Genomic DNA, 72,089 nt, shown 5'->3' on the forward strand with positions numbered 1-72,089 from the left:
TACTCACTTGAGAGTCTTGAGAGACTGTGGCCTTGCACTCCCCAGGACATCGCTGTGGGCATGGAGCCCCCTTGAGGAGCAGTGGGGTTATTTCATCTTCCGGCTAAGGTGCCCCCCCTTCCCTATCCCCCTGAGGTTCCTGTGTGTTTTTGACCTGATGCCCCTGCAGTGTTCTCTCTGTATTGAGGCAGGAGTCAAGTGTGGGCTTGGCCCATGATTCTTTGCCCAGTGGCCCACGGACATTTGCAAAGGACAATGCACAACCTTATGTACATATTGTATATTTTTGTAAATCCTCTTTTTTAAATCATTACGTATATCTGCCTATTTCTAAAATATCACTGTTTAACTCAATTCCTTTTGCCCTTGCGGTCTTCCAGGAGGTCACTGGGTGTATATGTAATGTTGCTGCATGTGTTTGTGTGTATGATGTTGTGGGTGAGGGTGGGAGAAGGGGTGTTGTGTGTTGCGTGTGTGTCACTCTCTTTTTCCTCCCCCCTCCCCTGAGTGCTAGGTGCAGTACTCACTGTGGTCGTCGTCACCGCCTTTGATATTCCTGGTGTATGAGGAGGTAGACCAGCATGGGGAGGACCTGTAACTCGGCCTTCATGGCATCCTAGTTCTTCGTTGAGTGTCGAGATGTGAGTGGTTTCCCTTCCAAAGACTGTTTCTGCTGTACTTTTGATGGCATTGGTACCGCCCTGGAAAAGCTGGTGGATTGGCGGGTTGTAATGGGGTGGGAGGTACATTGTCTTCTGCCTGTTTGTTGGCGGTGACCGCCACGGTGTTGGTTGCTACCGCCGTGGAGGTCGGAGTATTAAAGTGGCTGTCTAAGATGGCGGTTTCCGCCGTGGTCGTGATACCATTTTTGGCGGTATTACCGCTGCTTTAACACCGACCGCCAGGGTTGTAATGAGGGCTGAGGTGTAGTTGGAAGTTGGCCTTTGTATATTCCTCCCAGACATTGTCACAAAAGGGGGGGTGAATGTTGGTAGGATGGGCCATCCTGCCAAAATGGGAGAAGCAGAGCTGTGCACAGCCCCACTTGCACATTAAATGAACTGTTTCAGCACACACACAAAGAACCTCACACTAGGCTTTTGTGGGGGAGAGTCTAGAAGTTTCTCCCACTTTACAGCTAATACCAGGTATAAATATTAAACCCTGACAGGGTTTTTGCGCTAAAACCATGACTGTCCATGACATCTGGCCTGCTCTTTGCGCTACAGCGATGACGATCCATGATGGTCTCCCTGCTCCTCACAGCCTCTTCCACTACAAACAGGCCTTCCTGCAGGATTTTGCGAAGATAACTTTTCAGCAGGACTAACCTGGTCCCTCTAACTGGCCTGGCTCAGTCGTGGGCAGCCCGAAATGATGACTTTTCCCCAGTGTACCACAACTAGATCACCCCAAATGACACTTTGTGCTTTTAGACACTATACTAAGGTAAATCTTTGAATTGCATACTACTGATTAGATTTTAGTGTCAACTAATTTATTAAATTTTCCTCTATTTTTCTAAAATCATGTGGAATTTTTCTCGGGTTGTGATTTCACTTTATTATTGTTTGTGTGCTGCATACATACTTTACACATTCCCTATAAGTTAAGCCTGACAGCTTTTGTGCCAAACTACCACAGGGTTTAGTATAGGGTAACTTAGTGATCTTTTGTGGTTCACCCTGGTGAGGACTGTTGCTATTGCTTGAGTAGGGTTCACACCCCTCAACTAGCAACCCAATTTCTCACAGAGCCTAATCACAAACTGCATTTTGTAGTACTTTTGTAGTACTACTAGTGTTCTTCAAAACACTAGTAACAAAGCTAGAAGTGTAAATCTCCATCGCTCCAATCCTTTTCATTAGTAGTAAATGTGGGGGGCAAGGGAAGTGGCTGGGAAAAGGGGCATACTTACTACTAAATGGGAGGGATTTAGGAGACAGTAAGGAGGGGTTTAGGCAGGGTTAGGTAGGGGTATAGAGGGACATTGTTAGACCTTACAGCCTTAGGGCAGTCACCCCTAACTTTTTACCTGCCTCCCTCCTCTTTTTGGATACTGTTTTTGCAGATTTTTAGACTCTGCACACTTTTCCACTGCTAACCAGTGCTAAAGTGCATATGCTCTCTCCCTTTAAACATAATGGCATTGGATCATACTCCTTTGGATTATTTAATTTTCTTCTAAGTCCCTAGTAAAGTGCACTATATGGGCCCAGGGCCTGAAAATGAAATGCTACTAGTGGACCTGCAGCACTGACTGTGCCACCCACTTAAGTAGCCCCTTATCCTGTCTCAGGCCTGCCATTGCAAGGCCTACGCGTGCAGTTTCACTGCCAATTCGACTTGGCATTTAAAAGTACTTGCCAAGCCTAAAACTCCCTGTTTTCTACATATAAGTCACCCCTAAGGTAGGCCCTAGGTAATCCATAGGGCAGAGTGTTGTGTGGACAAAATGCAGGACATGTACCTATGTAGTTTACATGTCCTGGTAGTGTAAAACTCCTAAATTCATTTTTGCACTGCTGTGAGGCCTGCTCCTTCATAGGCTAACATTAGGGCTACTCTCATATACTGTTTGAGTGGTAGTTGCTGATCTGAAAGGAATAGGAAGGTCATAGTTAGTATGGCCAAAATGGTTATACAAAATCTTGCTGACTGATGAAGTTGGATTTAATAATAATATTTTAGAAATGCCACTTTTAGAAAGTGAGCATTTCTCTGCACTTAAATCCTTCTGTGCTTTACAATCCACGTCTGGCTAGATTCAGTTGACAGCTCCCTTGTGCATTCACTCAGACAAACCCCAAACACAGGATGCTCAGCCTCACTTGCATACATCTGCATTTTTAAGGGTTCTTCCTGGGCTGGGAGGGTGGCGGACCTGGTATTTGGATGTCAAAGGACAGTAGCCTACCCTCACACAAGAGACTGCCACACCCCCTACTGGGACCCTGGTAGACAGGATTGAGCTGAAAGGGGACTTAGTGCACTTCTAAGCCACTCTTTGAAGTCTCCCCCACTTCAAAGGCACAGTTGGGTATTTAAACAGGGCCTCTGCCCCTACCAACTCAGACACTTCCTGGAGAAGAGAACCTGAACCAGAACCTGCAACCTGCCAAGAACAACTGCCCAAAGGACTCACTTGACTGCTTTCTGTGAAGGACTGCTGCCTTGCTGTTGCCCTGCTGCCTTGTTGCTCTCTGGCTGTGCTTAGAAGTGCTCTCCAAGGGCTTGGATAGAGCTTGCCTCCTGTTCATTGAAGTCTCAGGACCAAAAAAACGTCATCTCTGCAAGAAGAACTCCCTGTGTGGCGGAAATTGATGCAGAGCCGGCAGACAAGGACGCACAGCCTGCATCGTGGTGAAAAATTCACCGCACACCGACCGAAATGACGCAGCCTGACTTTGCATGGAGAATAATGACACAGCGCCAGCGTAGCGACCGGAAATTTGATGCAAGGCCCACTGGATCGACACACAGCCAAGCCGGAATGACGCAGCCCAACTTACAGAGAGTAATCAATGCAGCGCCTGCCGTGCAGTAGAAATTTCCATGCAACCCCCACCGGATCGATGCAGTCCCTGTGACTTCGTCCCGTCAGTGCCGTATTTCAATGCATCGTCCCCGGGGCATCCAGAAACCAGAAGAGGACCCGAGAGCCGGAAATCGACACAAAGCCTTCCCTGCGTGAAAAATAAATGACTCATCACCGTGTGCGGCCCGAGAAATGGAAGCACACCTCCCTGTTTTCCATGCATCTCCTCCTCTGTGGTTCTTTCCAGAGATTTTGAACGCAAACCAGGTACTTTGTGCTTGTAAGAAACATTTGTTGCTTTTAAGAATCTTAAAGACACGTTATATCATGTCTACAGTGATATCTCCACATATCCTTATTGCATCTTAATCGTTTTGACCTGCATTTATTCAGATACATTTTATATATTTTTCTAAAGACCATGTGGGTTATTTTTGTGGTGTTCTTCTGTGTTATTGCATGATTTATTGCACACATTCTTCACACATTGCCTTCTAAGTTAAGACTGACTGCTCAGTGCCAAGCTACCAAAGGGTGGGCACAGGATCATTTGAATTGTGTGTGACTTACCCTGACTAGAGTGAGTTACCTTGCTTGGACAGAGGTTAACCTGACTGCCAACCAAAGACCCTATTTCTAACAGACATGAACCCACCCGAAACAGAGCAAACCCATTTCTATTCACTAACAGCACTTCCAAAGCTACTACAGCTAAAAGGGGGGTCCAGAACAGTAGCAAATTAATCAAGCTCAGTGGTAGTGTAAGTCCAGCATTGCACATAGACATATGCTGGTACTGCAACATTCTCCCATAGAAAACAATGGCCACCAGGGCTTGAAAAAAAGAACCTCATAAAGCTGGGCGATATTTCAAATGATTCACAGATGAAATCCTTTCTGGAGTTACAGGAACACTTCACACTTCACTAGTCCCAATTCCATAGATGCCTAAAATTAGGCCACTGATGATTTGCTGACTCACATTGACCAACCTACTGTAATACAGTCCTTGAAACCCTAAATCACTCATGGCCTATTGGGCCAGATAGCCATTTCAACCTAATACCTATCCCTAATGGCCAATATCCCAGACCAATTTGAAACTCCAAGGGAGCAATGGGAAAACTGGGGATGTTCCTTAAGATGAAAGCACCTGCTGAGATGTGAAGAAGGCACTAGAGAACTGGTCATCTCCTCCCAGGTATGCATCCTCATGCTGAAATACTTCAATTTGGCTTACCTGACCCTCCAATGCCTTGAGAAAATATGGATTTTCCCCGGGGCTACTTGCCTATGGCCAGAGGAGACATTGCAAGACACTTGAAATCCACCCAGACCCCTTACAAGGCTGAATGAAGGGCAGCAATGGACCAGTGCATTAAATTCTAGGAGCTAATATGCATGGCACAGGTATGCCTGCACAAACACAGAAAGATCTGGGGGAGGTTGTGGTCCTACTATAATATACTTGTTCCTTAAATGTTGTGCTATAGGTGCCTTCCTAACTGAGCTGCTGACATTGCCTGACAAAAAGAACATTATGTATCAGAAGTATACATCTCACTTTTGTGTTTTATTCGGTAACATAATCAATAAAATCTGTTATCCAAAAAATAGAATCCAATAGCAAAGGTTAAAAATAATAATATTTAAAATAGTTCAAATAGAACTATATAATTTAATGTTATACATATTTAAAACTAAAACACTTGTTTGGTTTAATTATAAAATATGTTAACAAATGTCTGTGTGTGTGTTTTGACTACTTGTTTTTCCTTCAGCCTTTAAAACTATTTGTCAGGAGTAATTGGTGCCTTTTGTTGTTTCTGTTTGGCATTTTTAAAGTTTATTTTAAACCTGTCTCATTGTTTATAATTTGTTGTGATGTTGAAGTTATTGTTGCTTTACTGGGGGTCTACTAGGCCCTTGGATACACTCAGTCACATTTTTGGCTCATACTTGTGCAATCCTTTCCCTGCAATCTGCAAATTCTGTTGATGAAGAGTGGTGAAGGGGCTCTAACAGGATTGTACAGCCATGTTCTTTTTGTTTTCAATGAACTCCATGTGAAAATGGCCATTTTGTGCACCCAGTGTGTGTTTGTGTGTGTGTGTATGTGCATAAGAAATGTGGTAGTCTGGTTAAGGGGGGGGTGGTAAAATCCTACTCAAGCAGGAACCACAATCCTTGTCATGATAAAGTCACAAGAAAACCCAAATGATGCTGTGCTCAACCCTCTGGTAGCTCAGCACAGAACAGTCAGGTTTAACCTAGAGGCATGGGGTAAAGTGTCTGTGGAACACTTCAAATAGTAACCCAGCGACAACATACCTGAAAATGAACTCTAACTAGATTTAGAAGAAAATATGACTTTAATAAATAAAACAAGAGCAAAACAACAAAAATCCAATGTGTAGAACCAGAAATGTGCAGTTAAAAAACTTCAGTGATAATAGCAACAAAAAGCACAGATCACCAAATGTGGATATCCTATAGTGGCGGACTGGGACAAAGTCACAAGTTCAGGCTGACCGCAATAGAGTGTGGGCTAGTTACTTTTAAATCCTGGTTGTGGAGTTTTGAGAAGGTCCCACACCAAGGATGTGTTATGCAGCCAAGGCAATGCATTGGTTCTGAGGTGCTGCAAAGCTGCGATGAGAGGTCCTGCATCTTTGAGGACCCCATCAACGGTGGCTTGCAGTGCAAAATCCAGCATTGAGGATACTTTGTTCAGTCGAGGTGATGCATCGGTTCGAGGAGCTGTGAGGCTGCAGTGAGAGCTTCTTCATCATCTTCAAGGCTGCCATTGAAAAGAGCTTTGGGATGCGAGGGCATGCATCAAGAACACTTTGCACAGGCATTGGTTCCAAAGTGGTTTGCGAGGTCAGTGAGGAGTCCTTGCACTGAGAGAACCCTAGCAGCAGAGGAGATGTTCTGCTGCATCCACAGATGGGCTAGTAAAGCACCTTCCATCACACTTCCAAGGGTCCAGCACTGGAGTGGCAGCACTTAGCAGGATTAGACTCACAGACAGCAGAGTCCAGGTGTTAGGTTCAAGGTTGTTGGAGACTTCTGTCACTGTGGGGTCCTGAGTTCAACAAATGCAGGTCAAGTCCTTCTCACCCAGGCAATAGGGCAGCAGACAGCAGGTCAACACAACAGGGAGTCAGTGTTTCACAGCAGCTATCCAACAGAGTGGCAGTACGTTTAGCAGCACAACAGTCCTTCTTCCTGTGACAGCATCCACAAATCCAGAGGGTATACTGAAGAGTTGGTGTCAAAGGTCCAATATTTATACATGGGTCTTTCTTTGAAGTGGATAGAAGCTAAAAGAGGTATCTCTTTGAAATTCACAGGCTTCTTGGCGTCCCAGTCCTAGATTTAGACTAACTAAAGGAGGGATGCAGCCATTTTTGTGGAGGCAGGACACAGTCTATTCAAGTGTGAGTATGGCTGTGCCGAGCTCTACATCCTATCCTGACAGAAATGGCCAATCCAGGCACATATAAGCTCTCTATTTTGTGTTGCTTTCTAGGAGAAATACACAAATTTTAACTGCTATCTACACCCAGTCATGTGTCCCAGATACATACTACAGGCACTAACTGGATAAGGCAGGAAAATGACAACTTTCCAAAAGAATCATGTTTAAAATTGTAATATAAAATCAGAATTTGCTATAAGAGAGGTTTTTTCATTACAATGCTAAAGACATCAAACGTGCTTGGTTACCTGTTCCCATTTGGAAGTGACAGTTTATTAAATATAATAGGGTAACTCTAATGTTATCCTGTGGGAGAGGTAGCCCTTGCCATAGTGAAAAACCAATGTAAAAGTATTTCACAAACAGAACATTTGAAGCTTAAAAGTTCATGTCCAACTTTACAAATACACTGCACCCTTTGGGATGCCCATGGCCTAATCTCAGGGTGATGTTTATTTATCAAAATGGAAGGTTTGGGTCTGCAAAGGGTTTATTTCGCCACTTGAAATGGCAGTTTAAAACTTCACGCAGAGGCTGCAGTGGCATACTTGAAATAGGTTTGAAAGGGCTGCTTAAGTAGGTGGTATAATAAGTGTTGCAGGCCCACAAGTAGCATTTAATTTACAGGCCCTGGGTGGATCATCCATTCTGCAGAGGCACAATGGGCCTTGAAGGCCCACCAGGTATTTTACTTGTATGTTAATTTATTTAATTTGTTGCCTGACCTTGCCTCCTTAGAGGCCTGATGGGCCCTGGAGGGACACCAGGTTATTTTTAATGTAGTTTATTTTCTTTTTTGTCTGCTCCCCCTGCCTCCCATAGTGGTCTTGTACCCCCGGAAGGACACCAACTACTTATTAATTAATGTATTTGATTATGGCTGTCTTTCCCAGCCCCCCATAGGTGCCCGATCAGCCCTGGAGGGACACCAACTTTTTATTAATTGTTGTTTTGATAAGTGGTTTCCCTAACATAGCTTAGGAGACCTCTGGACCCTGAAGAGACACAAAGTATGTTCATATATATATTTTAATACTTTTTTTATAATATTGTTATGATGATGATTATTTATGGCATGTATTCCACTGACAAGAATTTCCAAACCTTGTTCTCTTATTTCTTATTTTTAGTGCCTGCAAGGGTACAAGGATAATTACTAACTGAGATGGAGAGTCTTGGCTAGCACCGGAGTCCTGAGATACCTCTCTGATAGGCGCTTCTGCTAGTGCTTCTCACTCTAAAAAGAAGTAAAGAAGATGGCCCCAAAGAAGGGGGTTCCTGCCAAGAAAGTGGAAAGTTTGGAGAAGATATCTGTTACAAGTGCTGCCACTAGCATCACACCTTCATCTCTTTTCTTGTCACACAGTGCACCTGCTGTACCATCCACTGGGCAGGAAGAAAGTAGGAGGAGGATCATCCCTGGATCAACAGCTTCACCACCACCAAAACCGAAACAGATGTCTCTCAGTCCTGTAGGTACTGCAGTCATGACTGAGAGCAGTGAAATAGAAATTGAATTGTCCCAGCAGCAAAGAGAGGCCCTCATTACAACCCTGACGGTTGGTGATAAAATGGTGGTAATACCGCCAACAGGCCAGCAGTAACTACCACCAAATTATGACCATGGCGGAAAGATCCCAGATAGACAGCTACTTTACCACACTGACCGCCAGGGTGGAAACAACAGGCACCATGGCGGTAGCCATCTACAGCCAGGCGGAAGTCAATGTTCCACCCACCGTATTAAGACCCTGCAATCCGAAACCTTTTCCGGGGCGGTACCAACAACATCAAAAGCCTGCAGAAACAGACCTCAGAAGGGAAATGACTCAACTTTGGAGACACAGGGAAGAACCACACCACCATGGATTCCGAGCTGCAGATTTTTCCTGTGATCTACGTCCTGCTCCACCACAAACACCAACGACAGCGAAGACGACCACGATGAGTACAGCCGCCTAGCACACAAGGGAGGGGGGAGGAAAAAGAGAGTGATACACACATGCACAACACACACACCCCCAGCCCCAACACCATACACACAATCAGATGCACAAGAAAACATATATACCCCATACCCCTCAGGAATAATGCAAGGGCAATATGAATAGATGAAAGTGAGTGTAATAATATAAGTACATCAAAAATGCGTACATCCAATCTAAAAGTATGTACATATGTACAAATCAAGGGACACTGCCCAGTTGTCAATGTGCGTGGGCCACAGGGCCACATCACAAAGTCCAATGCCCCACTTGCCTCCTGCAACAACACTGAGAGAACACTGCAGGGGCATCAGTTCAAAAATAGGCAGGCACCTCAGGGGAATGGGGGGACACCTCACCCGGCAGATGGAACAACACCACTGGAGCTGGAGGGGCCAACATGCCCATTGCTCTTTGTCCTGGGAAGTGCAAGGACACAGTCTCTCATGTGGGTGACTTGCCCACTGGCTCTGGAGGGGCATCATGGCCATTGCTTTTTGTCGTAGGGAGTGCAAGGCCACAGTCTCTCAAGTGAGTGCCATACCCACTGGTTCTGAAGGAGGCAACATGCCCTGTGCTTCTGATCCTGGGGAGGATGGGGTGAGTGGGTGCCATACCAACTGGTTCTGGAGTGGGCATCATGCTCTGTGATCTTCATCCTGGGGAGGATGGGGCGAGTGGGTGTCATACCCACTGGTTCCGGATGGGGCTTTGTGCACCGTGCTTCTGAACCTGGGGAGTGCAAGGTCACAGTCTCTCAGCTGGGTGGCATAACCACAGGATTTGCAGGAGGCAGGCAGCACAACAGACCATGGAGGAAAGTCTAATGAATGTCCACGGCTGGTGACGGCTGCTCAGTGGTGGCAGTGGTGCTGCTGTTTGTGGTGGTTGTGTGGGGAAGCTGCAGCACATCCCCTGCAGCCTCGGACTGCTGCTCACTGCTGCTGTTGGTGCCACTGCTGCTGCTGGTGATGGTTGTGGGGGGAAGCTCCAGCCCATCCCCTGCAGCCTCGGACAGCTGCACAACCATGGTTGGTGGTGGGGGCTCTGACTGAGTCCCTGCACCAGGCCCCTTGCCCTTCCTGGCTGCAGCTGGGGATGGCTGCTTGCTCTTCAGGGCAGCAGCTGATGCAGACCCCTGGCCCTTCCTGGCAGCAGCTGGGGATGGCTCCTTACCCATCCTGGCAGCAGCTGGGGATGGCTCCTTGCCCTTCCAGGCAGCACTTGGGGATGGCTCCTTGCCATTATGGGCAGCACTTAGGCAAGGACCCTTCCCACTACTGGGCCCGTGGACTGTGTGGCTGAGGTGCTTACCTGGGTTTTACCCACCCTGGCCAGATGTGAAGGACGGGTGAGGGGTAGGGAAGAGGTCAATGGTGGAGAGGAGAAGCTTCTTAGGGACATTGGGGCAGGAAGAGGGAGAAGATTTGGCAGTGGAGGAACAGGGAGTGGTTGTAGGAGGTATCCGTCTGCTATGTTTGTGTGCAGATACATGGTCTGGATGCTGTTGTGAGATGGATAGCTGTTGGGTGTCTGAGTGCTTGTGTTTGTGTAGCTTGGGAGGGGGGCACAGACACAGTGGGAGAGTACACAGGGGACGTGTGCATGGCTGTTGGGATGGTGTCAGCCATTGAGGTGTGTGTTCTGATAGGTGTGGTGGTGATGGCAGTAGTGGCTGAGGATGTAGTGCATGCAGGTGTGAGGGGAGAAGCAACTGGGAGGGAGGTGGAGGAGGAGGAGAATGATACAGTGGAGGCGGTGGAGGTTGGTATGTCTACATCTGGATGCTGTTTGTGTGAGTGCTTATGGGATGAAGTGTGGTGCTTGTGTTTGCCTGCACCACTCTTGTGGGTTGTCTTGTGTACAAGCTGGTCTGCCTGTGTGCTTGGGATAGGTTGAGGTTGAGGTGAATGGGATTGGGTAGATGAAGTTGGAGGGTGGAAACAGGGACAGTGGCTGCCATCAGAGAGAAGGCCAGAGCTTGACTTGATCTCTGTTGGGCCACCAAGCCAGTGTGAATGACCTCCAGAAATGCATTGGTTTGTTGCATTTGGGCTGCCAGCCCCTGGATGGCATTCATAATGGTTGACTGACCAACAGAGATGGATCGCAGGTGGTCAATAGCCTCCTCACTCAGGGCAGCAGGGTTCACTGGGGCAGGGCCTGAGGTGCCTGGGGTGAAGGAGATGCCCACCCGCCTGGGTCAGTGGGCACGGGAAACTCACTGAGAGGCTGCTGGGAGGGCGGTGCTAGTACGGGGGTGGCAGCTGTACCGCCACCACCAGGAAGCTTCCATCGGTGGAGGTATATCTGTCCGAACTGTCCCCTCCAGTCTCTGCTGTGGTGCTCCCCTCGCCCTCCGTCCCACTCCTGTCCTCACCGTCAGTGGACTCTGCCTCCTGGGTCCTGTGGGATGCAGCTCCCTCGATCACCAGTGCCTCTACTTCTCTGTCATATGATGCTACTGCACATAAGGAGAGGGTGACAAAACAAAAAGGGGAGGAGAGAGACAAAGGAAACACTTGGTCAGTGGCTGCACCAACACCACCATTGGCACACACAGCACCCTCACACACAGTGAATAGCTCTACGCACTATCCAGTGCACTACCAGTAACAATGCTAGTCACCAGGGCATGGGGAGGGACACATATCGCCAAATGCAGCATACCTGGGACCCACACAGCCCGGCCCAGTAGTGGATGCCTACTAGCTAGGTAGGAGGAATATTACATCTGAACCCTGCCCAACATGGGACCTACTCTGCGATGTCAGGCCTGGCCTAGGGGCACCACAGACACACATATCCCATCTGGATACAACCTACCATGCCTAAGTTGTAATGATGGGCACTGTACTCACCCCCTTGTGGCTGCTGTGATGTCCTCAAGCACTCATCCAGCTCTGGTTAGGCCATCGCCAGTATGAAGGTCATCAGTGGGGGTCAGGGTTCGACGGGCACCCCTTCCTTGCTGGGAAGATATCCCCAGCTGGGCCTCCGCTGTCTTCCAGGCCCATCCTCTCAGGTCCTCCCACCGTTTCCGACAGTGGGTGCTCCACCTGCCGTAGACCCCCAGTGTCCACACCTCTTTGGCGATGGCAAGCTGTATAACCTTCTTTTGATGGGCGCTGACCTGCAGAGAAACTACACACAGGGAAAGGTATTACTCAGACCATCCTGCCTGTTACAGTCATGGCCCACCATGCCCCTTCACATCCCCATTTGCACAGACATGGCCTAGCACACAAGCTGCATGTCGCCCAGGGGACATCCACCAACCCCCCACACACAAGGCCTTCACACATACCACTCCATGCATTAGTGCCCCATGCATTGTGCCCACAGTGTACTCACCTGTTGGTCTAGAGGCCCATACAGCAGTCAGTACTGGGGTAGGACCCCATCCTCCAGTCGCTCCAACTCCACCGAGGTGAAGGCAGGGGCCCTTTGCCCAGTCACATGCGCCATGGTAGGTTGCAGACACAGGTCACAGCAGCACATGCAGTGTAGGTCCTCTCCTGTTGAAGGTCAGGTAGCAAGTGAGAGAACAGATAGAAAATGGCGGTGACGTCTGCGACGGGCCATACAGTCACCACTGGCATACATCACCATTGGCCACTGTACCCCACAGGGGCCTACATTATCCAATGAGGCGTTGCACAGCGGTTCCCGACCACCTCCCGCAATGGCCATTTGTCCATCCACACAGGACAGGCGGACGCCATTTCAGGGTGGGGGGGCAGGCCCTGGATTACAACTGTGTCACAGTTCACAACTGTACAATGTGGACAAATGCCACATATACATTTCAAAATAACATCATGCATTGGACTGTTGTGGCTACAATGTACAGTTTATGACCTGCTCCTCACTCTTTTGCCCCCTAGATTGCAACCGCTGCAGATGAATATGAGATGGAGTCATACCCCTGTGTACAGACCCCTGGTAGACTTGGCAACAATGGAGGACAGGCATATTATCCTCACCTACAGACTTGACAGGGCCACAATAACGAAACTGTGTGCCCAACTGGAGACTAACCTGATATCTGATATCTGTCACCCAATGGGATCCCCCTCTTGTGCAAGTCCTATCTGTGCTCTATTTCCTGGCAACTGGTTCTTTTCAAGTGACAGTGGGCTTGGCAGTAGGAATGTCACAGCCAATGTTCTCAATAGTGCTGACCAGAGTGCTGTGTGCCCTGATTAAACACATGTGCAGCTACATTGTTTTCCTCCAAGTGGATCATATGCCCACAGTGAAGGCTGATTTCTATGCAGTGGACATATCCCCAACATAATTGCGACGATTGATGGAACACATATTGCATTTGTCCCCCCCCAGGAAAATGAACAGGTGTTCAGAAATCGAAAGAGTTTTCACTGATTGAATGTCCAGATGGTGCACCTGAAGGGCCAGTACATCTCCTACGTCAATGCGAAGTATCCTGGGTCTGTGCATGATGCCTTCATCCTGAGGAATAGCAGCATCCCAAATGTGATGGTCCAACTACAGAGGCACCGTTTGTGGCTAACAGGTGAGTCCTGGTTCCCACTCAGTGGATATTGGTGTATGGGTATGATGTGGGCCATTATGGCTAGTATGTGGTTACTCCAACCTATCATGACTAGTGACCCTATTAGGAATCCCAGGACAAGGGCAGAGGAACGTTACAATGAGGCACAAGGGCGAACAAGAAGGATCATTCAACATACTTTTGGCCTTCTGAAGCCCAGGTTTTGGTGCCTCCATCTAACAGGTGGATCCCTGTACTTCTCACCCAAGAAGGTCTGCCAAATAATCGTCGCATGCTGCATGTTGCATAACCTCGCCTTGAGACGCCTCATGCCTTTTCTGCAGGAGGAGGAGGCTGGAGATGGCTGTGTGGCAGCAGTGGACCTTGTGAAAAGTGAAGATGAGGAGGATGAGGATGAAGGCAACAGAACTGCAGTGATTCGATAATATTTCCAATGACATACAGGTAAGACAGTGGTACTTCACATTTCAATGTCATTTTATTGTTTGAGATTGTCACTGGCAGGCTGTGATTTCCCACTTTTATATTGCCACTCACTGAACCATTTGGTAACTCTTTTTGCAGATGTTGGTGTCCCACTATTGCTCCTGGTGTGTTCACTGCAGCCAACTACAGGTCTATCCTATGTGAACATTACTGAACAGTTGAATTGCAATGTCTGAACCTTGTTAAACAAATACATACTTAAATAATTTGACATACTCCATAATAGTATTTTTTCAAATAGTTTTTATTGCAGTGCTAAGAAGAAAAGGGGGAAGTGCAATGGGCTGGGGTGATGATGGAGGAAAGTCCAGGGCATAGTTCCAGTCTATTAGTAGCACAGGTGCATTGTCCAAGGGAGCACAGGAAGGAGAGCAATGGCAGTTCAAGGTGGACAGGATGACAGAGTGGGACACAAGGGTGACAATCAGAAGGGTCTTATTTCCTGGCGGGGGTCTTAGCAATAGTCTCTGGCTTCTGCGTGGATGGCAGGAAATGTTTGCGGGGTGGTTCTCCTTTTGCAGGGGCAGGGGTGCTGGTGGCCTGCTGGTCCTGTGGCAGGGCCTCCTGCCCACTAGCGGCAGCGGAGGTAGACGGTTGTTCAATTGTGTGGCTAGTGGCAGGGGCCCACTGTTGTGAGGCTGCCTCCCTTATAACGTTGACCAGGTCTGCCAGCACCCCTGCAATGGAGACCAGGGTGATATTAATGGCCTGCAATTCCTCCCTGATCCCCTGGTACTGTCCCTCCTGCAGCTGCCTCTTCTCCTGCACGTTGGCCAGGATCTGGCCTAGTGTATCCTGGGAATGTTGGTATGCTCCCAGGGTCTCTGCAAGTGTCTTCTGGAGAGTCGGTTCCCTGGGCCTGTCCTCCCCCAGGCGCACAGCAGTCCTCACAGCTCCTCTTGTCCTGTGCCTCTGTCCCCTGAACCGTGTTCCCACTGTCACTGACCCCAGGTCCCTGATTGTCTTAGGTATGAGGGGTGTCCTGGGGTCCCTGTAGTGGTTGACACACTGCTGATTGACGTGTCCTGGGGACAAAGGTGTAGGTACGCTAGGTGGATGCTGTGGTGGTGTTTCCAGATGGGGGAGGCTCTGTGGTGGTGTGTGACTGTGCCTGGTTAACCGACTGTCTGGAGGTCCCTGATGGGCCAGGTTGGTCATCCAGATCAAGGCGAGCTGAGTTACTGTCATCACTGTGGGCCTCTTCTGTGGGGGGACTGGCTAGTGCTGGCACCTCTTCTCCGGTGACATTATCTGGGATACCTGTGGGGATGTGAATGCAGTGTTATTGTTTCTGTGTGTGACATTTTGTGCATGGGTGGGTTGCCCTCTTAGGTTATGTGTGCCCTGGCAGCTTTAACTTGTGTTAGTTGGTATGTGGTGGGCTAGCTGATTCTCTCCAGTGTGCATGCTTTAGTGATGGGTGTCCATGCAGGTCTGTGACTGGTGTCCATGCATTGGTGGTGCATGCAGGGCTTGGCATTAGGATGGGTGAGATGTGATGATGGGGTGTGTGGGTAGTGGTGGAGTGATGGGAGTGATGGTAGGGGTATGTGATGGCATGCAGGTAGGGGGGTGATAGTAGTAAAGAGTTGACTTACCAGAGTCCTTTCCTCCTGCTACTCCTGCCAGGCCCTCAGGATGCATGATTGCCAAGACTTGCTCCTCCCATGTTGCTAGTTGTGGGGGAGGAGGTGGGGGTCCACCGCCAGTCCTCCGTACAGCTAGTTGGTGTCTTGTTGCTATTGAATGCACATTCCCCCGTAGGTCGTTCCACCTCTTCCTGATGTTGTCCCTTTTTCTGGGTTGCTGTCCCATGGCCTTGACCCTGTCCACGATCCTCCACCATAGCTCCATCTTCCTAGCAATGGATATTTGCTGCACCTGTGCTCCAAATAGCTGTGGCTCTACCTTGAAGATTTTCTCCACCATGACCCTTAGCTCCTCCTCAGAGATTCTGGGGTGTTGTTGTGGTGCCATGGGTGTTGTGTGAGTGTAGTGTGGGTGAGGGTATGTAGGGTGATGTGTTGGGGTGTGTGTTGTGAGGTGCGTGGGTGGTGTATAGGTGATGGTGGTATGTGGTTCTGGTTGTATGAGTGCTCTTGCTGTCTCTCTCTGGTGGCAATGATTTGTAGTCATAAAGGGTTGTGGGTAGTGCGGGTATGTGTTTTATAGTGGTGTGGGTATGTGGGTGTGGTGTGTGTATCGGTGTCAGGTGTGTGTTGTTTGAATTGTCCCATTTGGTGTTTTGTTTGTGTGTGTATATTTTGAGTGCGGCGGTATGTACCGCCAATGGTTTACTGTGGTTGAATGTCCGCCATGGTGATTCGTGGGTCACAATGTGACGGGCGTTGTTCTGTTTGCCTATCAATGTGGTTTTTGATACCACCAGTTTATCACTGACCTTTGGTGTGGCGGCCTTGTGTCTGTGGCTGAATAGTGACGGATTGGTGTGTGTGTGTCATAATATGGTGAACGGATATCCGCCGCAGGCGGCAGTATATTGGCGTCAGTCAGCATGACTGTAAGTGGGATTTACCGCCAATGTCATAATGAGGGCCAGAATCTTCACAGGAAACTCAATAGCAACTAAAATCTTGTAAACCCGATCTTCTGGTGGTAGGAGCAGAGCAGGAAATTGAGCTTGCTGCTGATCAAGGTTTTATTGCTACTGCTATTCAATTGGACATCCTTCTTTCACAATCTCCTGCTAGTAAAATAAAAAGCACTCCCTATCTACTGGAAGCCTCTACTGATGATCTTGATGTGGATTGGACCGCAACCATGAGAGACAAGGAAATATCTAGGTTCCGAAAACCTTGAAAGTGAGGAAGATGGCAAACCAGTGATTATTTTTGTGGTAAATTGTACAGAGCAAGTGCAGATTACCTCTATTCAACCAGTTCTGAGGCATACAGTACCACCAACACCACTTGCTTCAATCTTTTCAAGAACCCAAAATCATGCAGCAACCTCTACCACCTCTACCACATTCACTGCTCTCACTAGAGAAAGGCCAACACAGTCACTTAGTTCCACGCTGCAACATTGCCATGAAGTGGCTTACTAAGAAAGGTTTCCTCCCCAGTTTGAGACTTCTTTATACTTAGGCTACATAATGAACACAACGCAGATTGCTAAATCTGCTGCACACCAGGGCTCCACAGTAAGTCTAGTGGACATAATTGTACTGGGACCTCAACTGTACCATGTAAAAAGAAACAACTAATTGTATGGAAAGGGCACCTTAAAAGGATAGCTGCTGGTAAGAAAGGATAAGTAGTACAGGTGATAGAAGATGGTGGTGAGATAGAAGAATATGTTGTCATGTGAAGCAGCCCTGTGACTGTTGCTTGTAGTGTGTAGTCATTACTCAGAGAAACATAGGCATGGTCTAAGGGAAGGATGGGTACAGTCACCCAAATGTGTCCAAATAACTTACCTGTGAATAGCAGGGCACTTGTGAAGCTATCTTCACAAAATAACAGTACTAGCAACTCGCTAAAGTTTATGTACAGTTTGGAATCGCAATGCAACTGAAACTTTTACAATGTCCACTTATACCATGAAAGCTGGACAAAAAGCAAACAATTAACTTCTTACCTTTTTATTTTGAGGAAGGAGAAGTGGTTTTGGAATTTGTAAAAACCCTCTGTCCAAAATGAAAGGTTCCAAGCTGGACCAATTTTGCTACTATTGCTGTGCAGTGTTGCATCATCAAGTGCTGTAATTGCTTGTTGAAACAATGAAGGAAAACATTTTTCAATCAATCCACCTTATAGCAGACATGTGGATCACTGGTTTTGTCTCAGACGTCTTGTGCACCACCTCCCACTGTGTCTCCTTTAAGAAGCATTAAGCAAAGGCAAGCTGTTAATCTCACCATTTAAGCTGATTTCAAGGCCATGTAAAAGATGCAGTGTCCTCCATGGGAAATCACATACAAATGCCAGTATCTTGAAAGACTTAACACCAAAGTCTACAAATGATTTTAACCCAGAGGTTCTCAGCATTAGGCTTGTTGCCACAAACAACAGCAGTAACGACGTTAAAGCCATGGCTGACAGAGGATACTTCAGACTCCTATGTTCAGCACATTGCATCAACCTAATTGTGCAGGACTTCTAGAGGAAACAAAAAGCAGTAGTCAACAAAATACTGGTCACATTTAAAAGAATTTGCACTCAGTTTAGTATTCATATCAAGGAAAAAGCTAAATGTTCTCAAATAGGAGATGCCACCCTGCCGGAACTCCACCTTCTATATTCTGCAGTGCCGGTTTGAATACTGCAGGTCTGTCAATGATCATGATAACACGTCCCTTTCTAGTTCATCTATTCACTCTGGGACTCGTCTTAGGCCAATTCATCTTTTGACCCTGATTGAAGACACCTTAGGACGAGATAACTGATCAACATGTCAATCAATAAGTCATTAATGTCATCAATAAGACTCCAAAACCACCATGACCTTTCAGTCATGAATAACCACACCAGTTTAGTACGATTTTGTGATGTTTATTCCCTATTGATTACAATTCTACTAGCAAGTTTATTAGTCTACTAGCAAGTTTACTAGTCTCAAAACCATGAAACACATCCGCATTTTCATATTATGGTAACTCGAATAAGACTTTAACAAAGCACAGATCATGAACATTAGAACATAGCACAACATCAACATGAATTAACCTTAGCAGAGTATCATTTACGCATTATTCAACAAAGCATAGATTCAGTCATTTGTCTATTTGCGTCCGTTTAGTGAACCCTTTAACTAACCTCGAATTAGCATTGGCATGTTGGGCTTCATGCAAAATAATTTGGTAACACTAATTTGGAAAACTTCTAACTATGGTCTCTGTCAAAAGAAGCAGTTGGTACCTAGAAAGAAAAGGCAAACAGACAATTACAATTTCATCATCATATAGTTAGCCTCCGTATTGGGTCAGCATACAGGCTCAATCTTTGTCCTCAGGACATCAGTTGATTCGCCATCAGACAGGGAATTCAGCAAGTCGGGTAAGAAGGGACACTCTCCTCATAAGGAGGAAGAGTATAGAACGGGCAAGATAAGGGCTAGGATGGTTTGAAGAACTAAACAGCAAAAGTCTCTATGCAGAGTGACAAAGTGTCTGGGTCATAGCAAATGTTTGCAATGGCATCTCCCCATGGCTTCTTGTGTCAGAGGTTTTTATTCCTTTTCTGTTGTACAGTCCGCTAAATTTAGATTGGGTGGGGTTGGCACCCCACTATCTCCATCCAATGGGTCTCCAGTGCCTTCATTAATTTTGTCATCCCATAGCAGTTCTCACGTAGTTTATTGGTTCTTGTGATTGGCGTCTCCAGTGGGTAGAATATCCGGTATGATTTCATACTCTTGTGGTCCTCTCGCATCTTCAGTCAGTAGGTCCATTTTCTGTTCCGGTTTAGGCGACCTTGTACCTGTTTCTAGTCTACACTATTGCATTCGGCAAAAATGTTTCTCTGAGCAAGTCAAATTTCATGGGAACGGATCCACTACCGTTACATACATCCTCTAGCTTTTGGAAAAGTACGAGTAAATGTCCTTCAGCAAGTCAGCACACTGCACAGTAGAAAAACACATTTCGTATGAAAACCGGGCAGCTAGGCCTGGACTCATGCTAACTAAAACCTAACGATTTATTAGCAAACCTTAACATATAATTCTTAATATTAGTGTAAAACCATACATTATCATCTCATTATTTCATTATTAGCCAATTTCATTAGTCATTGTATACCTTAGCGGCCACTCCCCGTGGGCACATTTCAAGCGCATGTTTAGCAAAAACATACTAATACATTTTCTATGCGCCATTCTTATGCAATGGTTCACAAACATTTCATGTTAATTTTAAGTATTAGATCTACGCTCCCTCAATCACAAACCAGAAAGGTGAGGGAATGCAACTTCCAAAGCAATGACAATGTAGGCTTACAAACGACTAGTGAACTGCCTGATTGTTAGACCTTGTCCTTTAGCAGGGTCTCCATCAAAACATTACCTTCTGCTGCATAACCTATTTTTGTTTGCTTTAGGATGCTGTGCAGTAACCACTGCTAAAGTGTTTGTTGTCTCTCCATCTACCTTGGTTGAATTGGACTATACCTAATTAGAACATTTAAAACACTTGTAAGTCCCTTGTAAATGGTACTACGTGTAGCCAAAGGCTGTAAAGGAAATGCTACCAGTGAGCCTGCAGCACTGCTTGTGTGACCCTCTAAGGTAGCCTTTTAAAACATGTCCCAGGCCTGCCACTTCAGTCTATAGTAAAGTTTTGCGCGGCTGTGTCAACCTGACAAAGCAAACATTTTTGCCAAGCCTAAACCGTCCTTTCCAATACTTATAAATACTTATAAGTCACCCCTTTGTCAGGCCCTAAAGCCTCACAGGGCACATTACATTTAAAAAGTAGGACATATATATCTAGGGGTTTCATGGCTGGCAGTAAAAAAATCCCAAAGTCGCTTTTCACTGCTATAAGTCCTATCCCCCCTATCGACTAACACTAGGTTGCCTTAATAGATTTAATACGTGATAACTTTGGATTGTGAGTAGATATGCCTTTAGACTCAAATGACTTGTAAGGTTTAATCCTCTGTAATGGTAAGGCTTGATTTGAAGTCACAATTCTGAATATGCCATTTTTTCAAAGTCGACATTTTCTTGTCCCAGCGATTCTGCCTTCTGCCACCATCCTGGATCACATGACTGTTGAATGGTTCTGCTCTTGGGGCTTGTGTATTGCTTGGGGCTTAGGAGTGGACAGGATGGACCCAGCTCCACTTACACATGAAAGGGATTTGCCTCCTGTATGGACAAACAAACCTGACACCAGACCAGCCATGCCTTTTATCACTCCAAGACATTATAGGGGTCATTACGATCACGGCGGTCGGTGCTATTATGGCGGTAGTACTGCCAACAGGCTGGCGGTACTTACCGCCATACTATGACATTGGTTGTATGGCTGAAGTCATACCGCCAACGTACCACACCGACCGCCACAGTGATAACAGCCGCTGGTCTGGAGATATATATCTCCAGCCCAGCGGCTGTCACTGTACTGCCGGCGGTATCATGACCCTGCATACCGCCTTGGTTTTTGTGGGTATTTTACCACAATGAAAACCATGGCGGTAGACACAATCAATGCCAGGGAATTCCTTCCCTGGCACTGGTATGGGTCTCCCCAGCCCCCTCCCTAGAGCCTTCCACCACCTTGCCCTCCCCCTCCCAACCCCCCTTCCCGACATACACACACATACACCCATATACATACACGCATACCCACATTCACCCATGCATGCATACATTCATACACACACAGAACAACACTCACTAACACACATCCAGGCACACACGCAATCACACAACACAACATACATGCACAATCACACCCATTCCTGCACACATGCATTACACATGCATAAAACCTATATGCATGCATATAAATGCAGTCACACACACACCCACAACACCCCCTCCCCTGTCGAAGCACCCACCTTACCTGCTTGCAAGGGGTCCTCCGGCAGGAGATGCGACATGGTGCTCCTGCTGCACATGGCCAGGCCGCATTATGGGTCATAATGCGGCCGGCAGCACTCTTCTGGCGTGGCGGTGCTGTTGGCAGAAGTGCCACCTTACCGCCGACTGCTGCCACGACCGTCGCTAGAATTCCGCCAGCCTTCTGGTGGGATACCGGCTATGGTCATAATGCGGTTGGCGGCTGGTAGCCATGGTGACAGTATGTTGGCGGCCGTCGCTGTCGTGGTCGGTGGCATTTACCGCCAATGTCATAATGAGGCCCTATGAGCCTTGACAGGGAAGGGGGAAGAATCTTTCAGAAACAGATGTGGGGGTAGGGCATGGAGTCCCTCCTCACGAAGGCTGTCCCCAAGTATAAGTATTGGACCTCCAGAGCCACTCTTCAGAACACTCCTGGCCTGTGTAAATTAAAGCAGAAGTACTGCCCTGCTGCCAGAGCACTGCCATGCTGCTTAAAAGTCTGCCATACTGTCAGAGAAGAAAGACTGGATCTGCTTCCCTTCATCCCAGGCTAACAAGGGGGACTCCAAGGGTCAGTTGGCTGACCTCTTATTGGAGCTACAGCGACACAACAAGCTTCAGAGACCTCCTGCAACTGACCAGCTGCAACTGAACCTACCTGTACCTGGAGCTCCCTGAGTCTTCCTGGCCTCTGCTGGAGTGCGTATCTGATCCCCAAATCGTGCCTCCCAGGTCCTGGAACCTTGGGTTGTATCAGAGTGTAACACTTCTGAAAAGAAAGGTGAAAATCCTGAGGCTTGGCTCCTTGTGATTGCAAACCGGCCTGAACAAGCCAAGGCTGTGCCACCCACAATGATTTCCAATGCAAAAATCTGGTGAGACCTGCTCTTCATGCCAACATTCACAAGCAATAAAGACTGTCAATGTGAGTCCTGCACTCCACACTTCAGCAATGAAAGCCCATGGCAACTGCTAACCTGGAGCCACAGAAACAACTGTCCGTGATGCCCGACTAGCTCTTTGTGCTACAATGACGACTAACTGCAACACTTGGTCTGCTTTTCGAGCCGGACTATGAAGGTAAGCTTTCAGCAGGACTAACCTGGTCCTTTTGTCAAACATGTACTCCTTTTTGGGTGGCCTGAACTTGTGATTTTTCCTGGTCTAGCATGACTAGATGACTGCTAGTGACTCTTTGTATTTTTGGGTGCTAATATTTATACTTTCAACCTGGATGTCTCCAGTTCTACTTATTTGTTCCAGTATTGTTTTATTAATTCATATATATTCTATTTTTACTAAATTGGTTTATTTTTTTTGTTGTTTTTTATTTGCTATTTATTACTGTTTCTGTGTTGCATAAATACTTTATAAAGTGCCTTTAAGTTACGACTGACTGCTTTGTGCCAAGATTCCAGAGAGTTAGCCCAGGTTAAATTAGTGACTTTTGTGGTGCACCCTGGAAAGGACTGTGATTGTTGCTTAATTAGGATACCCCAACTCAACAAATAACCTAGTTCAGTACACTGACCTAAATTCTAGTAGTTTTTGATATTTTGACTCTGGAACTCAGAAAGGAGGACTGTACAATGAACCAAGTAATCATGTTGCTGCACATGTGGCAGGAACATTAGTAAATGTTGGAACAAACATTTACCAATGTCAATGAAGAAGCAGCTGGTGAACAGCTTAACCCTTGAATTGAACACAAATTAAGGCTACAAAAAGAAATTTAGTCTTCCGAAGAGTACATCTGTGCAACATTACTGTATACATTGTACAAAATATTGCTTCCCAATTTCATTCCTTTGTCAACAGTGGATGTCTCAATTTACAAGAAATGTATTGTCAAAAACATGGGTGATCTGGATGAGTACAATTTCAAGGCCACATCAGAACTGAAATGCTGGCTTCAACCTTTGTAGACCTCAGTGTTGGCCAGGAATGGAGAAGCATGTTATACTCACAACTGTAGCAGTAACAACATCATTGCCTGGTATTAACCCTACAGCACCAATTGTTTTCCTTCCATCTGAAATTGGTTGGTTTATGCATATAGTATGACTTGAATCAAGTGTGCAGGCAACACAAGATGTGTCAACAACAATAATGATTGGGCACATGGTAGAGGCCTATTTGGATGATCCAATAGAGGTCTACCTGGATCTAGTCACATCAACGTCTTGGCATGGGAAGAGAGAACAGAGGTCAGAACTTAGTAGGCTGGCAATCAGGTGTCTGGCATGTTGTGTAGCCAGTGTAACTTTGAATAATGTGTTAATTGAAGCTGGGGCAATTATCACAGTCAAAAGGACCAATCTCTCACCTCAAAATATAGAGACACGGCCCATGACTGTAATTAATAATCATTTAATTCCCCGAAAATATAAGGCTCCAGGAGATACAACTGTGGATGAGAGAAATTTCTCAGATGCATGAAGTGTGGCAAGCAATCATATTCTAGATGACCCCTGCTGAACTTGAAGATCAACTCTACTTTCCAAATTTAAAAAAGAATCAATGCCACACACAGAAATGGCTGCTACGAAAACAAAACAAAAAAATAGCAGGAAATAATATTTTTAGATGTGGTGTGCAGCTATTGTAAATAAATTTCAATGTATAATTGTGCGTGTCACAATTAAACAATCACAAATCACACAGCCATTTGGCCTGGTGAATGAGTGGTTACGAGCAGTGACAAAGAAAGAAGACTAATTAAACATGAGAGTTGATTGTAAGCTTTGCAGTAAGCCCTCAATGAAGTCTGAGGCTCTGATTTTGATTTTGGCGGTAATGGTCCAGCCCTTGATTTTGTGTCAGAGGACCCGTCCGCCACTCTTGCAGCCCACCCACCCTATTAGGTGTTGGCGGGACCATAGTCGATAGATTGCCTGTGTCCCACCTACTCTGCCAGGAAACTCCACCTACAAAGACAACACGATTGGAAATAGTGGCTGGTAGCAGGATTCCAGGCCCTGTTCCCACCAAGCCAATCACGACGTACCTTCCTGACAAGCCAAGCTGTGTTACCTCCACACCTGATTTGGATGATTGTAAGGGAATGAGGTAAAAACATACTTTTTTCAGTTTCCATTTCAGTTTTTGACTGGACATGACTGGATGAGACCTGCTGTTGCTGTTACCTCTGGACCATGGAGGACACACAAACCCATTGTCGCCGGACTCAAAGGTTAGCATTTTACATTAATTGTTTATGTTGTTGGTCACTTCACATTAGCTCAGGACCACTTGTGAGATGCATCTGTCGGTAAAATATCTATGTCCGACACACCTTTATTTGTCACAAATCGATGACATACACAATTTTTATTTTGTTGTAAGTATTCAAAATCAAATGAATGTTTGCATCAAAATAAAAATGATATCACATTTTTTTACTATTTCCATGTGTGTTCTTTGCAATGGGACCTGTAAAGTGTCATATTGTGTTTCCAGTTCTGTATGTCAATCATTATGTGTATGTGTAAATGTGTGTGAGTGGATTGGTTGTGTGAGGTAGAGGGAGCTCGAGTGAGTAGTGTGGTTGTGTCTGTATGTGTGCCACTTACATGTGGGTCTGATGTTTGTTGTGGATGTTTGGTTGTATGTTGAGCTGCTGTGTGCAACAGGTGAGTGCTGTGTTGTGGTTGTTATTGTGATGTGTGTACTTGTGCTTTTGTTTGAGTGTGTTTGTGAGTGTGTCATTGTGTTGATAGTTGTGGTTGTCTTGTATGTGAGTGTTGTATTTTAGAATGTATAACATTATGGCTCTCATTACGACCCTGTAGGTTAGTGATAAAGTGATGGTAATACCGCCAACAGGCTGGCGGTAAGTACTGCCAAATTATGACCATGGCGGTGGTAACTCCCATAGACAGCCAGCGTACCACACCAACCGTCAGGGCGGAAAGAACACTCACCACTTCGGTAGCCACCAACAGTCAGGCAGAAGACAAAGTACCACCCACTATATTAAGACACTGCAAACCTCCACCTTTTCCGGGGTGGTACCAATGCCAACAAAAGCCTGGCAGAAACAGAGCTCAGAAGTGAAAGGAGTCATCATTGAAGAACTACACCACCATGGAACCCGAACTGCATGTCATCCTGATGATTTTCTACGTAATGCTCCATCTGGAACACCAAAGCAGAAAAAGGCAGCAACGGTGAGTAGTCACCTAGCACACAAGGGATGGAGGGAAGAAAACGACACACACCCGCACGACACACACCTGACCCTCACACAAGCCATATACACAACCAGCTGCACACATAAACCAATGGCACACAATACACGGCATAATAGAATACGGACCTGATTGCTGAAGTACTGACAATGTATTAGCATAGCAAAACCCACCACACAAACCAAATACAAACATATTTTCATAAAGGGCCAAAGCCCAATCCATAGTCATAAGGGCACACAAGGCCACAGGGCACAGTCCAAGGCCCAACATGTATGCTGACACATCCAGAGAGAACACTGCAGGGGCATCATTTTACAAGTAGGAAGACACCTCAGGGGGATGGGGTGGGGGCACCTTAGCCGAATACGGGAACTTCCCCACTGGTTTTGGAGGGGGCTCCAGGCTCATTGTTCTGTCCTGGGGAGTGCAAGGCCACAGTCTCTGGAGTGGGTGACTTGCCCACTGGTTCTGGAGGGGGCTCCATGCCCATTGCTCTGTCCTGGGGAGTGCAAGGCCACAATCTCTGGAGTAGGTGACTTGCCCACTGGTTCTGGAGGGGGCTCCATGCCAATTGCTCTGTCCTGGGGAGTGCAAGGCCACAGTCTCTGGAGTTGATGACTTGCCCACTTGTTCTAGAGGGGGCAACTCGCACATCAGCCCCTGGAGTGTGGCCTACATGGCATCTGCTGGCGGTGACGGCTGCAGTGTGGTGGTGGATGGAGGAGCCTCCTGGGCAGCCTCTGCACTGTCTGGTGGCTACAGTGTAGCGGTGGATGGAGGAGCCTCCTGGGGAGCCTCTACACTGTCTGATGTCTGCACAGTGGTGGTGAATGGAGGAGCCTCCTGGGCAGCCTATGCACTGTCTGATGGCTGCACTTCCTCAGCTGGCGGTGGAGACCCCGTGACAGCTGGTGGTGGTGGAGATGACAGCCTGACAGCCTTCACTGTAGTAGAGTGTTTCGTCTTCTCCAGTATATGGTGTGTGGATCCCTTACCCTTTCTGGCAGGGGTGGATGGGCTCGTCCCCTCTCTGCCTGGTGGTGCAGGCTCCTTCCCCTTCTTTCCTGGTGCTGCTGGCTCTTTCCCTTTCTTTCCAGGTGGTGCAGGCTCCTTCCCTTCTTTCCAGGTGGTGCAGGCTCCTTCCCCTTCTTTCCAGGTGGTGCAGGCTCCTTTTCCTTCTTTCCTGGTGGTGCTGGCTTCTCCCCCTTCTTTCCTGGTGGTGCTGGCCCCTTCCCCTTTTTTGATGGAGGTGTGGAATCCTCACCACCAGGAGTAGGTGGTGCTACCACTGTCCCCGTGGACTGTTTGGCTCACGTGCTGGGCTGTGTAATTGGTACCCTGCCCATACGGGCAGGACGGGGAGAGGGGTAGGGAAAAGGTGAAATTGGGAAATTGGGAAAGGAAAAGCTTTTTAGGGATGATGGGGTGGGAGAAGAGAGCAGTAATAGGAGTAGAGGATAAGGGAGTGGTTGTTGGAGGTGTATGTCTGTTGGACTTGGATGCAGGTGCATGGGCAGTGTGCTAGTGTGAGGTGGATGGCTTTTGGGTGTCTGAGTGCTTGCATTGGTGTCCTTTAGGATGGGGGGATAGACAGGATGGGAGAGGACAGAGGGGACGCATGCATAGCTGTTGTGGAGGTGTCTGCCAGTGAGGTGTGTGTTCTGCTTGGTGTGGCGATGCTGGTAGTGGATATTGATGTAGTGAATGCAGGTGTGAGTGTGGATGTGACTGGGAAGGAGGTGGTGGAGGAGGAGGAGGGGGAGACAGTGGAGGCAGTGTATGTTGTAGTGTCTGCAGCTGTATGGTGTTTGAGTGAGTTCTTGTGGGATGAAGTGTGGTGCCTGTGTTTGCCTGTTCCACTCTTGGGTGTTCTCTTGTGTGCATGCTCATCTTTATGTATGCCTGGGATGGGTTGAGGTTGAAGGGACTGGGACTGGGAAGTGGTAGTTGGAGGGGGGATGGTAGAAACAGGGACAATATCTACCAACAGAGAGAGGCCCAAGCCTGAATCGATCTCTGATGGGCCCCAAATCCACTGTGATTGTCCTCCAGGAATGTATTGCATTGCTGCATCTCGGATGCCAGCCCCTGGATGCCATTCACAATGGTTGACTGCCCTACAGAGATGGATCTCAGGAGGTCAATAGCCTCCTCACTCGGTGCAGCAGGGCTCAGAGGGGCAGGGCCTCAGGTGCCTGGGGCGAAGGTGATGCCCACCCTCCTGACTGAGCAGGCACGGGCAACTCACTGAGGGGCTACTGAGAGGACAGTGCTGGTATGGGGGTGGCGGCTGTACCTGCAGCTGGGGTGGTCACAGAGGTGTCCGCCACTATCAGGGAGCTCCCATCGGAGGAGGTGTCAGAGTCTGTGTTGTCTCCTTCAGTCTATGTCGTGGTGCTCCCCTCACCCTCCATCCCATTGGTTCCCTTGGCGTCGGTGGATTCGTCCTCCAGGGTCCTGTGGGATGCAACTCCCTCTGTTGCCGGTTCCTCTGCTCCTCCGCCAGATGATGTTAATGCGCACAAGGACAGGATGACAAAACAAGACGGGGGAGGACAAAGGATACACTTGGTCAATGACTGCACCAACACCACCATTGGCATGGACATCACCGTCACACACAGGGAACAGGCTTAAGCACTCTGCATTGCACTACCACTGATAGGGCTAGTCACTAAGGCAAGATGAGGACCACACACCGCCAAATCCAGCACACCTGGAAACAACGATGCCCTGCCTGAAATGGACTGCTAACAAGCTAGGTTACCTGTATTTGCCATGCAACCATTGCCCTTCAGTTGACCCACGTTGCAATGTCTGGCCTTGCCTTAGGGGCACTCACTAACACACATCCACTACCCGGATACCATCCCACCTGCAAATATGTAATGAAACCCACTGTACTCACCCCCTTGTTGCTGCTGTGATTCCTTCACGTGCCATCAAGCTCAGGGTAGGCCATCGCCAGTATGCGGGTGTTAGAAATGGGGTCTTTGGTTGGCAGTCAGGTTAGCCCCTGTCCAAGCAAGGACCCTCACTCTAGTCAGGGTAAAGGAGAATCACCCTCAGATAACCCCCACTCACCCCCTTGGTAGCTTGGCATGAGCAGGCAGGCTTAACTTCAGAGTCTAGGTGTAAAGTATTTGCACCAACACACACAGTAACTCAGTGAAAACACCACAAAATGACTCAACACAGGTTTTGAAAAATAGCCAATATTTCACTAAACAAAACAAGATCAAAATGACAAAAATCCAACATACACAAGTCAAGTTATGAATTTTCAAAGAATAAGAGTCTTAAATCCTTGAGAAAACAATGCTAACACTGTTACTATGAGATGTACCTAGGTAGAGTCAAAATAACACTGCACAGGCGAGTGTGCATTGGAAAAGGCCAGCGATGCATCGATTTCTCACTCGCCAATGAGACCGTGCATCGTTCCCTCCTCCTGTCAGGTCGGCTTTCGTCATTTCTTCTCTCTGCGGCAAAGTGATGCGTTGAACTGGACAAGCAGCTCGGGTGGGGGCAGGCTTTGCGTAATTTTTCCACTCTGAGCGATGTTGCATAGAAAATCCAGCTGCACGGTATCAGAAAACCACACTGTGTGGGTTGCGACGTTATCAACCTCTGTCTGCGGGTGTTGCACGTTGTTTATCTAGCCGCGTGTGTCGATCTTCCAGCCGCGATTCAGGGAAAGCGTAGATTTCAGCCACAACGCCAGTGGCGCATCGTCTGTCAGCCGCGTCTTGGAAGTTGCGTCGAAAATTTCCCTGCACAGCGGTCTGTGTGTGGATTTTCAGTCTTAAGCTGCCAGCTTAGAGATTCCAGGTGCTGGCAGGGGAAGTCTTTGATGGCCCTGAAATTTCAACAACAGGAGGCAAGCTCAGTGCAAGCCCTTGTAGATTTCTTCACAAGCAGGAATGCACAACAAAGTCCAGTCTTTGTCCCCTTGCACAGGCAAAAGCAGGAACAGCAGGATAGCTCCACAAAGCACAGGCAGGGCAGCACTTCTCAGCTCTTCAGCTCTTCTCCAGGCAGAGGTTCCTCTTGAATTCCAGAAGTGATCTAATTTTCCATGGGTTTGAGTGCTCTTCTTATACCCATTTCTGCCTTTGAAGTAGGCCTACTTCAAAGGGAAGTCTCTCTTGTTTGTGAAATCCTTTCTTGTCCATGCCAGACCCCAGCCACACACTAAGAGTTCGGATACTGCATTGTGAGAGGGCAGGCACAGCCCAGATAGGTGTGAGTGCCCACTCATCCCTTTCCCTCTAGCACAGATGGCTCATCAGGATACGCAGGCTACATCCCAGCTCCCTTTATGTCATTGTCTAGAGAGAGGTGCAAACAGCCCAACTGTCAAACTGACCTGAACAGGAAATCCACAAACAGGCAGAGTAACAGAATGGTTTAAAAGCAAGAAAATGCTCACTTTCTAAACGTGGCATTTTCAGACACACAATCTCAAAACCAACTTCGCCAAAAGATGTATTTTTAAATTGTGAGTTCAGAGACCTCAAACTCCACATGTCTATCTGCTCCCAAAGGGAATCTATGCTTCAATCATATTTAAAGGCAGCCATCAGGCTAACCTATGAGAGAGATAGGCCTTGCAACTGTGAAAAACGAATTCAGCAGTCCTCGGTAGTCCACGCAGAAAAGGAGTTCTGGGGTAGCACCAGGTGCAGCAGCCTTTGGGACCAAAACCACAGGGCTGGCCCAAGGACTGCTGGAATGCTCAATAACCTCTAGGGTTAACATCTTGGAAACCTCATCCTTGATGCTAGCCCTGAACTTGTCAGTCACTCTGTAAACTATCTGTTTAATGGGTGTACTGTTCCCAGTGTCCACATCATGTGTGCACAAGTGTGTGACCCCAGGGATCAAGGAGAACAGGGAGGCGAACTGTCCCAGCACCTGGCGACAGTCTCTCTGCTGCTCTGCAGTCAGGGAGGGGAAGTGGTTCACTCCCACCACAGACCCATCTTTAACTCCTGCAGACAGGTCAGGAAGAGGCTCACTCTCCTCCTCTACCCCATCATTTGTCACAAGGAGTATGGACAATTCAGTCTGCTTAAATTGTGGCTTGAGCCGGTTCACGAGTAGGACTCTCAAGGGGTTCCTGGGAGTCTGCAAGTCCACCAGGTAGGTGACTTCACTCTTGCACTCCACCACCTCAAATGGCCCAGTCCACTTGTCCTGGATCACCCTAGGCTCCACTGGTGCCATCCTCCACACTTTTTGACTAGGTTGAAACTCGACCAGAGTGGCATTCTGGTCATACCAGTGTTTCAAATCCTCCTGGCTTGCTTCTAGGTTCTCCTGTGTGAGATCCCTGAAGCGGGCAGTCTGGTTTCTCAGAGCCATCATTTAACTGAATACACCCTGGGAGGGTTTACTAGGAGCTTTTTCCAAAGCCTCCTTCATCGGACTTAATGGTCCCCTCATAGGGCAGCCACAGATCAGCTCAAAAGGACTAAAGCCAAGTCCCTTTTGAGACACCTCCCTGTAAGTGAACAGAAGGCATGGCAAGAGGATGTCCCACTTCCACCTCAAGGGCTCTAACAGGCCCATGATCATGTATTTTAAGGTGCGGTTCAATCTCTCAACCAGACCATTGCTTTGGGGGTTGTAAGGTGTGGTGAACTTGTACGTTACCCCACATACCTTCCATAGAGACTTCATATAATTTGATATGAAGTTGGTATCCTTATCGGACACCACCTCCTTGGGGAAACCCATGCGGGTAAAAACTTCCATCAAGGCACGGCCTACCACAAGGGCAGTGATTGATCTTAAAGAAATGGCTTCCGGGTAGTGGGTGGCATGGTCCACCAAGACCAGGATGAACCTGTTGCTCATGGCTGTCTTAGGATCCAGAGGCTCAACAATGTCAATACCAACCCTTTTAAAGGGAGTACTAACAGCAGGAAATGGTTGGTGGGGAGCTTTACATTTCCCCCCATTCTTGCCACTTGCCTGACAAGTTTGGCAAGACCTACAGTGTGCATCAGAGTGCTTGCGCATTTGAGGCCAATAGAAGTGGGTGACATGCCTGTCAAAGGTCTTGCCCTGCCCCAAATGTCCAGCTAAAGGCACGTCATGAGCCAGACCCAATAGGAATGTCCTGAAGCACTGGGGTACCACCAGTACAGGGGCTTACCCAGGCTCAGGAACCTTACGCTTACCATACAGGATGCCATCCTCCTAATAAATCAAGTGAGATGATGGCTCCTCACCAGCCGCCTAGTCTGCAGCCTGCTGCCGCAAACCCACTAAAGTAGGAATGTCTTCCGTGCCTCACAGAATGCCTCATTGGTGGGCCCCCCTTCCTGCTGCCACTGCAACAGCTCAGGGACCTCCCCAGGGTTCAGCCACCTGTTCCCCTGTAGGCTCCGGGGCGTCACCCTCTGTAGTGCTTTCCTCTTATCTAGTTTTAAAGCACTAACATAACACACCAGAAATGCACTTCTGAGTTCAAAGAAGACTTTTATTGTTGTTAATTCTTCCCTAACCACAATTTTTATGTTGACGAATTAGTAGCTTTCAAGCCCGCGTTAATCAAACAAAATATATCAGTTTGCAATATACACAGCAGGTTATATTTATAAGATATTGAATGCAAAGCAAAACAAATACTTCACCGTGTGGGAAACTATTTACAGCTTCATCTTTCTAAGGTCTGCAAGCTGATGACCCCTGTCAGCCGCGAGAAAGAGATTCATCTACCCACACGGGATTGCTGGCAGCTGGCGCCAAGCTCCAGCACGAGGTCCGGCAGATTCGAATCTGACTCTCTGCAGCCTGTTACATTCGTTACAAAGGTGTGCCCCCTCCTCTCAGACCTGGGAAACTGAGCAAGCCTTTTGGAGACTGGCCAGGTCTCCAAGACTACTCCTGTTCCCAAGCTCAAGTGAAGAAAAACAACACCCATGTACCCTCTCTTATCAGGTCTAGTCTACTGTGAGAAAAACATCTTGGTTCTCTGGTGCAAAAACACAGCTTGGAAAAATACAGCTTCGATTCTCAACTGCAATGTCTAACTCCACGTTAAAGGCAATAGGCAGCTAACCTAAATATCAAATGCAATGTCATGTTAAAGGCAATAGGCAGCTAACCTAAATATCAAATGCAATGTCTAGTGTCATGTCAAAGCCAATAGGCAGCTGAGCTGAATATAAAATGCAATGTATAATATCATGTCAAAGCCCATAGGCAGAATACCTAATAGCATGTCAAAGTCAATAGGCAGCTAAATTGAATACATCATGTCAAAGCCAATAGGAATGCAATGTCAAAGCCAATAGGCGGCTAGACTGGATACAGCATGTCAAAGCCAATAGGCAGAATACAGAATGTAATGGCTAATGCAATGTCAAAGCCCATAGGCGGCTCAACTGAATACAGAAAGTAATGGCTAATGCCATGTCAAAGCCAATAGGCAGAATACAGAATGTAATGACTAATGCAATGTCAAAGCCCATAGGTGGCTAAACTGAACAAAACATACCATGTGCTACTGGTGAACATTGAGCAACTAATATGCGCAGTGGTGAAACACAAAGTCATTGGTCAAAACAAAATTTAACAAATGGCAGTACACCCTCAGACTCCGCCTCCTCCCAGACCGTGGGAACTTCTGTGGCCGGTTTCCCGCAGCCTCTAACCTTCCTATTTTTGGCCATCCCCTGGGCTGTGTTTCAGGCTCCAGGGCTCTTGACCAACCTTATGGGCTGCCATTGACCTGGTGGCTATGCATACCCACCCAGGCAGACCCAACATCTCCATTTGTGACCTGTGTTCCCCCTCCTTCCAAGGGGAATTCTCCAGGTCATTGCCAAACAAACAATCTACAGGCATGGTTGGACTCACAGCTACCTTCAAGGAACCTGAGACCCTCCCTATTCAAAAGGAACCTGCGCCACTCTGCACAGGTGCTCTGAGTTGTCCACTGCAACTACTTGGTGAAGAACACAGGGATCAATCTGCTCTTCAGACACCAGCTGACTCCTCACTGTAGTCACACTGGGTCCTCTGTCTCTGAGAGCCTCGGCCCTCTGCCTATTTATGGTCACCCACTGCCTGTACTTCTTAGTGTTCTCAGGCACTAGGGTTCTCTGCACCATCTCACTGTCCTTAGTGAGACAAGGGGCATCTCAGCTCGCTCTCATCCACCTTGAACCAACTGCTCCCCAAGCGCTACACTATCCAAACCCTGGGACTGCGCACCAGTGGGTGCCGTGTACTCATGGGGCATTTGGGGTCACATGACCCACCTGGTCACATGCACACCACATACTTGGAGGACCCCCTGCCACTGGTTTCCCTTTAGAGAACCATGGCTTCTTCTCACTGAGGGTCTGGGAATCCTTACCCTGGGAATCAGATTGGGGCCCTTTAGAGAACTCCCGCTGTTTACCCTTATCCCCCCTTTCTTCTGAGAGGGACCCTGCCCACCCTTGGCGTGGTCTCCCCCATACCTCTTCTGGACCTTGGTGCTCTCCCTGCAGTCTGCTTCCTGCGCAAACATCCTGGGGTCAGTCAGCTTGCTGTTAATCAGGTGCTGGCGCAGCTCTGGAAAACATAAACTATACAAGTGCTCCCGAAGCAATCAAATTGTAAATCCCCTCATATGTTGTTACCGTACTGCCCTTCACCCAGCCATCCAGTAACCTGCAAAAAGAATCAACACATTCCAACCATGTTTGGGTTTCCTTCCTCTTATAAGACCTGAACTTTTCCTTATAATGCTCAGGGGTGAGACCATATCTTGTGAGTATGGCATCCTTCATGATAGAGTAGGTGAGCCCCTGAGAATTACCAAAGGATGCCAGAGTATCCCACCCCTCTACCTCAAAGTGCTTCCACAGACCCGCCCCCAATGAGCTTCAGGGACCAGATTCATGTGGAGAGCAGACTCATACCCCTTGAGCTAGCTTCAGGGACCAGATTTATGCGGAGAGCAGACTCATACCCCTTGAACCACAAGAATATGTTATCCTCCCTCTTGTAATCCTTCACAAGATCTTTAGGAATGTGCACCCTCCTCTCAGGCTGCACTGCGATATTGCTGCCACCATCTCTACTGGACTGGCTCGTCTGAGCTAGCTCCCCGAAGCATAGCTCATGAGCCAGCACTATCTTCTTTTCCTCAATGGCCATCTTTCTCTCTTCCCTCTCCCTCTCCATCTTGAGCTTCTCCATCTCCAATTGGTATTCCCTCTCTGCCTGTCAGTCCTGTTACTGTTCAGGTGTCAGAACCTCAGAGGACACACTGCAGCCTGCCCTGCAGACTCTCTACCTGGACATTTTTCATGCACACCTACTATACCATTGTAAATGGATTATGCCTCCTCCTTCTCACCCTCCTCATTCTCCTCCTCCTCTGTGTGCCCCTCAGCATCCTTGGCTGTTACCAGGGCCCTTAGTGCCTTCTGCAGCTCCTCCTTCCTGGTGGAGCCTTTAATGGGACAAGCAAGATTTTTTCAGAACTTCTTTAACTGGATAACTGTATAGCTTTCCATCTTTTCTATATCAAAAGCAGCTCCAACTGATGCATCTCCAGACTGAAACATGATGAAGAGTTAAAAGTGCAAAGTTCCAAAGGCAGAATAAAAGTTCCCAAATGAAGTTAAAAAAAAAGTGAATCCAAGGATCAGCAAAAATATGGAATTAGAACAAAAAGAGTTCCCAAAGAGAAAAATCAAAAATCACAAGACAAGGAGTATTTGGTCATGTAGTGGTCTGCAATGAAAACAGTAGTGTACACTTAATCACTGTATGTCAAGTACAAATACAAGTCCAATCCCATAGCTGCTGCCAATGTTAGAAATGAGGTCTATGATTGGCAGTCAGGTTACCCCCTGTCCAAGCAAGGACCCTCACTCTAGACAGGGTAAAGGAGAATCACTCTCAGCTAAACCCCACTCACCCCCTTGGTAGCTTGGCACGAGCAGGGAGGCTTAACTTCAGAGTCTAGGTGTTAAGTATTTGTACCAACACACACACAGTAACTCATTGAAAACACCACAAAATGACTCAGCACAGGTTTAGAAAAATAGCCAATATTTATCTAAACAAAACAAGACCTAAACAACAAAAATCCAACATACACAAATCAAGTTATGAATTTTTAAAGAATAAGGGGGTCATTACAACATTGGCGGTAAAAGCGGCTTACCGCCGTGCAGAAGACCGTCAACACACCACCGCGGACGAGGAATTCCGCCACAGCTATTATGACCCACAGCTCTGAATCTGACAAAATCCAAACTCCCACACAAGACTGCCACACCAAAGGTCAGTGATAAACTGGCAAAATCAAAACCTCCACCGTCATGACAACAGAAATACGCCCACACTATCACGACCCATGAATCCAAGCGGTGGTCTTTCAACTGCGGTATTCCATTGGCGGTACACACCGCTGCGCTCAAAATACACACACATTTACAAAACACAGCCACATTGGACAATTCGAAATACACACACCTGATACACATACAGGCCCTCATTCTGACCTTGGCGGGCGGCGGAGGCCGCCCGCCAAAGTCCCGCCGTCAGATTACCGTTCCGCGGTCGAAAGACCGCGGCGGTAATTCTGACTTTCCCGCTGGGCTGGCGGGCAGTCGCCTTCAGACCGCCCGCCAGCCCAGCGGGAAAGAGGCTTCCACGATGAAGCCGGCTCGGAATCGAGCCGGCGGAGTGGAAGCTGTGCGACGGGTGCAGTTGCACCCGTCGCGTATTTCACTGTCTGCGCAGCAGACAGTGAAATACATGTAGGGGCCCTCTTACGGGGGCCCCTGCAATGCCCATGCCAGTGGCATGGGCACTGCAGGGGCCCCCAGGGGCCCCGCGACCCCCCCTACCGCCATCCGGATCCCGGCGGTCCGACCGCCGGGATCTGGATGGCGGTAGGGGGGGTCGGAATCCCCGCGGCGGTGCAGCAAGCTGCGCCGCCGTGGAGGATTCAATGGGGCGGCGGTACACTGGCGGGAGCCCGCCAGTGGTGCCGGTCCGACCGCGGCTTTACCGCCGCGGTCGGAATCCCCATTGGAGCACCGCTGGCCTGTCGGCGGTGCTCCCGCGGTCCTCCGCCCTGGCGGTCAAAGACCGCCAGGGTCAGAATGACCACCACAGTCACTATTCCCACACACCCATTACAATATAAAACACACACCCACATCACCCACAAACCCCTACGAACACCATTACAGATAGAAGGCCAGAGAGAGACACCACCATCCACAAACTAGCAGCCACAGGCACTCAACACCATCACCCACACTACTTCCACGCACAAAACACCACACACCCCTACACATCACCACACTTATTACCACATACACCACCCCACACATAACCTACACCACCCCATGGCACGGCAAAGACACCCCAGGTTCTCTGAGGAGGAGTTCAGGGTCATGGTGGAGAAAATCGTCTTGGTAGAGCCACAGCTATTTGGAGCACAGGTGCAGCACACCTCAATTGCAAGGAAGATGGAGCTATGGAGAAGAATAGTCAACAGGGTCAATGCAGTGGGACAGCACCCAAGAAATCGGGACGACATCAGGAAGAGGTGGAACGACCTACGGGGGAAGGTGCGATCCGTGGTCTCAAGACACCACATTGCGGTAAAGCGGACTGGCGGCGGACCCCAACCTCCTCCCCCACAACTAACAACATGGGAGGAGAAGGTCTTGGAGATTCTGCATCCTGAGGGCCTCGCAGGAGTCGGTGGAGGAAAGGACTCGGGTAAGTCAAATCTTAACTTTCATATCCCCCAACCTACCTGCATGCTATCACAGAACCCCACCCTCACCCCCTCCCCTATCACTCCAACTCCGCACAAATGTCACAACATCACAAACCACACATCCCAACACCAAGCCCTGCATGCAGCAACAAAGCATGGACACCCATCACTAAAGCATGCCCACTGCACATACCCACACAACCCCCTAAACCATCATCGCACAAGGTCCCACACAGGAATGCTAGCACTGGGGTACACGGTCACCCACCCATTGCACACCATGACACACACAGATGCAATAATCATGCTTTTACACCCCTGCAGGACCACTACCCAATGTCACCAGACAGGAGGGTCCAGACATCTCCACCCCACCCACTGAGGAGGCCCACAGTGATGACAGCAGCTCTGTCCAACTGGATCCAGATGACCAGCCCAGACCATCGAGGGCCTCAGGACCGTCGGTTCCCCACACCCAGTCACAGGCCACCACAGAGCTTCCACCCTCTGGTAACAACAGCACAGCACCCACCCAGCGGGCCCATACCTCCGTCCCCAGGACATGTCAATCAGTTGTGTGTCCACCACTACAGGGAACCCAGGATAACCCACCACCCCAACAACAACAGGGACCTGGGGGCAGTGAGAGTGGGCACACGGTCAAGGGGACGGAGGCCCAGGAACACAGGGGAACTGGGAGGGCTGCTGTGCGACAGGGGGCGGACAGGCCAAGGGAACCCACTCTCCACGAGGCCTTCTCCTCCATCATGGGAGCATACCACCACTCCCAGGAGACAATAGCAACGGTCCTGGCCAAGTTTCAGGAGACCCAGCGCATGCAGGAGGAACAGTATTTGGGGTTCAGGGAGGAACTCAGAACCATCAGCTCTGAACTGGGCACCTTCGTAGGGGTGCTGAAGGAAATACTTAACACCAGGAGGGACACTGTGGCACTACAAGGGGCCCCTGACACTAGCATGGAGGATGAACTGCCCACCACCTCCGACGGCGCTAGTGGACAGGAGGCACTGCCACAGGACCACCAAACCAGCACCCCACCCCCTGCAGATGGAGAACCACCCCGCAAACGGTCCCTGAGATCCAGGAACAGGACAGAGCACAATGCTAAGACCCCCGCCAAGAAATGAGACCACCCTGATTGTCATCCCACTGTCCCACTTTGTAACCCTGTCCATATTTAAACTGCCCCAGCTCCGCTTCCTATGCCCATATGGGCAATGCACCTGTTAGACTAATAGACTGGACTCTGCCATGGACATTCCTCTGCCATCACCCCTCCAATATTTGGTATTTAACTAAACACCCTTGAATCACAAAACAATCTGGAGTCAGTCTGTGATTTCAAAATGTGTATTAGCAATTACAGTGGCATAATGCTCTTTCAAATGTAATGTCAACATACCTATGTCACACATCTCAATCCATGAGGAATGTAAGCAGATGACACACGTTGGAAACCACACCTGTGGAACCGTAAGGGAAATGTATAACTCAGTTACCATATACTGGTAGAAATCGACAGACAGGATAGAGGTAGAAGTGTGAAAGTACATGTAGTAGGCAGGAATGTGTTCTCACCTGTGTGTCACTGGAAATATTGCTGGATAACTGAGTCCCTGTTGTCAATGTCTTCTTCCTCTGCTTCCTCCTCATCACTGTCCACAGGCTCCACAGCTACCACAACACCGTCATCTGGACCATCCTCCTGCAGAAAAGGCACCTGTAGTCGCAAAGCCAAGTTGTGAAGCATACAGCAGGCCACGATGATCTGGCACACCTTCTTTGGTGAGTAGAATAGGGAACCACTTGTCAGATGGAGGCACCTGAACCTCGCCTTCAGGAGGCCGAAGGTCCATTCGATCACCCTCTTAGTCCACCCATTGCCTCATTGTAGCGTTCCTCTGCCCTTGTCCTGGGATTCCTCACTGGGGTCAGTAGCCATGACAGGTTGGAGTAACTAGAGTCCCCTAATAGCCACACCTGGTGCCTCTGGAGTTGACCCATCACATAAGGGATGCTGCTATTCCGCAGGATGTAGGCGTCATGCACTGAACCAGGGAACATAGCATTTACCTGGGAGATGTACTGGTCTGCCAAACATACCATCTGTACATTCAGCGAATGATAACTCTTCCGGTTCCTGTACACCTGTTCACTCCTGTGGGGGGGGACCAGAGCTAAATGGGTCCCATCAATGGCACCGATGATGTTGGGGATATGTCCAAGGGCATAGAAGTCACCTTTAACTGTAGCAAATCCTCCACCTGAGGTAAAACGATGTAGCTCCGCATGTGTTTCAGAAGGGCAGACAACACTCTGGACAACACGTTGGAAAACATAGGCTGGGACATCCCTGATGCCATGGCCATTGTTGTTTGAAATGACCCACTTGCAAGGAAATGGAGCACTGATAGCACCTGCACTTGAGGGGGGATCCCTGTGGGATGGCGGATTGCTGACATCAGGTCAGGCTCCAACTGGGCACACAGTTCCTGGATAGTGGCACGGTCAAACCTGTAGGTGATGATCAAATGTCTTTCCTCCATTGTCGACAGGTCCACCAGCAATCGGTACACCGGAGGATTCCGCCACACCAGCTGACTCTTGTTTGTTGAGGAGGAGGAGGGGCTGCACCAGGGGCTGCAACAGGGCGGGGCGGGGAAGCCCTTTAAAACTTCGACAGCGCTCCCGCTCGCTCGCGGGACGTGCTGGACCACACCAGCTGACTCTTGTTTGTGGAGGAGGAGGAGGGGCTGCAACAGGGCGGGGAAGCCCTTTAAAACTTCAGCAGCGCTCCCGCTCGCTCGCGGGACGCGCTGGACCACACCAGCTGAATCTTGTTTGTGGAGGAGGAGGAGGGGCTGCAATAGGGCAGGGAAGCCCTTTAAAACTTCGGCAGTGCTCCCGCTTGCTCGCGGGACGCGCTGGACCACACCAGCTGATTCTTGTTTGTGGAGGAGGAGGAGGGGCTGCAACAGGGTAGGGAAGCCCTTTAAAACTTCGGCAGCGCTCCCGCTCGCTCGCGGGACGCGCGCGGGACGTGCCCGGGCCAAGACCGGGCCAAGGGCGGGCCCGTCCTTGCCCGTCATTGCCAGGAAGAGGCAGGGCAGGGCCCCCCCCCTGAAATCCCCCCAAAGACCCCGGGATAGGCAGCGCGTGGGAGTGTGGCTGCCTGAAGGTACTGTTTGGAACTTCCTTCCCTCATTATAGTGAATGGACCCAACTTCATTTTGAAAATCCAACTTGCAAGCTTTTAATTATTGTTAGCAGGCAAGCTAAAACTTTCATACACTGCTGTAGTCATTGCACCTTTTCTTTCTTCCCCGCATATTTTGGGGACATTGAACTTAGGAAACTCTGAACTTTAATTAGGATGGGGAAGAGGAAAGCTAGCGGTAACCCCACTGAGCAGGGAGGGGCAAAGAAAGTACCTCGCCACTCTGCTGAGAACTGTACACTGTCTCAAATTGACGATCTTATAGAGGAAGTGGAAAGCTTGTTAGCTACCAAGTCTTCAAAATCTCAAAAAAAAGGTCTTAACGATACTCCTAAGGATAGAAAATCTTTCTTTGCCCCCATGGGTAGAGTACCACTGCCACCTAATACACAGGGACCTAATTTAGATCAAAATAGGTCAGGAAATCTCAACCATCTAACTGAGAGTTGTAATCCGTGTTCGCCCGCTCAGTTGGGCGCTGTATCCCCTCTATTAAATTGTACTAATCGTTTTCACCTCTCGCTTTATTAGCGCCATGTGACCCTGAGAGGAGTTTGCTAAGGGAAAAAGAGGAGACGCCAACATCTGTACCCACGCAAAGGGGACTTTTAGCGGAGCAACAACTAGTAGAAATAAGAGCTGAAATATTGAGTCTCAGAGAATATCTTACATCCTTTAGCCATATGATATATGAGAAGTTGGATGGCATCTCTGCAATAGTTGGGGATATAAGGAAAACAACACACAAACCTGCCTCTTACCTCACGGCAAAGAAGACTCACCTAGCCGAACCATCAATGACATAAACGCGAAGGGGGGAAAGGATTGAAGTGGCAACTCAGAATCTTCAAGGGGACCTAAGCACTTCATCTGGTGCGGACTCTTCCAATAATTGGGATAAAAACAGGAAAAGAGGTCTTAATCATGAGACTCGTAGACTTCGACTCGTGGATAAAAGGTCACCAGACCTTTGGAGTGATGCTCCCCCAACTCAGACTAGATATAGTGGACACGATATATACATGACAAATGTTCCTAAGCTATGCAACGGTCATAGAGAGCCAGGGGATTCCCTTATAAACAAAGTAATCCATTGGATAAGGGTGACAAAGAAATGTAGATAAATTATAAGGGATGATATAGTCACTGCACAAAGATACTCAAGAGAAGGATCGTCAACAGATCTCATTGGGTTTAAATTGAGGAGCCAGACCTCAGTGAAGGGCCTTTTGTCATTAGATTTACGAATGAGACCGGACGCTTCGTCACAAGTGTCACTTACCCAAAAAATCCCTCAACTAGTGGAAAATCAGTTCCCTCTAGAGAGACATAATATTCCATCAACTCTGCATACAGACACTTCTAGAGAGACCCAAAGGAATGCAAAGTGTAGTTCAACCTCAGATATAGATTGACGTGAAGCCCTTAGGATAAAGGGTGGGAGAGAGGGTAGATCCAGTCCAGATTCTATCACAGCAAACAATCAGATATTGTACAATTGGAGAGAGGAGCCAAAAGTATATTGTAGTGCCCTAGTAGAGGGGATCGCATATGGCCCCATGCCTCGCTTAAATAATAACGGTGAGAAACAAATAGATAAGGGGGACAAACTCGACCCGCCGATTAGGCTCTTATCGTGGAATGTGGCAGGGTTGTTCCAGAAAACAAGTATCCCTGACTGGTGTAGTTTTATAGATAAACACCATATTATTTTACTCCAGGAAACATGGGCTTCATCCGTGACCAGCAGAGAAGGTTATTGGACCTTCCAAAAGACTGCGCGTCCTTCACTATCTGGTAGGGCAGCAGGGGGTTTGATAATTTGGCTAAAACATGATTTATTTCCCAAAGTTAGGGAGCTAGTAACCCCTTCCAGGGATCTGCTAGCTGTTGAGGTTGAACTTAGCACTGATAGAGGGTCCTTTAGTATAGTAATTGTTAACATATATGTTAGGCCTGGCATTCATAGGATTAAGACAGTACTGATTAATATGTTAACAGACTTTCTTAACACCCTACCGGGAGGGCAGGGCCTTATTGTTGCAGGAGATTTTAATATGCATTTGAATGGCATTGATGATACCCAACAAAAAGGAATCCAGTGTGCAGAAACATGGGATAAATCTGGTCCGGTCAAGGTTACAAACAAGAAAGAAGGGGGTGTGTTAGACTTATTAGAAGACCTAATAGCAATAAAGGGGTTAAGAAAAATAAATGGGAACACCAGGTCAGATACACCGGCATCACCCACATATAGGAGAGGAATATATTCTAGTCACCTTGATTATGTATTGGTAGATGATATTCTTTGGAATTCGCTTATAGATATGGTCGTTCTCCGTCACAATGACAGTGACCATTATGCTCTGAGTACCACCTTTTTCTCTACTCTATTCACTTGTAAAACTATGACAGCATGGGCCAAAGGTTACGCCTTAGAAAAGACAAATGATTTTAAAAATGTGAAATGGGAATGGGTGGAGGGTGATGTTCATTTCCAACTATTAATTTACCAAATAGTTGTAAAAACTATGTCCCCACTGAAGTATGCAAATATTATAATGGTGGACCTGATCAACTTGCACGACTCTCTGATTAACCAGTTAAAATTGCAGTTTCAGGTAGTAAGGAGGCGGACACAGAATGGGACAAGATCGACAAGCTGGTTTTCCAACTCCTGCCGTCAAGCCAAATTACATCTATTGGGAGCGCTGAAGGCAGGGATGCCCAGAGAGATTAGAGAAGCTAGGACTGCATATAAAATTGCACTAAAAAATGCAAAAAAAGAGTGGGAAACTAATTACTGGAATAAGTTGGTAGAGGCACTCCATGGGAAGGACTCCAAATTATTCTGGAAATTAGTGGCAGATAAAGGTAATTCCCAAGGTATGGAGAATCACCCTGGAATCCAGCCCAAAATTTGGTTGACACATTTTAAAAATGTATATAGGAAACCTTATTCCAGTAGTGCAACTTTTTCGTTAGTAAAATCTAATGATTCTTGCCCTCACTCAATAAACTCATCACCTTCTGGGGGATTTCCGTCACCTAAATTTGCCCTGGATCTTTTCACCCTGAAAGAAACTACTCTGGCTCTCCAATCGGTCCGTAAAGGGAAGGCCCCTGGGCTGGATGGCATACCTGGTGATCTATTTCTGTCTAGACCTACAACTTGGTCCCTGTATCTAAATGTGCTTAGCAACGAGATATTGAGGGGGGGAGGACTTCCTCCCTCGTGGCAAGGAGCAATAATAGTTCCCATCTATAAAAAAGGGTCAAGGGAAGAACCTACTAATTATAGGCCTATCAGCCTGCTTGATGTTAGTCAAAAAATATTTAGCAAGCAGGTATTGAATAGATTACAGGCATGGATAGAGGAATCCCATATCCTTTCTGATTTCCAGGTAGGCTTTAGAAAAGGAATGAGTACAATAGATCAGGTATTCAGATTTAATCTCCTTTGTTGGAAATATTTGTCACTAAAGAAATGTCACCTGTATGTAGCCTTCATTGACTTAAAAGCTGCCTTTGATATGGTCCCAAGGGACCAATTGTGGAGTGTGTTGGAGAGCTATCAACTCGATGGAGAACCATTAAGTCTGATAAGGTACTTACATGAGGGGACGTATGCCAAAGTTCGCTGGTCCCAAAGTGGTGATCTAACACAAGCTATACCTGTTAATAGGGGGTTGAGACAAGGGTGCATTTTGGCCCCAACATTGTTTAACCTCTACATTAACGGTGCGGCGGACCAACTACTAAAATGTAACCATGACGCCCCAAAGCTAGCTGGATCCTCTGTTCCCATTTTAATGTTCGCTGACGACACTTTACTAATTTCGAGAACACCTATGGGCTTGCAAAATGATTTGGATGCTTTTTATCAATTCTGTCTTAAAAGAGGTCTTGAAATAAACCCAATCAAATCAAAGTTTATGGTTTTTAATCCGCACAAATCTTTTAGGGGGAAAATGACTATAGCAGGCAAATTAGTGGAAAAAGTCAGTCAATTTGATTATCTGGGGATTAGATTAAGTGATGACCAAGGATGGTCGGTGCAGATTGAAAAGAGTTTGATGGCCCTTAGGCAGAGGTCAACAGTGATAGGGAGGAAAATTGCCAATATTTCAGAAGGGGAGATATCACCTGCTATTACTGTTTACAAAGCAGCGGCAGTTGCAGCTTCAATCTATGGTGCTGAGTTTTGGGGGGACACTAATTCTAGGTGTTTGACTATAGTAGAAAATCGCTTTTTAAGAAATTTCTTACGATTGCCAATGAGTACCCCTCTCATCCCCCTCAGATTTGATTTAGCTCTAAATGAGATACACAACGTAATTGCAATAAGACCACTTAAGTATTGGGTTCGCCTTTGGACCTCTGAGCATCTGTCTACTCTCCAGATAGCGTTAGAAGAGTTCTTAGTAGATGATTCTGTAGTAAAGATCCCATGGTTGAGACACATTAGAGATATGTGTAAACTTCTTAATATGGAAGAGGTCTGGAGTGCTCCTCAGAATCTGACCAAGGAAGTAAAAGACCGAATATAAAGGTGTTATTGGGAGAATTTTTTGTTCCAAACATGGTATAATTGTAAAGGAAGTCGGACCTTGCAGTTTTTAGACCATAAATGTAGTCCTAAATTTGAGGTATATATGGACAATGTAAATCCCCCCTATGCTAAAGCGCTTTATATTAAGTTCAGGTTAGGGATCCTCCCGCTCAAGACATTTACTGTGAGATGGAGAGCGGAGGACCGGAATTTAATATTTTGTCATTTTTGTAAAAAAACTACAGAGTCACTCGCACACTTTATGTTCTTTTGCCCTAGATATATGGCCCCGAGGAAGAAGTGGATTGCCCTGTTATGCAGACTATTGGGGATAAGGGAATGGAAAATAGCATTGCGATTGATACAAATGATAAAATAGTATTTTCAGTTGCAAGATATCTGCAAAGTGCATGGGCTATAAGAACTAGTGAGTTGTTATAATTGTCTATTTTAAAAATTGGTCTTAGTTATTTATTATAATAATTTATTATTCGATTTGATTGGAACAAGATAACGAGTTATTAACTTTTTATATTTAAAATGATAGGATTTTAAGATTTAAAGAATAATAATGTTTGTATTGTATTGTCTTAAAATCATGTGATTTTAAAATTCATTTAGGATTTTAATATGTATAATATGGTATTTTGTTTATTTTTTCCTTCCACAAATCGATATGTTATGGTGTTAATTGTTCACTTTTATGGCTTTTTAGCCGAAATAAAGTATTTGTTGTTGTTGATTCCGCCATCTCCTCACATGTCCCAGCAGACGGTGCCTAGGAATGACAACAGCGACCACAGAGTCAAACAACTCAGAGGTATGTACCCACAGTCTACACAGAAAACCATTCATACCCAAAATCTGGCCTATATTTGTGTTGTGCGACAAGGCCTAGGTCTGTGTGACGCGGTTGGTAATTAGGGCATGTGGGCCCCTGAAATGGCGGCTGCCTGACCTCTAAAGTGGGACAATGGGATGTGAGGTAACTGAGCTGGCGTTGTACACTGTCGCGGTAGGTGGTCGAAGACCGCAGCGCAATGCTGCATTGGTTAACATTGGACCCTATGGGTCCCAGGAGCCAATGACGAAGTACGCCGTGGTGATGTTACACACCGCCGCGGACGTGACCGCCGCGGACGTGACCACCATTTTCTATCTGTTCAATCACTCGATAACTGATCTTCGACAGGAGAGGACCTACACTGCAAGTGCTGCTGTGACATCGGTCTGGAAGAGACAATGGCTCGTGCGTCTGGGGAAAGGGCCCCTGCCTTCACTGCAGAGGAGTTGGAGAAACTCGTGGACGGGGTCCACCCCCAGTACAGGCTACTCTACGGTCCTCCAGACCAACAGGTATGTACACAGAGAGCATGTTGTATGGGCTATGCCTGTGTGGAGATGGCTGGTTGTAAGAATGAAGGGGACACAGTTCTGCATGCATGATGGAATGTGAATGCATGTGCCACATGGCAAGGGTAGGGATGTGGGCCACTCACTTAGATGGTGCAGTTGTTAATGACTTCTCTTCTTCCCCTGTACATGTCATGTAGGTCAGCACCCACCAGAAGAAGGATATTTGGCGTGCCATCGCCAAGGACGTCTGGACCCTGGGGGTCCACCAGAGACGGAGCACCCACTGCTGGAAGAGATGAGAGGACATTCGCAGCTGGAGCAGGAAGACGGCGCAGACTCAGCTGGGGATGGCCTCCCAACGTGGGAGGGGTGCCCGTCGAACCATGACCCCCCTGATGTTCCGGTTTCTGGCGGTGGCCTACCCTGAGTTGGATGGGCACTTGAGGGCATCACAGCAGACACAAGGGGGTGAGCACAACATCATTCAGCGGACTTTGCGCGCAGTGAAGTTGTCTGGGTGGGGGAGGAGGGCTGTGGGTTTCCCCAGGGCTAGTTCCATAGGCTAGGCCCCTCCATAATGCAGGCCATGTGGCACCCCAGCCCAGAGTGCAAAGTACAGGTATTCATGCCCCTGTGTCATCTATGTGTGCAGATGTCGTCCATAGCCCTGTAGACCATATCTCAGGAATTGCATCTGTAGACCAACAGCGTGACGTAGTGCAGGGGGCTGCTGTGTCTGTATTGTCCGCCAACGGTAGCGGTAAGCCATGCACTCAACCTGTCTTTCTTCCGTCGTCCCCCCTTTTTGTGGTCTCCCTGTTCTTGTGTGCCTCAGCATCATCAGGCAGAGGTACAGTGGCACCGGAGCATGAGGGAGCTGCTTCCCACATGGCCATGGAGGGCCACACCACTGACTCAGAATACACCAGTGGGACGGAGGGCGAGGGGAGCACCACAGCAGTCACAGGATCTGCAACCAGCGACACGGACTCGTCCTCCGATGGGAGCTCCCTTGTGGTGGTGGCAACATCTGTGCCCCCCACTTCTACAGGTACAGCCGCCACCCCCCCACCAGCACCGCCCTCCCAGCAGCCCCTCAGCGTGTGCCCCGTGCCCACTCACCCAGGAGGGTGGGCATCACCTTCGCCCCAGGCACCTCAGCCCCTGCCCCTGTCACCTCTGCTGCCCTCAGTGAGGAGGCCATTGACCTCCTCAGGTCCCTCACTGTTGGGCAGTCTACCATTTTGAATGCCATCCAGGGTGTAGAAAGGGAATTGCAACACACTAATGCATTCCTGGAGGGCATTCATTCTGGTCAGCTACCCTTCATCGAACCCTGCAAACTCTGGCCTCAGCACTGATGGCAGCCATTGTCCCTGTTCTAGCCTCCCCCTCCAACTTCCTCCACCCAACCCAATCCCCTGTACCTCTGCCTATCCCAAGCACACCATCAGACCAGCCTGCACACACCTCACCACACAAGGGAAGCTCAGGCAAACATAAGCACCACACATCCCACAGGCACTCACGCAAGCATCACACACATACAGACACACCAACATCCACTTCCTCCACTGTGTCCCCCTCGTCGTCGTCTCCCTCCTCCCTCCCAGTCTCGTCTACACTCACACCTGCATGCACTACCACTACAGCCACTACGTCCCGCACCAGCACACCCACCACCACACACCGCTCACGTGCACTCACCACCCCAACTACCATTTACACGTCCCCTGTGTCCTCTCCCAGTGTGTCTGTGATGCCCACTCCGAAGATACACAAACGCAGGCACACACCCATCCAACAGCCATCCACCTCACGACAGCCTCCAGCCCATGCACCTGCACCCAAATCCACAAAACTTACACCTCCTACAACCACCACCTCTTCCTCCACTCCCAAACCCCCTCCATCTACCCGTCCCAGTGTCTCCAAAAAACTGTTCCTGGCCCCCTTTAACCTTTTTCCCCACCCCTACCCCCCCTCCAACTCATAGGTCCCATAATAGCACCTCAGCCAAAAAATCTCCGGGACCAGTGGTGCCTGTTGCTACAGGTATGTGGAGTGCACCGGCCACCAGGCCAGCCAGTGTGGCACGGAGCCAGAGCACAGCCAGTCCCCCGCCCTGTGAAGCACCAGAAGTTGGACAGTGCCCGGCGGGAGAGGGGGAAGAGTCCAGCCAGCAAAGCAGCTCACAAGGGTCCTGGGGGGGAGTGTCGACTCAGCTGTGACTCCTCCCAAGGTGGGGAAGGGGTAGAAGAAATCTCCAAAGTCTGGGAGGAGCAGCACGGTGGAGAGGACCGCCATCATCCCCGCTGCCCAGGAGGCCACCGCCAGCCCCATCGTCACTGGCCAGGAGGCCACCGCCAGAGTCACTGCCCAAGAGGCCAGCCCCATTGTCACTGGCCAGGAGGCTACCGCCAGCCACAGCCCAGCTGGCCAGGAGGGCCCCGCAAGCCACAGCCCAGCTGACCCATGAAGGACTGCCAGCCACAGCCCTGCTGGGCAATAAAGGACCGCCTTGGCAAGCACCGCTGAACAGGCCAGGGACCGCTGACCAGGGCAAAGACCGCCATGGAATGCACCGCTGAACAGGTCTGACACTGGCAAGGCAAGCACCGCTTAACAGGCCAGGGACCGCTGAACAGGGCAAAAGACCGCCATGGAATGCACCGCTGAACAGGTCTGACAGTGGCAAGGCAAGCACCGCTGAACAGGCCAGGGACCGCTGAACAGGGCAAAGACCGCCATGGAATGCACCGCTGAACAGGTCTGACAATGGCAACACAAGCACCGCTGAACAGGCCAGGGACCGCTGAACACGGCAAAGACCGCCATGGAATGCACCGCTGAACAGGTCTGACACTGGCAACACAAGCACCGCTGAACAGGCCAGGGACCGCTGAACAGGGCATAGACCGCCATGGAATGTACCGCTAGCCCATTTGTGGCAGGGGCAGTCACGCAATTGGGACCGTCACGGGGTGTGTGCTGCACTCTGGGCACCAGTCCCCCTCCAGCACCAGTGGAGACTGTTATCCACTTGAGAGACTGTGGCTTTGCACTCCCCAGGACTGAACAGTGGGCAACCCACCCACTGTAGAGACTTGAGAGACTGTGGCTTTGCACTCCCCAGGATGTAACAGTGGGTAAACCAACCACTGTAGAGACTTGAGAGACTGTGGCTTTGCACTCCCCAGGATAAAGCAGTGGGCAACCCACCCACTGTAGAGACTTGAGAGACTTTGGCTTTGCACTCCTCAGGATGTAACAGTGGGCAACCCACCCACTGTAGAGACTTGAGAGACTGTGGCTTTGCACTCCCCAGGATGGAGCAGTGGGCAACCCACCCACTGTAGAGACTTGAGAGACTGTGGCTTTGCACTCCCCAGGATTGAACAGTGGGCAACCCACCCACTGTAGAGACTTGAGAGACTGTGGCTTTGCACTCCCCAGGATGTAACAGTGGGCAAACCAACCACTGGAGAGACTTGAGAGACTGTGGCTTTGCAGTCCCCAGGATGTAACAGTGGGCAAACTACCACTGGAGAGACTTGAGAGACTGTGGCTTTGCACTCCCCAGGATAAAGCAGTGGGCAACCCACCCACTGTAGAGACTTGAGAGACTGTGGCTTTGCACTCCCCAGGATGGAACAGTGGGCAACCCACCCACTGTAGAGACTTGAGAGACTGTGGCTTTGCACTCCCCAGGATACATCAATGGGCATGGAGCCCCCTCGTGGATCTGGCGTGGTGCACTCATCCGGCTGAGGTGCCCCCCCTTCCCTTCCCCCTGAGGTGCCTGTTGTATTTCTATCTGATGCCCCAGCAGTGTTCTCTCCGTTTTGATCAGGTATCTTGTGTGGGCCTCGCCCATGCATTTTGGTCCCAGTGGTCCACGGACAATGAATGGTGCATTACCTGCACTACTAATCATGGTGTATATTTTGTGTAATGTGTATATATATCTGTGTATATTTGCTGACTGTATTTTGATATATTAAAATGGTTCCACTAATTTCCTTTTGTCTTTGCATTCTCCCGGGGGGGGGATGGGGGGCGTTACTGTATTGTATAGATAAGCATTGGTGTGTGTGTTGTAGTGGGTGAGGGTCAGGGTGGGGATTGGGATGTTGGTTGTGTGTGTCCCTCTGTTTTTGCCTCCCCTATGTCGTAGGTGCAGTACTCACCGTGGTCTTCACCGCCGGCGTTGATGATCCTCGTATAGGAGCAGGAAGACTACCGCTGGCAGAATATGGAGTTCCGGCTGTATGGTGTCCTGATTCCTCGTGGGATGTGTAGAGGTGAGCGTTTTCCCTTTGAAATGGCTGTTTCCGCCGTGTTTTTATCCGCGGTGAATTCGCCCAGGAAAAGGTGGCGGATTGGAAAGTGGTGATACTGTGGGCGGTACATTGTTTCCCGCCTGTCTGTTGGCGGTGACTGCCGCGCTGTTTGTCTGTACCGCCGTGGCGGTCGGAGTGTTAAAGGGGCTGTCTTTGTTGGCGGTTTCCACCACGGTCATAATTCAATTTTTTTTACCGCCGGCCTGCTGGCGGTGTTACCGCCACTTTAACACCATCCGCCAGGGTTGTAATGACCACCTAAGAGTCTTAAATCCTTGAGAAAACAATACTAACACTGGCACCTGGGTATAGTCAAACTAACACCTCACAGTTGAGTGTGCATCGGAAAAGGCCAGCGATGAGTAAATTTTTCAATCACAAGCGAGACCGTGTGTTGTTCCTTCCTCCGGTCAGGTCAGATCGTTTCTTCTCTCCACAAGAGAGCGATGCATTGATCCAGACAACCACCAGCGATGTTGCATTGAAAATCCAGCTGCACAGTAACAGAAAACCGTGCTGTGTGGGTTGCAATGATATCAGCCTCCGTCTGCGGGTATTGCGTGTCATTTCTCCAGCCGCGTGCATTGATCTTCCAGCCGCAATGCAGGTGGACTGTAGATTTCAGCTGCAACACCAACAGTACATCGTTTCTCCGCAGCGTCTCGGAATGTGTGTCAAAAATTTCCCGCACAGCGGTCTGTGCGTGGACTTTCCGTCTTAGGCTGCCAGCTTCACCTTTCAAGGGCCCAGGAACGATATAGGGCACCACTTGGCAGGCAGGAGTCTCAGCAGAGAGTCCAGCTGCTGGCAGGGGAAGTCTTTGATGACCCTGAGAATTCAACAAAAGGAGGCAAGCTCAGAACAAGCCCTTGGAGATTTCTTCACAAGCAGGAATGCACAACAAAGTCCAGTCTTCGTCCCCTTGTACAGGCAGAAGCAGCAACTGCAGGAAAGCTCCACAAAGCACAGTCACAGGCAGGGCAGAACTTCTCCTCAGCTCTTCAGCTCTTCTCCAGGCAGAAGTTTCTCTTGATTTCCAGAAGGGATCTAATTTTCCAGGGGTTTGGTTGCTCTTCTCAAACCCATTTCTGACTTTGAAGTAGGCCTACTTCAAAGGGAAGTCTCTCTTGTTTGTAAAATCCTTTCTTGGCCAGGCCAGGACCCAGCCACACACGAGGAGGTTGGAGACTGCATTGTGAGAGGGCAGGCACAGCCCAGCTAGGTGTGAATGTCCACTCCTCCCTTCCCCTCTAGCACAGATGGCTCGTCAGGATATGCAGGCTACACCCAGCCCCCTTTATGTCACTGTCTAGAGAGAGGTGCAAACAACCCAACTATCAAACTAACCCAGGCTGAGAATCCACAAACAGGCAGGGTCACAGAATGGTTTAAGCAAGAAAATGCCTTCTTTCTAAAAGTGGCATTTTCAAACACACAATCTCACAACCAACCTCACTAAAAGATGTATTTTTAAATTGTGAGTTCAGAGACCTCAAATTCCACATGTCAGTCTGCTCCCAAGGGGAATCTACGATTTAATCATAGTTAAAGACAGCCCCCATGTTAACCTATGAGAGAGATAGGCCTTGAAGCAGTGAAAAACAAATTCAGCAGCATGTCACTGTCAGGACATATAAAACATATTAGTATATGTCCTACCTTAAATGTACACTGCACCCCTCCCATGGGGCTACTTAGGGACTACCTTAGGAGGGTCTTACATGTCAGAAAAGGGGAGGTTTAGGCCTGGCATGTGGGTACAGTTGCCAAGTCGAATTGGCAGTTTAAAACTGCACACATAGACACTGCAATGGCAGGTCTGAGCCATGCTTACAGGGCTACTAAGGTGGGTAGCACAACAAGTGCTGCAGGCCCACCAGCAGCATTTGATTTACAGGCCCTGGGCACCTCTAGTGCACTGTACTAGGGACTTATCAGTAAATCAAACATGCTAGTCATGGAAAGCCAATTACATCTACATTGTATATAGGAGCACTTGCACTTTAGCAATGGATGACAGTGGTACAGTGCCCAGAGTAACCAAAACAGCAAAAACAGAGTCCAGCACACATCAACAACCTGGGAAACAGAGGCAAAAAGTCAGGGGAGACCACGCTAAGGATGCCAAGTCTAACAGCGGGCCATCAGGTGGGTCAAGGTCCAACGGGCACCCCTTCCTCATTGGGAGGACATCCCAAGCTGAGCCTCTGCGGTCTTCCGTGCCCAGCGTCTCAGGTCCTCCCACCGTTTCTGACAGTGGGTTATCCACCTGCCAAAGACCCACAGGGTCCACACGTCCTTGTTGATGGCATGCCATAAACCTTTTTTTCGATGGGCGCTGACCTACAGAGGTAATACTGTAGGAGGCTGGCCTGATTTGTAGTGGGTACCTTGGGCACCAGGTCCAGTTATCCCTTATTAGTGAAATGTAGTAGTGTTCTAGTGGCTTAGGCTGATAGAGGTAGCTATAGTAGAGCAGCGTAGGCTGAACTAGGAGACATGCAAAGCTCCTGCAATACCACTTATAGTTGCACAGTACTTATACACAAGTAAAGACAATACTCAGTGATACCAAAAATAAAGGTAGTTTATTTGGGTGACATAAGGCCAAAAATATCTTAGAGGCAATACTCCTTCTTGAGGTAAGTATTATATCCAATATATACACTAGACACCAAAGTAAGGTAAGTAATTAGACATAGAATAGTGCAAACAATAGGAAATGCTATAGAATGCAATGGGAGAAAATAGGTCTAGGGGCAACACAAACCATATACTAAGAAAGTGGAATGTGAATCACAAATTCCCCCCTAGACAAGTATAGTGTGTATAGAATCGCTGAGAGGGTAAGAATACAGCAAAGGAAAGTAAAATACCCTACCTAGAGCCCAGAAAAGAAGGAGTAAAGTACTGCAAGTTTTCTTAGGACACACTACAAGTCGTGATTAGAGTTATTGCAAGAACCAAGCAAAACTGCAAACAACAAATGGTCGATTCCTGTACCTGAAGACCTGAAAAGGAAGGAGACCAAGTCCAGAAGTTGAAAGAAGTTCCAGGAAGGACAGCAGCCCCTGACAAACCAGAAGTGGGTGCAAAAGAAGAGTCCCCAATTGGACAATGACTTCAGAAATGCACCCAAGGATGATGTCAGTGGGTTCCTGCATAATGCACTGGATGTCCAACGAAAAGAAGTTGGATGCAGGCAAGTTTTGGTGCTGGATTCCTCCAATGAGCCTTGGTTCTGGCAAAGTCGTGTTTTGCATGAAAATGGTGCTTTCTCTACTCTGGAGGGTCCCGGGGCCTCAACTCTGTGTGAGGAGAAAGAGGGGGCTCTCAACACTTCAGAGAGCACTCAGAAGATCAGGCAGCACCCACAGGAGTCCCAGGACACAGGGACAAAGGAGATGAAAAATGCAGTTGGTGCAGCACTACAAAGGATGGTCCCACGCCACCGGAGGTCAACTCAGTGAGTTGAGTGTCACAGGATAGAGTGCTGGGGACCTGGGCCAGGCTGTACACAAAGGAATTTTGCAAATAGTCCACAGAGGCCTCAGGAGGTGAAGAAGACATGGTGCACAGGGGTACTGTCGTTCTCTGGGATGGCAAGGTCTTACCTCCTCCAAATTGGGACAGCAGGACCTCATGACAGTCTGTGTCGAAGGCGTCCACCCTCTGCGTTCCAAGGAGCATGCTCATCACCAGGAGAGGAGTCCAGTAGAACTGGTCGTCGACTTAGAAGCTGCCTGCTTGAGCAGGGGAGTGACTCTGTCACTCCACTGGATATTTCTTCTGTCCTTCTTGTGCAGGGTGAAGACAGGTAGTCCCCAGAGCATGTACACCATGGAAACTGTTGCAGTTGCGGAATAAAGGTAAAGTTCCAGAGGAAAATTAGCCCTTCTCGACACTTTGTTGCTGTTACAGCGGTTGCTGGAGCAGTCTGCGGTTGATCTGAGATCAGAGGATGAAGTAGTAGTTGCAGAGGATTCCTGCTGGAAGCTTGCAAGTAGAATCTGAAGAGAACCCACAGGAGAGACCCTAAATAGCCCTGAGAGGGGGATTGGCTATGCTGCAGCCCTTAAGGATCTCCTGGAACCCCAATGACCTGGATACCTAGGTACCATATACTAGGGACTTATAGGGGGCGTCCAGTGTGCCAATTGAAATGGTAAATGAAGTCACCAACTTATAGTGACAAATTTAAAAGCGGAGAGAGCATGAGCACTGAGGTTCTGGTTAGCAGAGGCTCAGTGACAAAGTTAAGCACTATACACACACACACACATTAGGCCATGAACTATGAGCACTAGGGTGCTGATCAGCAGGATCCCAGTGAGACAGGCAAAAACATACTGACATACAGGTAAAAATGGGGGTAACATGCCAATAAAGATGGTACTTTCCTACAAATGCAGACAGGAGAACTCCATTAAACAAACAGTCCAGCCTGTCACACACATAGCCCACCATACCCGAATCCATCATCACTGGCACACACATAGGACAGCGCGCAACATGTACACCTCCAACAGACCATCCCCCAACCCACCCTTACACAATGCCACATGCATTGTGCCCAAAGTGTACTCACCTGTTGGTGTCACTGCCGACATACTTCCCCATTGGCCACTGCAATCCATAGGGCCCAATACTATCAAATGAGGAATTGCACTGTGGTGCAAGACCGCCTACCGCCATGACGCCCAATGTCGATGGAATTACCTCACTTCTACCTGTTCCTCCATACAGGCCAGGTGGTTGCCATTTCAGGGGGGGGAACAGGCATATTGACAATTACTATGTCACAGGTTAAATAGGCACATACTTCGACATTTACATTGTCCCAATACATAAGTGCACCATGTGGACTACAGTTGTGTTTTTGTTGTTCCAATTGTGAAAGCCTACTCACTCTTGTGTCCCTTAGATACCTACCGCTGCAGATGAATAGGAGGTGGAGACATGACCCCGTTTACAGACCTCTGGTGGACTTGGCTACACTGGAGGACTGGCACATAATACTCACCTAGACTGGACAGGGCCACAATCACAGAGGTGTGTGCACATTTGGAGCCTGATCTGATATCTGATATCCGTCATCCGACTGGGATCCCCCCTATTGTGCAAGTGTTATCAATCCTCGATTTCCTGGCAACTGGCTCTTTCCAAGTGACAGTGGGCTTGGCAGCAGGAATGTCACAGCCAATGTTTTCAATCCTGCTGGCAAGAGTATTGTCTGCCCTGGTGAAATACATGTGAAGCTAAATTTTTTCCCCCAGGTGGAAGATTTGGTCACAGTGAAGGCTGGATTCTATGCAATGGGACATATTCCCAACATTATTGGTGCGATTGACGGTACACATATTGCGTTTGCCCCCCCCCGCCAGAATGAACAAGTGTTCAGGAATCATAAGACTTTCCACTCAATGAAAGTGCAAATGGCGGGCATAGCAGACCAGTACATCTCCCACATCAATGCTAAGTATACTGGGTCGGTGGATTATGCCTTTGATCTGAGGAATAGCAGCATCCCAAATGTGATGGGCCAACTACAGATGCACAGGGTGTGGCTAATAGGTGAGCCTTGGTCCCCAACCACTGTATGTCAATGCATGCCTCTAGTGTCAACCCAATAGGATTGTGTGTGGCTAAATGTTGTCCCTCAATACTTGCAGGTGACTCTGGCTACCCAAACCTATCTTGGCTGCTGACCCCCTGTGAGGAATGGAGGAAGGGCTGAAGAACATTATCATGAGGCACATGGGAGGACCAGCCAGATCATCAAGACAACCTTCAGCCTCCAGAAGGCCAGGTCCAAGTGCCTGCTTCTTACAGATGGATCCCTGTGCTATTCACCTGAGAAGGTCTGCCTGATAGTAGTGGCATGCTGCATGTTGCACAACCTAGCCCTCAGACGCCATGTACCTTTTCTGCAGGAAGAGGAGACTGGAGATGCCCCCATGGCAGCATTAGACCGTAGGGACAGTGAGGATGAAGATGCTGAGGAAGAAGGTTGAGGACCTCAGAACATCAGTAATCTGTCAACACTTCCTACGACACACAGGTGAGACAGTGCAGATTAACATTCCTATGACTATTGGTGTATTCTGTGTGGCTGTGGCAAGATGGCATTCACTTCCTTTTATCTCTACTTACTGTCACCTATGGTTTGTCATATTGCATATGTTGGTGCTCTAACAACTGTGTACTGATGTGCTGACTGCAGCCAGCTACAGGTCATTATTTCTATGCTCCCACAATGTACAGTACTTTTGCAATGGATGTAACTGTTTCCATGATTACACATTTTCAAAACATGACATAGAAGGAGTCGAGTTGTGTTTAGAGGTGTTCATTTCAGTGCTAAAAAATGAGGGAAAGTGCAATAGAATGGGGGAATGGGGTGATGATGGAGGAAAGTCCAGGGTATTGTTCCAGTCTGTTTGTAGCACAGGTGCAGTGTCCAGGGGGCCATAGGAAGGGGAGCAAAGGCAGTTCAAAGTGGACAAGGTGACAGTGTGGGACACAAGAGGGACAATCAGGAGAGTCTCATTTCCTGGAGGTGGTCTTGGAAAGTGTCTCTGGCTTCTGACTGGGTCACAGGGAACGTTTGGGAGGTGGTTTACCTTCTGTAGGAGGAGGGGTGCTGATGGCCTGTGGGACCTGTGGCGGGGCCTCCTGACAACTAGTGGAAGTGGAGGGCTGGTCAATGGACTGGCTAGTGGCAGGGGCCCACTGGTGTGCTGTTGCTTCCCTCATGATGTTGGCCATGTCTGCCAGCACCCCTGCTATGGCGATCAGGGTGGTGTTAATGGCCTGCAAGTACTTCCTGACCCCCTGATACTGTCCCTCCTGCAGCTGCCTGTTCTCTTCCATGCTGTCAAGGATCTGGCCCATTGTGTCCTGGGAATGTTAGTAGCCTCCTAGGATCTCGGAGAGTGCCTCCTGGAGAGTTGGTTCCCTGCTCCTGTCCTCCCCCTGGCACACAGCAGTCCTCACAGTGTCCCTCTTGGGCTGTGCCCCTGTCCCCTGAATGTGTGTCCAATGCCACTGACCCCAGGTCCCTGATTGTCTTGGGTATGAGTTATGGCCTGAGTTCCCTGTTCAGGTGGGCACACTGCTGATTGACGTGTCCTGGGGACAGAGGTGTGGGTATGCTGGATGTGTGCTGTGGGGTTGGATCCTGATGGGGGAAGCTCTGCGGTGGTCTGTGAGTGGGCTTGGGTGACCGGCTGCCAGTGTTCCCTGATGGGCCAGGTAGGTCAGCAAGATCCAGAAGTCCAGAGTTACTGTCATCACTGGGGGCATCTTCTGTTGGGGGGCTGGATAGTCGTGGCACCTGATATTGGCTGGGGTACCTGTGGGGGTGTAAGTGCTGTATTATTCTTCATGTGTATGACATATTGTACATCCCTATCCTCTCCTCTATGGTTGGCGTTGACCTGCCACCTTTTGCTTGTGTATGGTGATGTATTGTGTGATTGTTATTTTCCCTATGCTGTACATGCTTTGGTAATGGGTGTCCATGCAGGGCTGGGACGGGTGTCCATGCATTGGTATAGCATGCAGGGCTTGGCAATGGGGTTAGTCATATGTGTAGGTACAGTGTGACGATGGAGTGGAGTGATGGGAGTGAGGGTGAGGGTGTGAGATGCCATGCAGGTATGGGGGGGTGATAGGTAGTAAATAAAGACTTACCCGTGTCCAGTCCTATGGCTACTCCACTGAGTCCCTCAGGATTCAGTAACACCAGTACTTGCTCCTGCCATGCTGTGAGCTGTGGGGGAGTAGGTGGGGGTCCACCGCCAGTCCTTTGTATGGCGAGCTGGTGTCTTGCTGTTATGGAATGTACCTTCCCCTGTAGGTCATTCCACCTCTTCCTGATGTTATCCCTTGTTCTTGGGTGCTGTCCTATGGCATTCACCCTGTCTACGATTCTCCACCATAGCTCCATCTTCCAGGCAATGGAAATCTGCTGTACCTGTGCTCCAAACAGCTTTGGCTCTACCCTGACAATTTCCTCCACCATGACTCTTAACTCCTCCTCCTTTGTGGTGCCATGGGTGTTGTATGTTGTATGTTTGTTAGAGTGTGTTGGGTGATGTGGTGTGGTGTGTTATGTGGTGTGCATGAGGGATGTATGGGTGTCAGTGAGTTTTTTTTAGTTGTCTCTGTGATGTCAGTGGCTTACTCTTGCAGTCTTTTGGTGTTGGCAATGGGTTGTGCATACTGTTGGTGTGTGTTTTATAGTGGTGTGGGTGTGGTGTGTGTATGAGTGTCAGGTGTGTGGTTTCGGTATTGGCCAATGTGGTGTTGTTTTGTATGTGGGTGTCCATTCTGAGTGCCAGGGTATATACTGCTGTCCGCCCTGGTGATTCGTTGGTCAAAATGTGGTGAGCGTTGTTTTGTTGGCATAAAAATATGGGTGTTGGTATCGCCACTTTAGCACTGACCTTTGGGCTGGCGGATTTGTGTGTGTGGTAGTATTCTGTCGGATTGGTGTATGTGTGTTATAATTTGGTTAACGGATATCCGCCACCGCAACGGTATGTTGGCGGCCGTCAGCGTGGCAGCAAGCGGGATGTACCGCCAGTGTCATAATGAAGGCCTACGTGTTTCCTGCATGTACGTGTTGTGTTGTGCTGGAATGGCATCACATGTTGTGTATGTAGTGTGTTGTGTAATGAAGGTGGACATATATGACTAATTTTTATGGGGTGAGTGTTGCCCTGGCTACTGGCATTGTACAATGTACATTGGCACCTGCAACCGTCTCCCTCTGACAGCAATCCGCAGCCAGAACAATGCCTGTAGGACTGTAACATCTAAATATGGTTGACGGGAGATCGTCAGCCTGACAGCTAGGAAGGGCACTCCAGTGTGGGGGTTAGCAGCTCAAATGCAATACATCTAAATATGGCAGTCAGAATGCCGTTGACCTGACGCAGTAGTCGGGCCGCTTCTGGGGCAGGATGGCAGTAATACCCTCAAGATATGTAATGGCCTGATTTAAAGTTTGGCAGCCAGGTTACTCCATCACAAATGTGACGGATATCCGGTCCACAGTAGTACAATTTCCATAGAATGTTATGGAATCGTAATATGGCAGATGGGATATCCATCACATTTGTGACAGTTACCCTATCTGCCAAACTCTAAATAAGGGTCTAAATAAGGCCATAAGTCAGCAATAGACACTTGAAGACCATTTCCTGAAGAAAATAGGTGCCTTTCTGTTATGCATAACCGTGCATTCCGATGCTTAGCTATAAGTGAAGACATAAGGGGCTGCACCGCTTATGTATTTTTCTTTCATGGGAAAAAAGAGAAGCATAGTTCGATAGATGGAATCCACACTTGGAATGCATAACTTGCATCAATGAATGCCAAATGTTGATTCATAGGAAATATGTGATAGGCTTAGCTTAGGTAAACATGGTATTTCATCATATTTAGTTGATCATTTGCTTCAGAATGAATGCTGAGAGTGTTCATTGATAAGCATTTTGATATTTTGCACGTCAGCATCTCTTGGTTCTTCTGAAGCATATCTGTTTGCCCAGGCCAGACTTGAGGCCTGATTATGAGTGGCTTGATATATTCTGACCTATGAGTAAACCCCTGTTTATGCACAGGTCAGAATTATGAGTTAAAGGACATTTAACACATCCATGAATTATCAGATTCATTAAATACCTCAAGCTGAGTTAAATTTCAGCAGGTCAAACTAGCCTAAATTTAACAGGGAAATGTGAACAATATTTACTGTATCATGTGGATTTGGTTTGTTGGACATCAAAATCTGCATGTTATTCTTCAGTAATTCATAATAGGTGTTATTTGTTGCACCTGATAAATAACATACCCTGGCATTGTTATTTCTCTAGAGTGATACTTAGCACCTAAACTTGTAATCAGGGACTAATACTCACATTCTTGTATCTTCTTGTTTAACTCCTTGCTCGCCATGGACATAATGGTTACGTCCATGGCTGTGCCTGTGAGGTGTTACGTCCATTTACCAGCCCTCAGAAGAAGCGCTAGAGCTCCCCCCAAGGGCCGCCACCCCCACCAGCATGCTTCCAGTGCGATTGTGGAAGAGAAATGCTCAGCATTTCTCTTCCGCTCGGGAGGAAGGGGCCAGCAGAGTTATGAAAGGAAAGGAAAGGAAAGGAAAGGAAAGGAAAGGAAAGGCCTTTCCTTTCATGTCTCTGCAAGCATTTCTGCTGCCCGATCGCAATGACACTAGACACAATGGAATTTTGTTTCTTTTTTTTTAGGCCTTTTCTGCCCCCCCTTGGAGGCAGATCGGCCTACTTTAATTATGCCGATCTGCCTCCGGGGGGCAGAAACCTCTAGACACCAGGGATATATATATATTTTTTTATTTACTTTATGTTTTTATGTATGGGGAGCAAACCCCTAGGTAAGAATCGCACCCCTGGGGGTCAAATTGTATTTAGGCCATTTCTGCTCCCCTTGGAGGCTGATCAGCCTATTTTTGTTAGGCCAATCTGCCCCCAAGGGGGCAGAAATCACTATACAACAGGGATGGGTGTTTGTGTATGTGTGTGCTTTGTTTGGGGGGGCTGTCCCTTGGGCAAGGGTCGCTCCCCATGGGGGCACATTACTTTTGGCCATATCTGCCCCCCCATTTTTGGAAGGCCCATCTTTCTCCAAGGGGGGCGGAAAACCCACCAGAGACCAGGGAAGATTTGTTTTTTCAAAATAAGAGGGTGGGGGTATGGCCATACCTCCACCCCAAATAAATGAGGCCAAAGTTGTTCTGCCCAGTGGGCAGATGGGGCAATTACCACCGATGTAGACCCCGGGGGGGTGCAGAAAGTCTTTTAGATGGCATGGAATAAAAATTAATAAATAAAAAGTGGGGTAGTGGCTACTAACCAGTATGGGCCTGGTTATGCCACCACCCCAACTGAAGGGGGTAACAGTCTTTCAGCTCTCAACCCGCACACTAAAACATCTTATTCCATGGCAAGCAAGAAGACATTTGATTATTTTGGGCTTTGGTTTTACATTTGGGCCATGAGAGCTTGGTAACTCTCAAAATCGTCCCACTTGTAATGGTGAGGGCTGCATTTTTTGGACTTTGGAACGCTGCCATGTAGAAAAATCCACAAGACCCAGACACATCTGAAAACTAAACATATGGTTGATTCCAGGGTGATGTGCTTCACATGCACCCGCACCATTTTCTTACCCACAATGCCCTGCAAACCTCCAGCTTTGCTGGAAATCAAAAATGTTTCCCACATTTTGGTGATGGAACCTTCTAGAATCTACAGGAATCCACAAAACTCCTACCACCCAACATTGTCCCATCTATACCGATAAAAAGTTTACTGCACTTGTCAGCCTAAAAATGATTTTTTTCAAACTGCCCTTTAGGACCCACTTTTGTTCCCCTCAATTTTGACATGTTTTTGGCTCTTCCATGTCATAGGCACTCGGCCCACCTACACAAGTGAGATATTATTTTTACTGGGAGACTGAGGGAAAAGTTAGTGGGTAGGAAATGTGTTCTGGTGCGGTGATCCCACACAGAAATGTGGGAAAAAAGTGTTTTTTAGCTAAATTTGAGGTTCGCTGAGGATTCTGGGTAAGAAATCATTGGGGGCTCCACGCAAGTCACACCTCCCTGGACTCCCTCGGGTGTCTAGTTTTCAGAAATGTCGGGGTTTGGTAGGTTTCCCTTGATGGCTGCTGAGACCAGGACCAAAAACACAGGTGCCTCCCCCCAAAAAACAAGTAGTTTTGTATTTGATAATTTTTATGTGTCCAGATAGTGTTTTGGAGCATTTCCTGTTGCGGCCACTAGGCCTACCCACACAAGTGAGGTATAATTTTTATGGGGAAACTTGGTGGAATGCTGGGTGAAAGGAAATTTGTGGCTCCTCTCAGATTCCAGAACTTTCTGTCACCGAAATGTGAGGAGAAAGTGATTTTTAGCCACATTTTGAGGTTTGCAAAGGATTCTGGGTAACAGAACCTGGTGAGAGCCCCACAAGTCCCCCCGTCTTGGATTCCCCCAGATGTCTAGTTTTTAAAAATGTGCAGGTTTGGTAGGTTTCCCTAGGTGCCGGCTGAGTTAGAGGCCAAAATCCACAGGTAGGCACTTTCCAAAAAACACCTCTGTTTTCTTTGGGAAAATATGATGTGTCCACGTTGTGTTTTGGGGCATTTCCTGTCGCGGGAACTAGGTCTACCCACACAAGTGAGGTATCATTTTTATCGGGAGACTTGGGGAACACTGGATGGAAGGAAGTTTGTGGCTCCTCTCAGATTCCAGAACTTTCTGTCACTGAAATGTGAGGAGAAAGTGTTTTTTTAGCCAAATTTTGAGGTTTGCAAAGGATTCTGGGTAACAGAACGTGGTGAGATCTCCACAAGTCACCCAATCTTGGATACCCCTAGGTGTCTAGTTTTAAAAAATGCTCAGGTTTGCTAGGTTTCCCTAGGTGACGGCTGTGTTTTTTTTTTTTTTAACCTTTTCTTTATGCTTTTATACAAACAAGTAAAACAGTACAGTAAAATCATGTGTTTGCAGATTAATAAAATTTAAACAGCATATTGTATCATTTCTCCTTCTGTATTTTATCAGCACAGAGTCTTTTAATTATGTATACAAACCATTGGGGGTCCTGAACTATATATCTAACTATGATCTTGCTTTGTTTATCAATCAGTTGTCTCTCCCTCTGCTTCTCCAGTTTCTTTCCCTATAAGGTACTGTCTGTATATGTCCCAGAATTTCTCTGGTTTGTTAGCGGAGGGAGTAACTCGCTGTAAGTGTCTGTTTTCGTGTTGCAATAAGTCATATCTCTATGCCATTCATCTACTTTAGGGATCGGCCCACAGTCCCACCGCATGGCAACCCTACGCTTAGCTAGTACCAGACCCATTGCCACCAATTTGCTAATTGATTTTGTTAAATGGGTATCCCACCCCATGAGGGCCAAGAGTGGTTCAGCATCTATTTGTATACTAGTTATAGCTTCCAATTCTCTAAATATTGTTCTCCAAAAAGTTTGCATATTTTCACACGCCCATGCCATATGTGAGAAATCGGCTCGTTCTACCCCACATCTGGGGCAGTTTGAATTTTCACGCAACCCATATCTATGTAGACGGATTGGGCAATAATATATTCTGTTAAGGAATTTGAAGTGAATGAGACAATGTCTGCCATTTAAGGAGACAGAGCGTGCCTTAGTGCAGCAGTAACGCCACTGCGTGTCTGTGATCTGTACCCCCAGATCTCTTTGCCACTCCACACGGGCTCTTGAGAGCTCTTGGGTTCTTGTCCCCTGTATTGCTGCGTACAGACGGGACACCAAGTGTCTCGTACAATTTCCCTGCAGGATCATAGAAAGCGATGTGATCTCGGGAGGTTCTTGCATGTCATCGCCCAGCAACTGTGCTAGAGCATGTTGTGCCCTATGGTATTGGAATTGGTGTAGGGGAGTAGTCTCACCGGTACCCTCTCTTATTTTGTCCCAACTTTTCATACTGTTGTTTTAAAATAGGTCCCCCAATGTGTTGATGCCTAGTTCACTGAGGGCGTATATCAGTTTACTGTCACGCCAAAGTGGGAACCAAGTACAGCAATATACTGGTATATGTGGGGAGTACAGCATAGTCAACTTTTGTTTATCCATAATCTCATGCCATGCTTTTGCTACTGAGTCCAGGGATGCCAATTTTTTATATTGTCTGCTTGGGGTATGGTATAGTCTTCCCTGTAACGGAGCTGGTGATGCCAGCTCCCTCTCTATCCCAAGAAATGGGGTATCTCCTGGGCGATGGAGCCAAGCCTGCGCCACTGCAGCTCGAGCCACAACACTATAGGCCTCCAAATCCGGAGCTCCCAGGCCACGAGCTCATATGGCAAAGTCAGTACACGCCATTGCACCCAGGGCTGTTTGCCTGCCCAGGCTAGTTTTATGAGGAGTGATCTTAACGTGGCAAAATATTTCTTAGGTAGCACCATCAGGATATTCTGAAACAAAAAGAGAAAACGCAGCAACACCACCATTTTCATCAATGCCACTCTACCAAGCAGGGATAGTGGGAGTCGTATGCATTTCTCGACATCTGTTGCTAGTTTAGTTATTGTTGTGTCATAATTATCCATCACTATAATGTTGGGGTCGGTGTGTACCTTAATATCAAGATACCTAACTGAGTCAGTCTCCCATCTAAGCGGGAAACCCACCTCTATCCGCACTGTGGAGGGAGTCAGCGGGAACATCAAAGATTTGCCCCAATTGACTTTAAGGCCGGATAATGTTCCGTATCATACTATTTCTTGAAGCATCGGTGCCGCATTACATTTTGGATCTTTAATGTACAGCAAAGTGTCATCTGCGTATGCTGAGATGACTGCTTTGTAGTGCTTGAAGTCAAGGCCCCGATGTCCATGACGTTCCCTCAGTGCACAAGCTAGTGGCTCTGCCACCATCGCATACAATAAGGGGGAAAGCGGGCATCCCTGTCTAGTACATCTGGTGATGCTCAGTGTCTCCGTTACTGACTCGTTGACCTGAATTCTGGCCTGGGGTTCCCTGTATAATGTGGCTATCAAGTGTAGAAAAGTATCCCCAACTCCAAATTTTCACAGTGCTGCCCATAAGAAGTCCCACTCCACCGAATCGAATGCTTTTTCCACGTCCAAAAAGACCGCTATTGCTTGTATGTCGGGGTTAATGTTCTGTATTATGCCGAATAATGTGCGTAGGTTCATGGTTAGATTGCGGCCAGAGACGAATCCTGCCTGTTCAGGTTTTACCAGCAGAGGCAGTACTCTGGCCAGCCGTTCCACAAAAATGTTGGCATATATTTTGACATCAACATTCATTAACAATAGCGGCCTATGGGAGGAGCATTGTTCGTTTGGTTTCCCTGGCTTAAGCAGTGTAACTATCATGGCTTCCCTCATCGATGGAGGAATGCAACCCTCTTTGATCATCTCCTCAAATACCTCTTTTACGTGCAGAAGTATTTGTGTTTGATATGCTTTATAGAAGTATTCAGTCAGGCCATCAGGGCCCAGGCCTTACCCTCAGCCATGCTTCCCAGCGCTTTTGCTATCTCGACCAGAGTGAAAGGTGCCCCCAGAGCCTCCCTGTCATTCTCCGAAAGTTTCGGTGATACCATGTGGGTGAGATATTCGTTTATGGCGTTAGGATCTGAGTTTCCCTTTGTGTTGTACAGTGTCTGGTAATATTCATGAAATCTAGCGGCTATATCTTCGGGGTCATTGAGTATGCTACCATCTGTTGCTGTCATTTTGTTAATTACATTAGTGCTGCGACTGGGGCGGATTAAGTTTGCCAGGTCAATCCCCCTCCCGTATGTCCGGGCAACAGCATACTTCCCCATATGACGAATTTTCGATAGAGATGTCTCCTGATACTCCTGTACCTTGGAATGTATATGACCCAGTGTACCTGTATCTGCAGTGTCACAATGTTCTTGTTCTAACTGGGATAGTTCCCTTTAGAGTATTTGTAGTATTCCCGGTATTGATCGGAGTACCCCCGCGTGTGTGGACATGGTAATTCCTCTTATGTATACCTTAAATGTCTCCCAGACTGTACCCACTCTGGCAACTCTTCCTTTATTTAGTTGGAAGAATTATTTGATTGCACTGGCCAGTTCCTCCCTGAACAGTGTCTGTCAGCGAGTATGGCGGGAATCTCCAGGAGAACGGCGGCGGTGGAACATGACCCATTATCAATAATATCGGAACAGGAGAGTGATCCGAATACGTTCGTGGCCAGGGAGCCTCGGGAATCACTCTGCGTGATATGCTGCGGGAGACTAACCAATAATCTATGCTTGTATACAGGTCATGTGCTGATGAGTAATGAGTGTAGCCTACCCTTTCCGGATGCTTGTCTCTCCAAAGATCTACCAGCCCTGAGACCACCATTATGTCTAGTATTGCACGTGCTGCAGCAGCTGGGCCTCTGGTCCTACCCCCGATCTATCCAATTCAGGAGACAATATGCAATTAAAGTCTCCACACCAAAGTTGTGGAACGTCTCTCCACTTCACTGTCCGCGCCGCTAGATCTCTGTAAAACTTGCAGGTCATCATAGTTCGGCCCATATATTCCTATTAATATAAAAGTGAAAGCTCTACCCTTACACTTTGCTATCACATATCACCCTCCGGGGTCGATTTCCGCACTATCGAACTCAATGGCCTATGACCTTGAGGCCCACAGCAAAACGCCCCTAGAGTGAGTTGTGTATCCTGCAGCTAAACACTGTCCTTTCATTCTGCGAGGGTTGAGCATAGGACTATCTGTGTCTCTTGCAGTACTGTAATTTCGACCTTATGTCTTAGCAAATACGCTAGCACCCCCTGGGTTTTGCATGTGTCATTAAGACCTCTCACATTCCAGGTGACCAACCTGAGTTTGTGTTGATCTTTTTGTGTGTCAGTAGTTGTATATACCGGAGTCATCTATTTTTCTAAATTGTTTTTCTGAGCCTGATTGTGTATAGTACTCGTCTGCATTTTGTCTGCTTTGTTTTGCCCTGCATTTCCACCATACTGTTACTGCAACTTTTACCCTCTCCCAACCCCCCTCCCACAATAGGCTAAACCCCAACCTGCCCATCTGATAGTAACGTTTGATATCTTCCCATGAACTACCCCTCTAAATACTAACCCCAACATTTCCATTAGTGGAACACACACGAAGGCGGATGTTGCTTCGCCCTAACAATGGTTTTGTTATCTTGGCTCACAATATACTTTTCCAACAGAGCTTCCCTATATCTCTGGGGACGTCGCACGCATTGCGAAATACACGTATGGTTTATCTCCGGACCCAGAAGGCCTCGAACATTCTTATTGTGGGTGATATTCACATGTCACTGATTTACAACTATAATGCGCATAACTTTCTCAGTAGTAGTGTTATGAACAAATTGCTACAGAGAGAGACTAACATCTAGACTTTGATTAGTCATTTGCCGGGTCAGCACCCAGAGCGTTTCTTTTATCTGCGAGCTTACGGTTCACAAATTGTTCCAACTTTTTATGGTTGGTGAAGAATATTGTGTTACCATCTACATCTACTCTCAGTTTAGCTGGGTATAACATTCTATAATCTAGCTGCAGAGTTCTTAGCTGTTTCTTTCCTGGCAGAAATAGCTTCCTTGCTTCCTGTACCTGCAGTGTGAAGTCAGGGTACAACAAGAGAGTCATTCCCTTTTACCGCAATGTTTTCAACTCACGTGCCCGTTTCAATGCAGCATCACGGTCCCTATAGTTCAACAGTCTCGCTATCACTGGGCGAGGTGGAGGCCCCAGTGGGGGCCGGATCGCTAGCGACCTATGTGCTCGTTCCACAACGAAGAACGTTGAGAAATTGTCCTGCCCCAGCAGTTGTATTAGCAAGTTCTCAACAAATTTCTCCATATTTACGATCGATGTGGACTCCGCAAGTCCTACGATGCGAAGGTTGTTCCGCCGAGAGAAAGACTCCAAATCATCCATTTTGTGTTTTAGGATATCCAGTTCTGTGTTTCCTTTTAGCTGTCCAGTTGCTAGTGTAGTGTGTCCATCCTCCACTGCTGATACACGCTTTTCAACTTGGTCCAAATACTCCGTTTGCTTATCTAGTCTTTCCGACATTCTATCCACTCGGTATGATAGAGTCGATTTTACCGTCTATTTGAGTTAGACTTTGTTGCATAGCTGTTAAAATGTGGCACAGGTTTTGTTCATCATGAATGGGGGCCTCTGGGGTCCCCTCAGGTCTGGCTTCAGCTCCTTCCTCAGTCTGACTCATAGTTTTACGTCTCTCGAAATGCAGTTTAGGCTGTGCTTTATCATGTTTTCCCATGTTGGTGGGGGCCAATGACTTTTCCGCTTGATCTGCTTGCTGTAGGTATCAGTATCCTCTGTGCCCCGAACTCTTACCCCTAAAGGCTGCTCCAAAGGGTCAGTGCCACCAATCTGATGCCCAGCCCTGGTTTCCAGGGACGCCGCGATCCTCCCCCAGCCCGGCAGTGATCAGCGCGCTGCAATCAGCTCACTTAGGTGCCTTCTTACTTTTGTTGTGGGTGCGCGATACACCGCGCCGGCCTTCACCGATGCGTCCCTCCTAATTTTACTGCAGCCGTGCTAATTCCGGGCTGTCTGGTCCGGTTCCCCCGACAGCAACAGCGGTAGGTTTCTCTCTGCTCACCCTGGCTCACCTTTAGGCCTTTGTTTCTCTCGCCGGGTCCACTGTGCCTCTGATCTGGAAGGGGAGCGCGCCACGTGCATTCAATGCCATCCGGGGGCTCCCGCAGCTACTCTGAGCCGACCGGGGCTGCCTCCTGTGCGCCCCCGTTCTTGTCCCGGGTGCCGCCGCTCCTGCCGCCGCGTCTCTTGGGATCTCTCCTGCCCCACATCCGCATGCGGGTGCCAGCGCCGTCTCACAGTTTCCGGGCCTTGCCCGATGCACTCCGGCCCTCGCGCTCTGATTTTCCCAGCCCGACACTCACACCGGGTCTCGTCGGAGCCCCCGGACAGCAGAATCTTCTCCCCCGACGTCCGGGCATCAGTTGCTCCCCCAGGGAATTCGAGAACTCGGGCTAGGTCTGCAGGATTGTAAAGGATTTTCTGGTAGCCGGCGGAGCTCTGCTAAAGCACGGACATCTTTCGGCTTGGCAAGCTCCACCCCCAGGTGCCGGCTGAGTTAGAGGCCAAAATCCACAGGTAGGCACTTTGCAAAAAACACCTCTGTTTTCTTTGGGAAAATTTTATGTGTCCATGTTGTGTTTTGGGGCATTTCCTGTCTCGGGAACTAGGCCTACCCACTCAAGTGAGGTATCATTTTTATTGGGAGACTTGGGGGAACACTGGCTAGAAGGAAATGTGTGGCGTCTCTCAGATTGCAGAACTTTCTATCACCAAAATGTGAGGAGAAAGTGTGTTTTTAGCCAAATTGTGAGGTTTGCAAAGGATTTTGGGTTACAGTACCTGGTCAGAACCCCACAAGTTACCTCATCGTGGATTCCCCTACGTGTCTAGTTTTAAAAAATGCACAGGTTTGGTAGGTTTCCCTAGGTGCCGGCTGAGCTAGAGACCAAAATTCACAGGGAGGCACTTTGCAAAAAACACCTCTGTTTTCTTTGACAAAATGTAATGTGTCCATGTTGTGTTTTGGGGCATTTCCTGTTGCGGGCACTAGGCCTACCCACACAAGTGAGGTATAATTTTTAATGGGAGACTATGGGGAATGCTGGGTGGATGGAAATTTGTGGCCCCTCTCAGATTCCAGAACTTTCTGTCACCAAAATGTGAGGAGAAAGTGTTTTCTTAGCTACATTTTGAGGTTTGCAAAGGATTCTGGGTAACAAAACCTGGAGACAGCCCCACAAGTCACCCCATCCTGGATTCCCCAAGGTGTCTAGTTTTCAAAAATGCACAGGTTTGCTAGGTTTCCCTAGAAGCCGGATGAGCTACAGGCGGAAATCCACTGGTAGGCACTTTGCAAAAAACTGCTCTGTTTTCTTTGGGAAAATGTGACGTGTCCACGTTGTGTTTTGAGGCATTTCCTATCACGGGCGCTAGGCCTACCCACACAAGTGAGGTACCATTTTTATCGGGAGACTTGGGGGAATGCTGGGTAGAAGGAAATTTGTGGCTCCTCTCAGATTCCAGAACTTTTTGTCACTAAAATGAGAGGAAAAAAAATATTTTTGTTGGCCAAATTTTGAGGTTTGCAAAGAATTCTGGGTAATAGAACCTGGTCGGAGCCCCAAAAGTCACCCCATTTGGGATTCCCCTCGGTGTCTAGTTTTAAAAAATGCACAGGTTTGCTAGGTTTCCCTAGGTGTCGGCTGAGCTAGAGGCCAAAATCTACAGCTAGGCACTTTGCAAAAAACACATCAGATTTCAATGTAAAAAGGTGATGTGTCCATGTTGCATTTCCTGTTGCGAGCATCAGGCCTACCCACGCAAGTGAGGTATCATTTTTATCAGGAGACCTGGGGGAACACAGAATAGCAAAACAAGTGTTATTGCCCCTTGTCTTTCTCTTCATTTTTTCCTTCCAAGTGTAAGACAGTATGTAAAAAAGACGTGTAATTGAGAAATGCCCTGTAATTTACATGCTACTATGGGCACCCCAGAATTCAGAGATGTGCAAGTAACCACTGCTTCTCAACACCTTATCTTGTGCCTATTTTGGAAATGCAAAGGTTTTCTTGATACCTATTTTTCACTCTTTATATTTAAGCAAATGAATTGCTGTATACCCGGTGTAGAATGAAAACCCCTTGCAAGGTACAGCTCATTTATTGGCTCTGGGTACCTAGGGTTCTTGATGAACCTACAATCCCTATGTAACCTGGCAACCAGAAGAGTCCAGCAGATGTAACGGTATATTGCTTTAAAAAATCTGACATTGCAGGAAAAAGTTACAGAGTAAAACATTGAGAAAAATTGCTGTTCTTTTTACCTCAATTTCATTTGTTTTAAATTTCAGCTGTTATTTTCTGTAGGAAACCCTTGTAGGATCTTCACAAATGATGCCTTCCTAAATTCAGAATTTTCTCTACTTTTCAGAAATGTTTAGCTTTCTGAGATCCAGCATTGGTCTCACATCCATTTCTGTCACTAAGTTGAAGGAGGCTGAAAGCACAAAAAATAGTAAAAATTGGGTATGTCCCAGTAAAATGCCAAAATTGTGTTGAAAAATTGGGTTTTCTGATTCAAGTCTGCCTGTTCCTGAAAGCGAGGAAGATGGTAAATTTAGCACTACAAAACCTTTGTTGATGCCATTTTCAGGGAAAAAACCACAAGCCGTCTTCCCTTTGTTCCTATTTTTTTGAAAAAAAACACAATTTTTGCTGTATTTTGGCAAATTTCGTGGTCTCCTTCGGGGGATTCCACAAAGTCTGGGTACCTCTCGAATCCCTAGGATGTTTGCAAAAAAGGACACAAATTTGGTGTGGTAACTTATATGAACAAAACGTTATGAGGGCCTAAGCGCGAACTGCCCCAAATAGCCAAAAAAAGGCTTGGCACCTGAGGGGGAAAAGGCCTGGCAGCGAAGGGGTTAA

The sequence above is a fragment of the Pleurodeles waltl genome, chromosome 4_1, assembly GCF_031143425.1.
Source record: "Pleurodeles waltl isolate 20211129_DDA chromosome 4_1, aPleWal1.hap1.20221129, whole genome shotgun sequence".
Lineage (NCBI taxonomy): Eukaryota > Metazoa > Chordata > Amphibia > Caudata > Salamandridae > Pleurodeles > Pleurodeles waltl.